The sequence below is a fragment of the Megascapheus bottae genome, chromosome 37, assembly GCF_031878675.1.
Source record: "Megascapheus bottae isolate mThoBot1 chromosome 37, mThoBot2.hap1, whole genome shotgun sequence".
NCBI lineage: Eukaryota > Metazoa > Chordata > Mammalia > Rodentia > Geomyidae > Megascapheus > Megascapheus bottae.
In genome coordinates this window covers 4,537,350-4,607,496 of record NC_143545.1, presented here as the reverse complement: position 1 = coordinate 4,607,496, position 70,147 = coordinate 4,537,350, and the positions used below count along the sequence as shown (strand labels likewise).

Below are 70,147 nucleotides of genomic sequence, written 5' to 3'. Positions count from 1 at the left end.
TCCATTCATTCAAACAATGTCATTCATTCATTCATTCATTTTGCTTTTCTTTCTTTCCTACCATGCAACCTGTAAAAGAATTCATTAGAGCCGGGAGTTTGGCCTAGTGGTAGAGTGCTTGCCTAGCATGCATGAAGACCCGGGTTCGATTCCTCGGTACCACATACATAGAAAAAAGCCAGAAGTGGTGCTGAGGCTCAAGTGGTAGAGCTCTAGCCTTGAGAAATCCCAAGGACAGTGCTCAGGCCCTGAGCTCAAGCCCAGGACTGGCAAAAAAAAAAAAAGAGTCTCAAAAAACTGCAAATAACACTGTGGCTTCAAGTGGTACAGCCCTAGCTTTGAGGAAAAAAAAGAATTTGTTAGATACTCCAGGAAATGAAAAAAAATCCTCTGCTCAAGATGTACTACTCATAAATTGAAACCCCTAAAAGAAAATAGCCAGAAGCCAGGCATGATGGCTCACACCTGTCATCCTAGCTACTCAGGAGGATGAGATCTGAGGATCAAGGTTCAAAACCAGCCTGGGCACAAAAGGACCTGAGACTCTTATCTCCAATGAATCTCTAGAAAATGGGAAGTGGGGCTTGGCTCAAGGGTAGGGTGGTAGCCTTGAGCTGAAGAGCTCAGAGACAACACCAGGCCAAGTTCAAGCCCCAGGACCCACAGAAAGAAAGAAGAAAGAAAGAAAGAAAGAAAGAAAGAAAGAAAGAAAGAAAGAAAGAAAGAAAGAAAGAAAGAAAGAAAGAAAGAAAGAGAGAGAGAAAGAAAGAAAAAAAGAAAGATAGAAAGAAAGAAAACAGCCAGAACCTGGTGCTCATGCTGTAATCCCAGCTGCTCAGGAGGCTGAGATCTGAGGACTGCAGTTCAAAGCCAGTCTGGGTGGCAAAGATCATGAGACTCTTATCTTCAGCAAACCACCAAGGGTCGGGGAGCTAGAAGTGGCACTGTGGCTTAAGTGGTAAAGTGCTAACTGTGAGAGAGAAAAAAAAGGGCAGAAACAGCATCCAGGCCCTGAGTTCAGCCCTAACACTGGTACAGAGAGAGAGGGAGAGAGAGAGTGAGAGAGAGAGAGAGAGAGAGAGAGAGAGAGAGGGAGGGAGGGAGGGAGGGAGGGAGAGAGAGAGAGAGAGAGAGAGAGAGAGAGAGAGAGAGAGAGAGAGAGAGAGAGAGAGAGAGAGGAAGAAGAAGAAGAAACAACAAATACTTGCTTGGCTTTCTCAAGACTAGAGCTCTAGAGTGGTACTTGAGCCACAGCACTATTTCTAGCTTTTTCTATGTCTGTGGTACTGAGGAATTGAACCCGGGTCTTTGTGCATGCTAGGCAAACACTCTACCAGTAGGCCAAACTCCTGGCCCCAAATACTTGTTTATTTGCATGGATTTTCATTTTGTTTGTATCATCCATGAACCTGACTGTATAAGGTATTTTTTTTAAGTAGCTAGACACCAGTGACTCACACCTGTAATCCTAGCTACTCAGGAGGCTGAGATTTGACGATCGTGGTTCAAAGTCAGCCTGGAACAGGAAAGTCCATAAGACTCTTATTTCCAATGAACCACCAGAAAACCAGAAATGGAGCTGTGGCTCAAATGGTAGAGTGCTAGCTCACCACTTGAACCAAAAGAGCTCAGGGACAACACCAGGCCCTGGACTCATGGCCTGTGATCAACAAAACAGCACCACCTTAGAAATAATAGTAATACTTCTTCTAATTGTTTTAATGCCAGTTCTAGGGCTTGAACTCTGGATCTAGGGGCTGTGTTTGACAGTTTTGTTTTATTTTTTTTTGGCTTAAGGCCGGTGTTTTACCACTTGAGCCACAACTCTACCTCCAGCTTTTTCTTTTTTTGAGGTCAACCTCATAGACTTTTCTGCCCTAGTTGGCATAGAACCATGATCCTCAGATCTCAGCCTCCTGAGTAGCAAAAATTATACGCTTGAGCCACTGGCATCCAGTAAACTATTCCTTCCTTCCTCCCTCCCTCCCTCCCTCCCTCCCTCCCTCCCTCCCTCCCTCCCTCCCTCCCTCCCTCCCTCCCTTCCTTTCCTTCCTTCCTTCCTTCCTTCCTTCCTTCCTTCCTTCCTTCCTTCTTTCCTTCCTTCCTTTTTTCCTTCATCTTTCTTTCCCTCTTGCTTGCTTGCTTTTTGCTTGGAGTTGAACTCAGGGCCTGGGCACTGTCTCTGAGCTTCTTTTGCTCAAGGCTGGCGCTCTACCACTTGGGCTACAGCTCCACTTCCAGCTTTTTCTGTGTAGGTGGCACTGAGGAATGGAACCCAGAGCTTTCTGCACATTATGTGAGCACTCTGCCACTAAGCCACGCTTCCAGGCCACATTAAATCATCGTAAGGATATGGTGGGTAAAGGCTATTTCAAACAAATGTATTTCCAGTAGCATGGCAGTCTAACCATACTTCTGAAACACAGGAAATCTGTTTTACACCTCAGTTAATGTCAAAATAACTGTAACCGGAGAGAAGTAAAAAAAAAAAAAAAGAAAAGAAACGTACACACACACACACACACACACACACACACACACAGAGTTTGTTCTGGATAATATAAATCAGCACTGCAGAGAACATTACAGGTGGTAAAAAAAATATCTCATCTCTCTCTTCTTTGCTCTCTCTCTGTTTCTGGCTTTCTCCATGTTTTCTCTCACTATGTCTGTCTTTGTCTTTTTCTGTCTGTCTCTCAGACTGCTGTCTCTTTCTTTCCATCTCTTTGTCTGTCTGTCTGTCTGTCTGTCTGTCTCTGTCTCTGTCTCTTTCTGTCCATCTCTTTGTATGTCTCTCTATCCCTCTCTCTCTCTTTCTCTGTCTCTGTCCATTTGTCTTTCTCTGTCTCTGTCTGTCTCTGTCTCTGTCTTTCTCTGTGTCTCTGTCTCTTTCTATCCATCTTTGTCTATGGCTCTGACTCTCTTCCAAGTTTCCCAGTATCCTTCTTCTTTCTCTCTTAGACAAATGAAATGTAAACATAAATAAATAAACAAATAAACAACAAATTAAATGAAAAGGCTCTCCTAGACATCCTATAAACTTATCCACAGAAATAGCACGCTTTATACACCTTAATCATTTCGAAACAACTATTCAAAAGTAGAACATTGACAGATGATTCATTGTTGTGAAATTTCACGAAGCTAGTTCTTTTTAAAACAACAGCAAAGCATTAAAAGCATTTTGGGAGGCTTTGTTAAAGATTTCAATTTAGTAATAACCCAAATTCACATTGAATAAGAACCCTGTCCATTCACCGAACCCCAAGTGATAAGTCCCATTTTTATTACCCATCTCACCCCACATTTGCAACTCAAAATCCTTACCTTTTGTCTCCAATCTGTCCAACTCCTGGATTTTCTCTGCCTTCCCCGAGTCTTGGAAGTGTAGATCCGCATAAGTAACTTCCTCAGACATGAGGGGTGGAGAGCGCACAAAATAAAAAGTGGTGAAGAGAAGAGAGAGCTGCCAGCTGAATGTTGGGTGAAATGTGGAAGTGGACACAGCCTGACGCTGCTTCTAAACCTGCTGCGCCAATCAATGGCTCATCTGTGGTCTCCAGGAGGGATGGGTGACTGTGGTAAGAGGAAACATTTCTCTCTGCCAAACTCTCTTCTGCTTTCTTATTGCTACAGAGACCAGCTTCAGAAATTAGGTTTGTTTGATTTCTGGGAGGACTGGGCTTTGAATTCAATACCACCCACTCTTGCTCCACTTTCTTGTTACAGATTGGTGCTCTACCACTTGAGTCAGGTCTCCAGTCCAGCATTTTGCTGGCTAGCTAGGGGTAGAGTTGAGAGGACCTGACTGCCTAGATTGGCAGTGAACTGAGATCCGTGTCCTCTGTAATTAGGGTCACAGACATGAGCCACCAGCTCCCAGCTCACAAATAGAGTGCCAGTTGTTGGGGTTTATTAGGGGTGGGTTATGCATCCTCACACACATGCATGGACTGATCCTGGGACTTGAACTCAGAGCCTGGATGCTGTCCCTGAGCTTTGGTGCTCAAAGCTAGCCCTTCTACCAACTGAGCCACCAATTCCACTTTCAGATGTGTGGTGGTTAACTGGAGACAAGAGTCTCATGGATTCACCTATCTGTGTGTGTGGTATGTGTGTGTGTGTGTGTGTGTGTGTGTGTGTGTGTGTGTGTGTGTGTGTGGTCCTGGGGCTTGAACTGAGTTTTTTTGGCTCATGGCCAGTGCTCTACCACTTGAATCACAGCACCACTTCTGGTTTTCTGGTAGCTCATTGGAGATAAGAGTCACACAGACTTTTGTGCCTAGGCTGGCTTTGAACCCGTGATGCTCTGATCTCAGGCTCCTCAGTAGCTAAGATGGCAGATGTGAGCTACCAGCAGCTGGCACGTATTCCTTTTATAAAAGTGCACAATGATCCTGAGTCCCCGTCGCGGGGAGCAATGTAGACACAACACTGTTAATACCTAAGCAAAATAATAATCCTGGGCTTCGTGCATTCTTTCCTTTAAATTTGACTAACAACACTTAGGATTACATTTGCAGATGAATTTAGATCAAATATATAGAGCCTTTGCATCGTTAAGGGTGGTCTGGGAGCGTGGCCTAGGGGTAGAATGCTTGCCTAGCATGCACAAAGGTGTAGGTTCGATTCCTCTGTACTACATATACAGAATAAGCCAGAAGTGGAGCCGGGGCTCAAGTGGTAGAACGCTAGCCTTGAGCATAAAGAAGCTCAGGGACAGCGCCCAGGCCCTGAGTTTGAACCCCAAGACTAGCAAAAAAAAAATCCCAGGTGGTCATTGTGCATTCTTGTGTGGTGTGAAGGTTCAGTACTTTTAAATGTTGTGTTCATCACAATCAAGAAATGGAATCATCTTAAATGGCATCCTCATTTCTTGGAGCTGAAAATATCATTCATTTCATGCTGGAGAATCTCAGACTTTCCTGCTCAGATTGGTTTCTAAATAGAATCCTCAGATCTCGGCCTTCCCGAGTGGCTGGGATTACAGGCGTGCGCTACCATCACCCAGCCTGAAACGGCATTAATTGGAAGATATCACAGATGCAGAAGCAAAATAGTTCCTTATTTTCCCTTCCCCCCCTGCACATGTTTGTGCAATACAACACTGAGGCAGGCTTTGAAAAATTCCAGAAGCAGTCAATGTGTAATGCTTCAATGTGGGTTTCATGTGCTCAAGTGACAAACCCGCACGGGTCCTGGAAGGTCACAGAAGTTCATGCAAAGGAAATCTTGCTTCTTCCCTATGCTGCCATGTAAGCATTTCATACTGGAAATCACCAGGCTGTTTTCCACTGTATCCCATTATGTCCCCGAACCCCCACCCCTACTCTCACGCTCCTGGATTGTGAGAATTAGTATCGTGAAAAATGACAATATTGCCAAAGGCTATCTATAAATTCTATGCGATACACATCCATATCCCAACATCATTCTTTAATGAAAGAGAGGAAGCAATCTAAAAATTCATATGGAATAATAAAAGATCCCCCCTCCCCCCCATAGCAAAAACAATCCTTAGCAGAAAGAACAATGATGGAGGCAGATCAATACCAAACTTCAGAGTCTATTACAAAGTTATAGTCCTAAAAACAGCATGGTACTGACACAAGGACCGATCGGATAGAACTGAAGACTCAGATATGAACCTGCAGACCTATGGCTGCCTAACCATCTCTCTTAAAGGATGTACAAGCTTTCGAGAAAGTCAATGAAGCTGAACACTAAGGAGAGAGGGAAAGAGAGAGACGGAGACAAAGAGAAATACAGAAAGATAAAGGCAGAAATTATGAGACAGCGACACACAGAGAGACAAACAGAGAGACTCAGACACACGGCGAGAGAATAAACCATGCTTGCCTCAGGTAAAACAGTCCTTTCAGCAGGGAGATCAGGGGTGGTTTATGTTGTATTCCTAGCTACTCAGGAGGCTGAGATCTGAGGATGGTGGTTCAAAGCCAGCTCGTGAGACTCTCATCTCCAAGTGACCACTGCAAGTGGTGCTGTGGCTCAAGTGGTAGAGTGCTAGCTTTGAGCTGAAGAGCTCAGGGACAGTGCCAGGCTGAGAGTTCAAGTCCCATGACCAACGCCCCCCCCCCCAAAAAAAAAGAAACAGTTACTAGAAAACATTTCCTTAGGAAACAGTTAATGAAATAAATTTTTAAGTAAATCTAATACAACCAGAAGATGCCAAGTTATTTTGTTTATTTATTTGATTATTTCTCTATAATTGTTCTTCTGAATTATTTACTGTAACCAGTCCTGGGGCTTGATCTCTGGGCTTTAGCACTGCCCTTGAGCCTTTTTTTTTTTTTTTTAAATCTAGGCTAGTGCCCTTACCACTTGAGCCACAACTCCACTTCTGGTATTTTGCTGGTTCACTGGAGATAAGTATCTCCCAGGCGTTTCTGCCCAGGCTGGCTTGGAACTGCAACCCTCAGCTCTCAGCCATCTAAGTAGTTTGGATTTACAGGTGTTAAGCCGCCAGCATGCGGACTGAAATATTTCTCTTTCCTTTTACCCAACAGGAAATGACACTATGAAATGTGTAGTCAGAAAGGAACCACGAATCCACAAATCTGCCACATCCACGAACACCAGGAAGAATGCCCTGGAGTGTTGCAGATAACTGTGGTTCAAAGCCAGGAGTGGCAGCAGAGGCTGAGAAGGAAAAACAAATCCCAAGTTCAGAGCCTGCAGTGTGGCCTAGTGGTAGAGTGCTTACCTGGTATGCATGAAGTCCTGGGTTCAATCCCCCAGTACTACATACACAGAAAAAGCCAGAAGTGGTGCTGTGGCTCCGATGGTAGAGCTTTATCTAGCCTTGAAAAAGCTCAAGGACAGTGCTCAGGCCCTGAGTTCAAGACTCAGGGCTGGGAAATTTTTTTTTTTAAATCCCGAGTTCAAGAACAGCCAGGACTGCATGCAGCCCACAAACATAAGGAAAAGCAGAGGATTCAATGGTTCTGTGCAGCTTGGTTGCACATGGCTGCCCCTCTTTCTCCCATCCTGTTAACTTCCACGCAGGCATGGAGTTGCCCCCACCCTTGGTGGGGTCTCTTCAGTGTCGTGTCAGAAACCACTCGATGTGGTCCAGCACAACACTCCCAAGTGTGTGTGTATGAGTGGGCTGGATATGACACCTGGAATTCCCGGATGTGGAGCCTGGAAACAAGGAATTCCCGGATGCGGAACCTGGAGTGTGTGTGTGTGTGTGTGTGTGTGTGTGTGTAAGACAGAGAGTGTGTGTACTGGATGTGGAGCCTGGAGACAAGGCATCCCCGGATGTGGACCTGGAGTGTGTGTGTGTGTGTGTGTGTGTGTGTGTGTGTGTGTGTGTGTGCTGGATGTAGCGCCTGGGCACAGGATATGGAGCCTAGAGACAAGGAATCCCTGGATGTGGACCTGGGGTCTCTGTGCGTGTGTCTGTGTGTGTAAGAGAGAGAGTGTGTACTGGATGTGGAGCCTGGAGACAAGGCATCCCCGGATGTGGACCTGGAGTGTGTGTGTGTGTGTGTGTGTGTGTGTGTGTGTAAGACAGAGAGTGTGTGTACTGGAGGTGGACCTGGAGACAAGGCACCACCGGATGTGGACCTGGAGACCAGGCATCCCCGGATGTGGACCTGGAGTGTGTGTGTGTGTGTGTGTGTGTGTGTAAGACAGAGAGTGTGTGTACTGGAGGTGGACCTGGAGACCAGGCATCCCCGGATGTGGCCCTGGAGTGTGTGTGTGTGTGTGTGTGTGTGTGTGTGTGTGTGTGTGTCTAAGACAGAGAGTGTGTACTGGATGTGGACCTGGAGACCAGGCATCCTCGGATGTGGACCTGGAGACAAGGCATCCCCGGATGTGGACCTGGAGACAAGGCATCCCCGGATGTGGACCTGGAGACAAGGCATCCCCGGATGTGGACCTGGAGTGTGTGTGTGTGTGTAAGACAGAGAGTGTGTGTACTGGATGTGGAGCCTGGAGACAAGGCATCCCCCGGATGTAGACCTGGAGACAAGGCATCCCCGGATGTGGCCCTGGAGACCAGGCATCCCCGGATGTGGCCCTGGAGTCAGTGTGTGTGTGTGTGAGTGTAAGGGAGTGCTGATACTGGAACTTCAACCACGAGCACCCTGCTCACAGCAGCAGCCCTTTCCCAGCCCTCCTCCCACCTGCAGCTGCACCCCGGGGTCTTCACGATGTGCAGTCCAGAGAGACCGGAACTCAGCTCCTCCCAGTCAAAAACCAGCCGGCAGCCAACATGGAGGCCAGGAAACGCGGCCGGGCCATCGACTTCCGGGTTCCACATCCGGGGATGCTGCGTCTCCAGAGTCCACATCCGGGGATTCCATGGGTCCAGGCTCCACATCCGGGGATTCCATGTCTCCCAGTTCCACTTTCAGGAATCTCGTGTCCACATATTCCACATCCGGGGTTTCCATGTGTCCAGCTCTATATCCGGGGACTCATGGACGCAGGTTCCACATCCGAGGATTTCCTGTCTCCAGGTTGCACATCCAGGGATTCCATGTCTACATCCGGGGATTCTAGTTCTGCTGAGTCTACATCTGGGAATTCCATGTCTGCATAGTCCACCTCTGGAGATTCCATGTATCCAGGTTCTACATCCGGGGATTCCTGTACCCAGGCACCACATCCGGGGAATTCCATGTACCCAGGCACCACATCCGGGAATTCTATGTATCAAGGCTCCACATCCGGGGAGTCCATGTCTGCAGGTTCCACATCCGGGGATTCCTGTACCCAGGCACCACATCTGGAGATTCCACGCCTCCAGGCTCCACATCCTGGGATTCCTGTACCCAGCATCCTGGGAATTCCATGCGCCCAGGCTCCACATCCAGGGATTCCGGGTATCAAGGCTCCACATCCGGGGATTCCACGCCTCCAGGCTCCACATCCAGGGATTCCTGTACCCAGCATCCTGGGAATTCCATGCACCCAGGCTCCACATCCAGGGATTCCGTGTATCAAGGCTCCACATCCGGGGATTCCACGCCTCCAGGCTCCACATCCAGGGATTCCTGTACCCAGCATCCTGGGAATTCCATGCGCCCAGGCTCCACATCCAGGGATTCCGAGTATCAAGGCTCCACATCCGGGGATTCCACGCCTGCAGGCTCCACATCCAGGGATTCTGGGTATCAAGGCTCCACATCCGGGGATTCCACGCCTGCAGACTCCACATCCGGGGACACCATGTCCTTGGCTTGGGGCCCAGGGGGTTCCAGGGAGGGGAGGGCCGGCCATGGAGGCTCCCTGGCTCCGCAGCACATCCTTCCCCCTCTTGGTTTGTGTGTTGTTTCCACGCAGCCCTCAGTCCTCCCACCCCAGTCCTGGACTTGAACCCAGGGCCTGAACACTGTCCCTGAGCTTCTTTCACTCAAGGCTGGCGCTCTACCCCTTGAACCACAGCGCCACTTCCAGCTTTTTCTGTGTAGCACTGAGGAATTGAACCCAGGGCCTCATGCATGCTAGGCAAGCCCTCCACCACTAGGCCACACTCCCCGCCCCCCTACCCCAAGTGTGTGTGTGTGTGTGTGCTGATTTGAATTCAGGGCTTCATGCTCATGGCTTAGATTGCTTTGGTTCCCCAGTTAGTGCTCTGCCACTTGAACCACACCTCTGTCTCAGGCATTTGGCCTGAGAATAAGTCTCAGGAACTTTCCTGCCACCACTGGCTTTGGAATTGTGATCTGGATGTCTCCCTCCTCTTCTTCCTCCTCCTCCTCCTCTTCCTCCTCTTTTTCTTCCTTTTCCTCCTCTTTTTCTCCTCCTCCTACCCCTCTTCCTCCTCCTTTCTTCCTTCTTCCCCTTCTCTTCTTCCTCCTCCTCTTCCTCCTCTTTTTCTTCCTCTTCCCCCTCCTTCTACTACTCCTTCCTCCTCCTCCTCCTCCTCCCCTTTCTTTTTTCCCTCTGCTTCCTTCTCCTCCTCCTCCATCCTCTTCCTTCTTTTTCTGTGTCATCCCAGGGTTTAAACTCAAGAACTAGGCACTGTCCCTTAGCTCTTTCTTCACTCAAAGCCTGTCCTCTACCCCCTAAACTACAGCTCTAGTTCTGGATGGCTAAGTAAGAGACGCTAACAGTCTCAGAGTCTTTTCTGTCAAGGCTGGCTTTGAACTAGGATCTTTAGATCTCAGCCTGTTGAGTATCTAGGATTACAGGTGTGAACCACCAGCATTCAACTTCAGTCTTTTCTTTAAACTCTCACACAACCACTGGATAGCACCAGTTCACAAAGCACGACTGAGATTCTGCAAGTGTCAGCATGGGTTAAGAGACCAGCCCGGAAATCTCGACATGTCAAATCCTGAGGAAGCGTGTTGTAATTCACTGGCTTACAGCTTGGGTTGATTCACCTGGTCCTTTAGGTTAATGCAGCAGACCTGAAGACTGCTGCTTTATTTGAAGTTCCCTTTTTCTCCCCTTTGTTTTTTTATTAAAGACCAAGAAGAGAGAGGGAATGATTCCATTAGGTATTATCTCAAACAAGTCCTGAGAGTCAATATCCAAAGTATATTCTCTCTGTGCCTGTATCTTTGTCCAAATTTCTCCTTTTATTGGGCCAGGTCTGGGGCTTGAACTCAGGGCCTGAGCACTGTCCTTGGGCTTTCTCAAGGCTAGTGCTCTACCACTTGAGCCACAGCACCACTTCTGGCTTTTTCTATGTATGGAGTACCAAGGAATCGAACCCCGATCTTCATGCAAGCACTCTACCACTAGGCCAAACTCCCAGCCCCTAAATTTCTCCTTTGTAGTCAGACAACTGTCATACTGGAGTAAGACTGTATTCCATGCCCAAACTTCTGGGAGTTATGACTTCATATATCTACATCTATGTATACAGATACATTTATAAAGATATAGATGTATCCACGTATATAGACATATACATGGATGTAGATATATGTTGAATACAATTCAACCCATAATACATAACACAGATATTGTGTGTGCATAGCCTAAGTGATTATAGTTGAATAAACTGCATTAAAAAATGTTTTGGTACTGATATTCCCATCTGTTCAACTACTCTGGTTTAATGACATATGAGTTTCTTCTTTTCTACAAAGCTTTCTTTGATTCACATGATATAATTAAGAGAAAGAGAACCCAAATCTCTGCAAGCCTTCAATGTGATGTATCCATCTTGCTGGATATTCTTCTAAGGACGTTTAATATTGCATGGATAAATAAACAACCAAAAAACCTGGAGTGTGTCCTTTGGCTCAGGTTAAATCACGGAGTGTAGCTGCCTGTTTTTGCTTTGATATTACACGGCTAAAAAAAAAAAAACGCCAATCCTCTGCCTCTGTGAGCTGAAAAAAATTGCTCAACGGTGGATCCGATTGTGCAAGCATCCTTCCAACAATAAGGCTGGTACATTTGGGAACAGAAAAAGGAAGAGTAAGTTTCAGGGAACCAGAAACAAGCCCAGGTCATACATAACTACATGATTCATGACTTGAATGATGCAAAAAGAACAACAAAAACTAATGATGCCAAAAAAAAAACCAACAACAAAAGGAAGGACTCCTTTCCATTTCTCAAGAGTAATGGAAAATGGAAGTGCTCTAGTAATCAGAAGCAGAAGGAAGATAAAGAATAGATGAAAGGACACAGTGGAGAGGAAATGACAGAAGGGAGGGAGGGAGGGAGGGAGGGAAGAAAAGATCACTCCAAAATTATTTTACATACATGTCTATTTATTAAATTTATACCATAGATTTCAGTAATACAATGTATATAATTTGTTCTGCCAGTCCTGGGGCTTGAACTCAGGGCATGAGCACTGTCCTTGGGTTTTCTCAAGGCTAGAGCTCTACCACTTGAGCCACAGCACCACTTCCAGCTTTTTCTATGCATGTGGTACTGAGGAATCGAACTCAGGGCTCTGTGCATGCTAGGTGAGCACTTTACCACTAGACCATGCTCCCAGCTCTTCCCTTTTTTAGAAAAATGTATTTTTGTGCAGCTGTTCTGGTGTCTGAATTTCAGGGACTAACACATCTTCAATGCAAAGACATCTTACTTGGAGTTTTCACATTAAATTCCTTTTTACTCTAAAAGAAAGAAAGGAATGGAAAGACAGTGCGAAAGAACAGAGGGAAGAAGGAAAGGGAGGAAAAGAGAAATCCCCGAATCAAGAATCAGCCTCTTGTTTTATATATTGATAACCATTAATGACTTACTAGGAATAATTTATGGTGATGCATGCATGCTAAAGTCTGTTTTGAGTGAAATATGTTTTTATTATCGTTATTATTATGATGATGATCGTTATTATTATTTTGCCAGTCCTGAGGCTTAAATTCAAGGCTGGGGTACTGTCCCTGAGCTTCTTTTGCTCAAGGCTATCTGTCAACCACTTGAGCCACAGCGCCACTTCCAGCTTTTTCTGTGTATGTGGTACTGAGGAATCGAACCCAGGACTACATGCATGCTAGGCAAGCACTCTACCACTAAGTTACAGTCCCAGCCCTGTGTGGATTTTTCTTCATCTAATCTTACCTACACTTCCTGTTGCTATTTTCATTTGATCTTTTAAGTTAAGTCATGTATTTCCTTGTTTGCTATATATTTGGTGTTTCCTCTATTTTAGAGTTTTCCACATCCTGTCTTAATTTTAGACAATTCTTTCCTTCAACTCTGAATGACATTGTAACCCTCTTCCACCTCCAAAATACCCTTGAAATTTTTAACTTCTGGTTTCTAAAAGGAAAAAAAAAAGCAAATAGAAGTTAAGTTGACTTCCTATCCACTATGTACTTTTTCTGGCAAAGAAAGAAAGAAATGTGCAAAGGAAACTAAAGTGGAGGTATAAGGTGCTCATTTGGTTATCAATTAATTCTGAAATTTAAGTGAACTGAGTGACTGCTGATAGCTCACACCTGTAATTTTAGCTATTTAGTGAGCTGAGGCGTGAGGATCCGGGTTCAGAACCAGCGCAGGCAGACAAATCTGAGACTCTCCTCTCCAATTAACCAACAAAAAGCTGAAAGTGGAAGTGTGTCTCGAAAGGTAGAATGTTAGTCTTAAGAAGAAAACACGAAGCAAGCTGGGCTCTGTAGCTCATACCTGTAATCCTGATTTGCTCAGGAGGCTAACATCTGAGGATCAAGGTTCAAAGCCAGCCCAGGCAGGAAAGACTGGGAGACTCTTATCTTCATTGGTGGAGCACTAGCCTTTGGCAAAAAGAGCTCAGAGACAGTGCCCAGGCCCAGAGTTCAAGCCGCACAATTGACAAAGAAAGGGAGGGGGAAGAAGGGAGGAAGGAAGGAAGGAAGGAAGGAAGGAAGGAAGGAAGGAAGGAAGGAAGGAAGGGAAACGAAAGGAGAAAAGATGAAGGAAGGAAAGATACTTGAAAAACTATTCCAATATTCAAAACAGGACTGTCAAGCCGTTGATCATATGTCTTAGAAAATCTTATGATTATTTTAGTTTTCACTGCTTCTCTAATTATACCATTTTACAATGGCTTTTTGCAAATGAAATGATTTATTTATGAGATTTATATCTAAAATCAGGCTTTGGACACATAGGCAGGCACTACAGTATTTATCCCTTTCTTCTTTCTTTTCTACCACTCATTGTAAAGGCAGATATTTAGTAGTTTACTAATCCGTTTAATATTGAACCTGTCCTATTGTATTTCTGAATTTCATATGTTTAGGGTTTTTTTTTAAACTCATTCATTCAAGTTCAACTAATTATATCTACCGCTCAAGCCATTTAGCCAGTGTAAAAATAATCATATTAAATAATACGCATAATTAGTTGAAGGTAAAAATTGTCTCTAGTTGGGTTTAACATTTTTATCCTCCTATTCTTTTAGAAAATAAATTAAAAAAAAAAATAAAACTGTCGACGCCAGGTGCTGGTACGTCATGTCTTTCATCCTCAGTTACTCAGGAGACTGAGATCTGAGGATCATAGTTCAAATCCAGCCCAGGCACACAAGTTCAGGACACTGATCTGCCACAAACTCCCAAAAAGTCAGACTAGAGCTGTGGCTCAAGTGGTAGAGCAAGCCTGGAACCAAACCAAACAAAACAAAACAATTTAGGAAAGTGTCCAAATTCTGAGTTTAAGCCCCAGGACACACACACACACACACACACACACACACACACTCCACTCACACTTGTCAGGCATCCAATATGACCAATCATGACATTCTCCTCCCAGTTACTCACCTTCAGCCAGGCAGATGAAATTATGGAGATAACATTTTAAAAATCTCCATACCCTGACCTACAAAAACAAAGAGAGGGGGTGGGGACCAAGACTGGATCCAACATGGCCCCATGGCAGGAAGGGGTTGGTTGCAAGAAATTCCCATCAGGCCCTGCGGGCTCCAAGTCAAAAAACCAGCAGGATTAGGAGTAGGCAGGCAGCCTCCAGAGCCCCTTCCCTACTGTTGTTTGGAGATGAGGGGATCCAATCATTGGGCAGCTTCCATGTGCCTGTGATAAGGGAGCCAATCACAAGACTCCTCTTAGTGTATGTCCACCTCTTGACCAATCAGACAGAAGCATGCCTTAGAGGGTGGGGACAAAGAACCCTATATATATAGCAGAGCCTGAGAAAGACACAGAGATTGGAGTCACAGCTCTGGGACTCTTTGGGGATTAGAGTTTATTTTGTCGTTGCTTTGATTTCCAAATAAAACTGCTCCATCGATCGGAAACTCTTTCTTGCCCTTTAATTCTTGAATCAGCAGAGAAAAACAACTTGAGCCTTCCTTAGACTAGTTATTTTTCAGTATGTCTTCCAGTTACTGACATTATGTAAAGAATGATTAAGTATGTGTTGAAGGGGAAACAATGAATCATTGCATGATTGAATGCTATAGACAGACTTCCTTAAATCTAGGCTTTGAAAGTATTTGGGTTGTTCTTTTTTTTTTTTTTCAAATTCTATCAGTTTCTGATTCCCAATACAAAAAAAAGCTCTATGGGTTGGGCATTTTGTGATTGCACCACAAATTTGGTTTTATTTTCTCTGTCTCTCACCTTGCTAACTCCCACTCACTGCTTTACCCCCTACATCATAATTTAAGAAAAAATCTTTATAGAATTTGGATGACAACACAATACAGAAACAGAACGTAGGTGCTTGATGTGGTTTTAAAGCTTCTTGTTAGGAAATTAAGACACATGAAGGCTCAGAACCCAATGTTCCATCACTTGAATATAAAGAAAAGTAAGAAAGATTTCTTTAGGGCAGATAATTGTGGGGCTGGACACAGTGGCTTACGCTTGTCATGCCAGCTACTCAGGAGGCTGAGATCTGAGAATCATAGTTCGAAGCCAGCTTGGGCAAAAAAATCTGTAAGACTCTTCCCTCTACACACACACACACACACACACACACACACACACACCGTGGAAGTGAAACTGTGGCTTAAGTTGTAGAGCCACTGGCCTTCAACACAAAAGCACAGAGATAATGCCCAGTCCCTGAATTCAAGCCCCAGGACCAACACAGTAACAACAATAATACATTTACTAATAAAAAAATCAAAAGCAAATATAGCGAAAGTGAAAAGAGCTCAGGTCTGGCTTCGGTGGTACAGTATTTGCTCAGCAAATGTGAAACCCTGAGTTCAAACCTCAGTATTCCCAACAAACAAATTCACCAGCAGAACTGAGGGACAGAGGAAAGAATGAGAGGATTTGGAGACAGAAAAAGGAAAGAACCAATTAAACAACAGAGAAACATCTACTGCAGGTTTTCAAAATGATTTAGTTCTGCAAAAGACCCAACAGATAGGATCAGAACACAAAGTACACACGGGGAGAAAGAGTTATAAATATACATTCAACAAACACTGGTATCTAGGATATTTAAAGGACTTACACACGTAATAGTAGAACCACAAGCCACTGATGTCGATTTTTTAATTTGTGTCTTTTGGCACAAACATTATACAACCGGGTCTCCTTACACTGTCACTCTGCAAACAACAGCAACAGCCCATCTCAACATCAGCAGGAGCTAGAAAGTGCAAATTAAACACAGTGAGATACTCCAGAGGCTGGACTCTGGAGGATCGCAGTTCGAGGCCAGCCCAGGCAGACAAGTTTGCTAGACCTCTCTTCCAAGATAACCAGCAAAACAAGGAAGGCCATAGGTGTGGCTTGAGAAATATCACACTAGTCTAACAAGCATCAGGTCCTGAGTTCAGATTCCAGTACTATTTCTACCCCCACCCACCCCAATTTTTTTTTTAATCAAACTTGGAGGCGGAGATGTGGCTCAAGTGGTTGAGTGCCAGCCTTGAGCGAGAAAAACAATAGTCACACTTTTCAAGGTTGCATGAGCCCTCTGTTTTATCCTCTCACCTTCAAACTGTGATGAAAACTGCATACTTTCTGACCCCTATTTAGATCTTACGAGGTGTTCTCGAAAGAAGAAAAGTAAGAAAGTTCAAAGGGTTAACTCATGAGAGGCTGGTGGACAGTGTTAAGAGCTAGAAATGCCCTGCTTACTCAGAGTTGCCTCGCTTTTGATCCTTTCTGGTAATCAATTCACACACACACACACACACACACACACACACACACACACACACACAGAGTTGACAACTCACACATGTCATCCTAACTACTCAGGAGGCTGAGATCTGAAGATCGCAGTTCAAAGCCAGCCTGGGCAGAAAAGTCCATGAGACGCTTATCTCCCATAAACCAGCAAAAAGCCAGAAGTGGTGCGGTGGCTCAAGTGGTAGAGCACTAGCTTTGAGCAAAGAAAGCTCAGGGACAGTACCCAGGCCCTGAGTTCAAACCAAAGAACTGGCACGCACGAGTGCACACACACACACACACACACACACACACACACACACACCTGCTTTAGCAAGTCACCTCTTATATATGTGTATGGAAGTCCTACAAGCTTTGACTCACAGATTCAAGGCAATTCAGAAAGTCAATTCATTCACTGAAAGAAAAATAAATAAATGATTATTTTTTTAATGATGATAAGTTGTCTCTGGAAACTGTGAGTCTAGAAATCTGTAGTTCCCCGGCAACTATTGTCTGATAACAACCCGTACATCCTGCCTTCCTCTTAGAACATTAACTCATTTCCTTTCTAGAACCTTCCCCCGGATTCTCCATATAAGGTCATTCGTGCAGAATGCATGGAGGGGTTGGCCAAATGTTATCTTCTAACTTTGCTCCCTGCACAAATATCCCCGAGCATCTGTGTGCTCAACGAGGAAAATTCAATCATTAATCAGGATATCATTCATCAGTAAGGTCTTGGACTTGAACCCAAACCAGAGGACTTGCAGCTCCTATAAGCCAAAAAAATCCACCTGGACACAGAATCTCACAGACTTTTCCTTCCATCCTCTCAGTCTCACACTCCCTGTGTCTGACAGTGACAGCTGCAGGCCACTATGCCCAGAGGAAACTCTATAAAAGAGTTGTTATTTTTTGGTGTTCGGCCTGGGGCTTGAACTCAGGGCCTAGGCAATTCTGTGCTCAAGGCTAGCACACTACCGCTTCTGTGCCCCCAGCTAGCTTTCTACCGCTCAACTCACAACTCCACTTCAACCCTCTTGTTGGTTTGCTGGAGATCAGAATCGCATAGACTTTCCAGCCTGGACTGGCTGTGAACCTTGATCTTCAGATCTCAGCTTCCAGAGCAGCTGGGGTGACAGGTGGGAGCCACCAGTGGTTGGCTAACTGAGGTGAAGTTTCTGAGGCAAGAAACAAGTCTTGGAAAGTGGTGCTTTTTACCACGTACATAATGGAATCGACTGCTATGTGGAGTTTTCAACCAGGGAAAGATGTGGGTGATTTATTACCATTTTTTTTGCCAGTCCTGGGGCTTGAACTCAGGGCCTGAGCACTGTCCTTGGGCTTCCTCAGGCTAGAGCTCTACCACTTGAGCCACAGCACCACTTCTGGCTTTGTCTATGTATGTGGTACCGAGGAATTGAACCCAGGATTTCATACCTGCTACCCCAGCCCCGGTGTGGGTGATTTGACCTGATGACTGAATCAACCAAGAGTGGTAGCAGCCTCAGTACTGAACTGTAGCACTGGGTATTCAGGTCCCAGGTAGCTTGTGCCAGGGCATGGACGGTGGTGAGACCAGAGGGGGGCTGCTGTTTCCAATAGGGAACTTTATGAGCCCCCATCCCTCAGGTATGGAAACAGGAATATTATACTGACTGCATTGCTTCTTCATTGTATTTTGGGTCTCTCTCTCTCTCTCTCTCTCTCTCTCTCTCTCTCTCTCTCTCTCTCTCTCTCCCCCTCTCTCTCTCTCTCTCTCTCTCTCTCTCCTCTTTGTTTCTCTTTCCTTTCTGCTCCTCCCCTTTCTCTGTATCTGTATGTCTTTCTCACTTGCTCACTCTTTTTTCTCTCCTCTCTCTCTCTCTTGATTTCTTCTGTTTTTCATTTTTTTCTCTCCTGTCTATGTATCTCTCCTTTCTTTGTGTCCATCTGTCTGTCTCTGTCAGTCTCTCTCTCTGTCTCTGTCTCTTCTTTTTCTGTCTCTCTCCTGTCTGTCTTGGGTTTGAACTGAGGGCCTTGTGCGAACTCAATCAGCATCCACCACTTGAACCACACGCCAGCCCCTTTACCCTTTGTTAGTTTTTTGATCAGGTTTTGCTCTTTGCTTTTGTCCCCCTAGACCACTATCACCCCCATTTTTATCCCTCACAGCTGAAGGATAAGGGTGTGCATTGAATTGGCTAAAATGCGGCCTGGAAAATTTATTGCCCAGTCTCACCACAAACCATAGTCTTGCCAATATCCATCTCATGGGTAGCTAGGGTGACAGGAAAGAGCCACTGAGTCCAGCTTCATATTAAGTTAGATATACCTAGGGCTGGGAGTGTGGCCTAGTGGTAGAGTGCTGGCCTAGCATGCACAAAGCCCTGGGTTTGATTTCTCAGTACCACATACACAGAAAAAGCCAGAACTGAAGCTTGGACTCAAGTGGCAGAGTGCTAGCCTTGAGGAAAAGCTCAGAGACAGAGCCCAGGCCCTGAGTTCAAGCCCCAGAGCTAGAAAAAAAAATCAAACATATCTTGAAATCATTACTTAATTAACTTGTGAATAAATTAAAAGGAAATCAAGCCATGGCGATATATGGAAGGAGAACCTTCTAAAACATCCTGAAGTGGCAGAGTGCAATTGTGTGTGAGAGATTTTGTGTGTGTGTGTGTGTGTGTGTGTGTGTGTGTGTGTGTGTCCTGGGACTTGAACTTAGGGCCTTGTACTCCTGCTTGGCTTTTTTCACTCAAAGCTGGCGCTCTATGACTTGAACCAAATCTCCACTTCTGGCTTTTTTGCTGGTTTGTTGGAACTCAGAGTCTTATGGATTTTTCCTGCCTGAGGCTGGCTTTGAACTGGGATCCTCAGATTTCAGCCCTCCTGAGTAGCTAGGATGGCAAGCGTGAACCACTGAGGCTAACTGACACTGTCGTGATTAGCTAGAGTGCTTTGCACTTAAGTCATACAGCCATTTATTTTGTGTTCACCTTCACAACGTATCTGGATGCAGGAGATATAATATATATATATATATGTTTATTATATAGAGACAAATACATCTCTGTATACACACATATGACATTGCTATATATTCATATATATTTATATATTTTGATATAGTTATATTTTATATTATTTTTATATATTTATAGATGTATTTTATATATTTTCTCTCTCTAAACACACACACACACACACATACACACATATATATTTAGTAACTCACTCCACATATCTGAGTGCTTAGAGATTTGAGCAGTAAAATCTTCAGGGTAAGAGAAGAACCGAACAAGAAATCCACAAGGGACTGGGAGTGTGGCCTAGTGGTAGAGTGCTTGCCTAGTATGCACGAAGACCCAGTTTCAATTCCTGGGTACCACATACATAGAAAAGACAGAAGTGGTGCTGTGGCTCAAGTGGTAGAGCTCTAGATTTGAGAAAGCCCAAGGACAGTGCCTGGGCCCTGAGTTCAAACTCCAGGACAAGAAAGAAAAGAAAAGAAAAGAAACCCCAAGGTGAAATAGGGGCAGGCCAGCTGGCAATGACACATGGCAAGAAACTTGAGCAGGAGATAATGAAACAGATAACCAGAAATCAACAATTTTAGAACATGGCTCGGAAGTTCCAGACCACAAGCTGTCTATTTCCGGTACTAAAGCAAGCATTCATTAAATGAAACCTTAAAAGAAAAAAGAAAAGAAAAGAAAAGAAGTCATCTCTGAGGAAGGGGTAAGTGACATACTTCTAAAATTCCTCGACCTCCCTAAAACAATTTCTTTCCAAATTAGCATGAGAGAGGAGGGAGAAGGGAGGACTTAAAATTCTTACTCAGGAAGTCCTCTGGTCCCCAATTTCGCCCTTGGATATATTGTGACTGTGAGTAAATAGTGAGGTATGAAATGTATGCTTCTGGGAAGTGAGTGGAATTCCACAGGAAAAAATGCTAAGCTCTTCAAATTATTTCAATTTCAAATTTTTAAATCAATGTTTATTTCTAGCTCTCCCTTTGTGTGTGTGTGTGTGTGTGTGTGTGTGTGTGTGTGTGTGTGTGTGTGTCCTGGGACTTGAACTCAGGGCCTGAGCACTGTCCCTGAGCTTCTTTTCAAGACTAGCACTATACCACTGAAGCCACAGCACTGCTTCTGACTTTTTCTGTGTATGTGGTACTGAGGAATCGAACCCAGGGCTTCATGCCTCCTAGACAAGCACTCTACCACTAGGCCACACTCTAGGCCCTTTTCATAGTTCTTATCTTCCTAAGAGCCTCACTGACTTTTTCCACCCAGGCTGGCTTCATACTGGGCTCCCCACAGTTCAGCCTCATGAGTGGCTGGGATTATAGGTGTGAGCCATGGAACCCGGCTGTCTGTTACTCTTGATTCTTTCTTTAGGTGACTTGCTTGGGTTTCTGGCTGAGAAGGAAGGAAGGATGTGTGTGATTCTGGGGGAATCCCATTCACCTGTCCTTGCTGTTACCTGAGTTTATGAGAAATCTGTTTCAGACAGCCGGGGAAAACCCATCTGACCACAGCGCCCAGCCAAGAACTGCCAGGACCACTGAGGCAGAAATGAAAGTGAACTAGCTCCAGCCAGCCAGGAGGCTTAGAGGAAGGGGGCGGAGACACCTCAAGAAAATATAAACACCCTGAACCCCAGTTCTGAGCCACATCTCACCGCTCTGATCTCCCAGGGAGACTGAAGATGAATACTGAGGATTGTTCTGGAACAGAGGACAGCTCTTTTTCGCACCTGGAGAGAGGACCAGAAAGTAAGTGACCTGTGGGCTTTTTTCTTTTAGACTCTGGTGACATCTTCACATGTGGGGAGACTTTTCAAGAGCCTGGTTAGAATGTGTTGGCATGGCATAGAAGGAAGGTCAGCTTGCTGGAAGTTCAGGCCTGTAATACCAAAAGACTGAGATCAGAGGATCTTGGTTCAAAGCCAACCAAGGCAGGAAAGTCTGTGAGACTCTTATCTCCAGTGAACCAACAAAAAAGCTGGAGGTGGAAGCATGACTCAAGTGGTAGAGCACCCGTTATGAATAAGAATAAAGCTTAAGGAACAGGCCCTGAGTTCAAGTCCCGCTACCAGCATAAAATAAGATAAAATGAAGTGAAATAGAAATAAACCAGAGGGGGGCTGGGAGTTTGGCCTAGTGGTTAAAGTGCTTGCCTAGCATGCATGAAGACCCGGGTTTGATTCCTCGGTACCACATACATAGAAAAAAGCCGGAAGTGGTGCTGAGGCTCAAGTGGTAGAGCTCTAGCCTTGAGAAAGTCCAAGGACAGCGCTCAGGCCCTGAGCTCAAGCCCAGGACTGGCAAAAAAAAAAGAAAGGAAAAGAAAGAAGCCAGAGGTTAATATCTTTTAAGATCTGAGAAAATCAGATACCCAAGACAAGATAAAAAAGGAGTCCTAAGGGTGGATTTCACATGCTTTAAAAAAAAAGATCTTTCTTTGGAATTCACTTGTATCATCTCATTTGTTTTTTTTCCCCATTTAAATAGAAAAGCTAGTTACTCACCATTTTCTTCTGTCCAGCTATATCAAATGTAGGAAGAGTCACCTCTCTTAAGAGGAATTTTTTTCTCCATAAATAATAAAGCTCTGTGTGTGTGTGTGTGTGTGTGTGTGTGTGTGTGTGTGTGTGTGTGCCAGTCCTGGGACTTGAACTCACAGCCTGGGTACTCTTCCTGAGGCTTTTCACTCAAGGCTGGCACTCTGCCACTTAAGCCACAGCTCCACCTCCAGTTTTCTAGTGGTTCACTAGAGAGAAGAGTCTCCTGGACTTTCCTGCCTGGGCTGGCTTTGAACTGTGATCCTCAGATCTCAGCCTCCTGAGTGGCTGGAATTACAGGCGTGAGCAGCGGTGGGTGGCTCTAAAATTGGATTTTACCTGTGTGTGATTTAATAAGTAAGAAATAGGTGGGTCTATCTCAACTTTCCACTACTGCCCAGGACCGACAGCTGTGTTGTGAAGGAAGCGTTTTTGTCACCATGGTGATAAACAACACCTGTTAGCAACAGCTCTTCGCAACAGCTCTCGCTGGTGGAAAAAGACAAAAGTAGGTGGTTTGCAGCTGTTGATTAGTCCTGGGCAACTGAAGCTATGGAGGGATCGAGGCCAGGCTCGATACAAGCTGAGAGACAACCAAGTAGACTGGTCTCTGCACTTGCTCTCCACCTGCTCCAGTCTGTTTCTGCTGCTAATTGCGTGCAGTCATAAACAGGATGAGCTGCCTGAAGACGGAGAGGGAAGCCCCGTACCAGTGGCTTACGCCTGTAATCCCAGCCACTCAGGAGGCTGAGAGCTGAGAATCCACAGTTCAAAGCCAGCCTGGACAAGATTCATACCTCCCATTAACCATCTCCCCCCCCCGCGCCCCCAAAAAAGCCAGAAGTGGAGCTGTGACTCAAGGGATAGAGCATCAGCTTTGAGACACAAAGCAAAGGGACAGATCCCAGGGCGTGAGTTCAAGTCCCAGACCAGCAACACACAAAAGAATCTCAATATCTTGACAACTTGTACAGCTATCCAAATGCAGCGAGTTTGTACACTAAATCCATGCATATGCACACGTATGGGGAAATGGCTTATCATCTTATTGTAAATAAGAGTCTCAAGGGACTTTTCTGCCCAGGCTGGCTTTGAATCTCCATCCTCCCATCTCAGCCTCCTGAGTCGCTGGGATGACAGTGTGTCGGCCTCCTCTGTGTCTTTCAGAACGTGTCCTCCATTCCCACAGCAGATCGAGGCCCGAAGGTTCTATCCAGGTCCCTATCCCCGTGGCTGTGGCATTTGTGGTCTTCCCCACCATCCTCATCATTGCCCTGGTTGCCCTGTCTGGTGAGTTCATGGCCCCTGCTAGGCCCTCTACCCCAGGACCCACACCCTGAGGGTCTCACGTCGGCCTCGTTCAGGGGGCAGCCTTATAGGTGGAGGAAATTGTGTGAACAGTTGCTTCCATCCGGAAGGGAGTGAGGTTAATTTGGAGTTTTAGAGTCATTCCTTCATTCGTTCATGTATTCGTTTGGCGCCAGTCCTGGGGCTTGAACTCAGGGCCTGAGCACTGTCCTTGGCCTTTCTCAAGGCTAGAGCTCTACCACTTGGGCCACAGCACCACTTCTGGCTTTTTTCTGTGTATGTGGTACCAAGGAATCGAACCCGGGTCTTCATGCATGCTAGGCAAGCACTCTACCACTAGGCCACACTCCTGGCCCCTGTTCATTTGTTTTTTTCACTCCAGGCTGGTGCTCTACCACTTGAGCCATTCCTCCACTTCTGGCTTTTTCCCAGTAGTTTATTGGAGATAAGAGTTTCATGGTGGGTTTTCCTACTTGGGCTGGCTTTGAACCGTGATTCTGAACAGCTAGGATTGCAGATGTGAGCCAGAGGCACCTCGCTAGATCTCTGGGTTTAGATTCAAAGCCTGCCTTGGAATCTGTAATATGAGTCACTGTTCTTAGTCTAGTGGCTGTCTTCAAGATTTTTCCTATTTCCCTGTCATTTTCTTTTTAATACCAGCCATGGGGCTTGAACTCAGGGTCTGGGTGCCATCGCTGAGCTTCTTCTACCCCTTGAGCCACAGGGCCACTTCTGGTTTTGGGGTGCTTAATTAGAGATCCAAACTTCTCAGACTTCACTCCCTGGGCTGGTGGCTTCAAAGCACGATCCTCAGATCTCAGCCTCCTGAGTAGCTGGGATGATAGGTGTGAGCCATGGCGCCCGACCTCCTGATGATAAGACTCCAACCCCCCCATCCAGTGACAACGAGGCACGCGGAAAGGTGACAGGCCAACCAGAAAATCAAGGGTACCCTAAGACTCCGTGCTGATTCATTTCTCTCCATGACTAACAGAAACTCATCTCCTTCCCCAGTTGGCAAATACAACTGTCCAGATATCTCCATGGCTTCTGTGCCAGCAGGCAGCTGGCATTCTTCTTGTTCCCATGACTGGATTGCCTACCAGAAGAAATGCTACCTCTTGTCCACCATAACAAGCACATGGCCCATGGCCCAAAGGTCTTGCTCCAAAAATGGTGCCACTCTAGCTGTCATTGATTCAGCAAAAGACATGGTAAGGTTTGTTTTTTTGTCATGATTTCCTACATATCTGCTATTTTTTTCATTTAATCATGCCTGTGAGCCAAGCTAACCAGGAGGCTGAAATAGGAGGATCATGATCCAAAGAGAACCCTGGGCAAGAAAATCCAGGAGACTCGCCAATGAATCAGCAAAAAGCTGGAAGTGGTGCTGTGGTTCAAGTGGTAGAGCGCCAACCTTGAGCAAAAGAAACTCAGGGACAGCCCCAGGCTGAGTTTAAGCCCCAGGACCAGTAGCTGGAATGACAAGTTGGCTTGTTGGTTGAAGTGAGTTGGGTTTCTCATTAACTTAGCCTTGAATCTCAGTCCTTCTAAACTCAGCCTCCTGAGTAGCCAGGATTGCAGGCGTGTCCAACCAAACTCAGCCTTATCTACTCGTTGTTGTCATTTTGTTTATTTCTTGTTAAGCAATAGTTCGAAGGGGCTTCAGTTCCACAAGTCTGACTATAAGCACAATGCATCTTGTTCAATGTCATCATTGACATCATGTCCCCATCTCATGTCGCCTGGTTTGCTCTTACCAATGTCATTTCATTGTGTATGCTGAAAGACCTGAAATTAGATGACCCCATCCTATTACCAATAAATACAATTGTCAATAATAAATGCAAATAGTCAGCATAGACCAGCGTAGCTATGTGACCTCAGACTTATTATCTATTTCTTCAGTCAAACAACAGCTTTATGTGCTGGGAGATGGTGGCTCACGCCTGTCATCCCAGCTACTCAGGAGGCTGAGATCTGAGGACCAAGGTTCAAAGCCAGCCTGAGGCAGGAAAATCCACGAGACTCTTATCTCCAATGAACTAGCAAAATCCCAAAGTGGAGCTGTGGCTCAAGCAGTAAAGCAGCAGCTTTGAATGAAAAAATTCAGGGACAGGGCCCAGGCCCTGAGTTCAAGCCCCATGACTAACCAATAGTAGCTTTATTATACACTTACTCAGTTGCATTTATTTGTTTGTTTATTGTGTACCAGTTCTGGGGCAAGGCCTCCAACTCTGGGTTAGTTTTATACATTCAAAGCTGGCGCCCTACCACCTGAGCCACACACCTCCATTTTTAGCTTCTTGTTGACAGATTGTGAGATCAGCTGTGTCAACCACCTTCATTTCTCAGGCACATGAGGAGCTGGGATTCCAGGCTGGAACCCTAGCACTGGGCTACTTTGTTCACATCACCCTCTGTGCTTTCAGATCTTTCTTAAACGCTACGCAGGAAGTACTGCACACTGGATTGGACTGAAAAACCAAGCCAACCAGCAATGGAAGGAGACAAATGGAAGAGGAGTTAATCACAGGTAAGTCATTGGGGGACACCCCAATTCCGGGGGATTGTCTCCCCAGGACTCCTTGAGAATTCTATCTCTCTCATCTTCCATTGTTCCCAGGGTAGGAATGAAAAATCTGACCACATATGTGATAGAGATTACATGTTTGCAAAGTTGGGGCTTTTTCTCTATCTAGTTAATTTTGCTTCTGAGTAACAAGTGGTTGTCCAGGGGTGTTTTTTATTTATTTAACTTGTCCATTTGTGTACAATCGTGTCTTGATAATCAGGATTCCTCTACACTCTTTTCCGTGATCAATTTCTCCGTTCCATTTTCACACATGTGCATAGCTCACTGACACTCGGTCGGCTGTCCATCTCCTTCTCTGTTCACATGCCCCTCCCCCACTCCCAGTCCAGAAAGTTCTGAATTTTCTTTTCTTCTTTTGGTGTCAGTCCTGGGGCTTGAACTCAGGGTCTTGGCACTGTCGTCCCTTAGCTTTCTCAAGGCTAGCGCTCTACCACTTAAGCCCACAGCACCACTTCCAGCTTTCTCTGTGTATGTACTACTGAGGAATCGAACCCAGGGCTTCCTGCATGCTATTCAGCCCTCTACCACTAGGCCACCTTCCCAGCATAATTTCATGTTTTCATCAAGATGATCTTGTGTGTACATACGTCTTCACACAAGCACATCCACTGATGCACACAAGTGGGTGTATGCTCACATGTGTGTATGTATTTGACATTGTCTAATATCCAGCTACTTCTTGAAATTCTTGAAAGAATCCCGGAATTTCTTACTTTTTCTTTCTTTTTTTTTTTTTTTTGGTTAGTTGAGGGGCTTGAACTCATGGCCTGGGCGCTGTCCCTGAGCTCTTCAGCTCAAGGATAACGCCCTACCCCTTGAGCCACAGCTCCACTCCCAGTTTTCTGGTGATTAACTGGAGATAAGAGTCTCGTGGACTTCCGTGCCCTGGCTGGCTTTGAACTGCAAGTCTCAGATCTCAGCCTCTGAGAAGCTAGAATTACAGGTGTGAGCAACGGCACCCAGCTTATTATAGTCTTCATTATTATTACTTTTTTTTTTTCATGACTCCTCCTAGAATCCATTCAGTAATGGCTTCTGGTAGTTCTTTTCAACATGCTGGAGTGTGAGTCACACACTCAGTGTGGAACTATGCCAAGAGCAATCTCAACCATCAGTCAGATGAACAATGAGGGAAAAAATGTCTTCTTTTGTTTTCCAGTCTTACTCCCTGGGGATAAAGATTATTTTTTTGGTCCATCAAGAGGCTTGGGCTGTCCCTGAGCTCTTTTTGCTCAAGGCTGGTGCTCTCTACCACTTGAGCCAGAGCACCTCTCCTGGTTTTCTGGTGGTTCATTGCAGATTAAGAGTCTCATGTACTTTCCTGCCTGGGTTGGCTTTGAACTGCAGTCCTCAGATCTCAGCCTCTGAGTAGCTGGGATGACAGGCATGAGCCATGGCACCTGACTAAGTCTAATATTTTTTTGCCAGTCCTGGGCTTGAACTCAGGGTCTGAGCACTGTCCTTGGGCTTTCTCAAGGCTAGAGCTCTACCACTTGAGCCACAGCACCAGTTCCGGCTTTTCTATGCATGTGGTACCAAGGAATCGAGTCTGGGTCTTCATACATGCTGGGCAAGCACTGTACCACTAGGCCAAATTCCTGGCCCTAAGTATAATATTTTTAATAGTTTGGGTTTTTTTTTGCCAATCCTAGGCTTGAACTCAGGGCCTGAGCACTGTCCTTGGACTTTCTCAAGGCTAGAGCTCTACCACTTGAGCCACAGCACCACTTCCGGCTTTTTTGTGTGTATGTGGTACTAAGGAATCGAACCTGGGTCTTTGTGCATGCTAGGCAAGCACTCTACCACCAGGCCAAACTCCCAGCCCCAATGGTTTTTTTTTTTATAAACCTAGAGACCTTCATCACTTCTGTCTCAAAAAAATTTTAAAAAAAATGTAGGCCAGGTACTGGTGGCTCACACCTGTAATCCCAGCTACTGAGGAAGCTGAAATCTGAGGACCACGGTTCAAAACCAACCCAGGTAGGAAACTTCAGGAGACTCTTATCTCCAATGCACCACCAGAAACTGGAAGTGGAGCTGTGGCTCAAGTGGTAGAGCACCAGAGTTAAGTGAAAAAGCTCAGAGATAGAGCCCAGAGCCTTCAGTTTAAACCCCCAGGACAAGAATCATAACACACACACACACATACACACACACACACCACCAGGAATCACCCCTCACCAATAGTGGCACTGTGGCTCAAGTGGAGCCCCGGCATAGTGCCCAGGCCCTGAGTTCAAGTCCCATGAATGACACACACTCTCTGATGACATATGGGTGGCGTAATTCATGCTTAGCACTATCCCTCCACCCCATCCAGTGCTCTTCTCTTCTTTCTTGGCTCTTCTCTATAATATCAAGTTATGGATTATTTGTTTATTTGATTATTTGACTCATGTTCCCCACTTCCTACGTAAATAAACCAACAGAACCTCTAACAACATAGACACACACAGGCCACCACTCCCAGCTGATTATTCTCATGTGGCCTGGTGACAATGACATGAAATAATCCCAGATTGCTTTCTGGTTTACCAGGGTCAACGTGACGGAAGCTGAGAGGTGTGAGTTTCTCAACAGCACGGACATGGGGCAGGCAGATTGTGAGGACAGATTGCCGTGGATCTGTAGCAAAGACATCCGATAGCAAGGCAACTTTCTGGCGTGGTGGCTCACGCCTGTAATCCCGGCTCCTCAGGAGGCTGAGATCTGAGCATGGAGGCTGGACCCACCCGTCCTAGCTGGAAAAGGTCTTGTAACACTTTATCTCCAACAAACTCTTTAGGAAAAGTCAGACATGGCGCTGTGGTTCAAGTGGTGGAGCGCCAGCCTTGAAAGAAAGAATCTCAGAAACCAGAGTTCAAGTCCCACAACACACACACACACACACACACACACACACACACACATAACAACAAACTATGTGTACTCTGAGATCTTGGAACCACAAAGCTCAAGGGAAATTGCGTTGATGAATGCTGCTCTCTGATTGAAATGTTCAAAACAACAACAGCAAAAACCACTCCAGGAACAAGATTCCAACAGTGCCAGGGATTCCATCGTTCCTTTTACCACCAGTTGACATTACAGACAGACAGACAACCACATCCAAGAATGAATGGATGGTGACTGGCGCCATAACTTGAAGGGTAGATCTATTGTTCTGTGTTCAAATCCCAGTATCAAGCTTTCCTCCCTCCCCCAAACAAATAGTGACTATAAAACTATTCACGTGCACTTTATAAACTATGGAAAACCAGAAGTAATATAATGAATAGATTTAAAGTGATTATTTATTGTTGAATGACTATAAAATGTAAGCATCCTGTCAGATGCGTTCATTATTTGAAGGAGTTTAGAGGTGGGAGATCAAAATAAGAATGTGAAAATCTGACAGGCTCACGCTTGTCATGGCAGCTCCACAGGAGGCTGAGATCTGAGGATCACAGTTCAAAGCCAGCTTGGGGACGAAAGTCTGTGAGATTCTTACCTCCAATGAACCACCAGAAAACCTGAAGTGGTGCTGTGGTTCAACTGGTAGAGCGCCTGCCTTGAGCTGAAGAGCTCAGGGACAGGGCCCAGACGCAGAACTCAAGCCCCACAACTGGTGAGAAAAAAGAAAGTAAGTTAATCGATAGCACAAATTTTTATTAGTGGAAAAATGCTTATAAAATTGATACGTGTGTACCTTTCCAAACAAGTTTTGTCATATATGTTTTTCCATGTGCATTTTTTCTACGTGCAATACGGTGTTTGTATGTTGTATTCCGTGAAAGCTGCTTTTGTGTGTGTGAAAATAAAAATGATAATCAACACATTGGTTGCCAAGAAGTTCTCATTCCAATTAGACTTTAAATTAAGCACTGAGTTCAAGTCCCAGGACTCACACACACACACACACACACACACACACACACCATGGTATGGCCATAAGATCTGCCCACTTTAGGTAAGTACAATACAATGTGCTGAAAATACTAGTTTTAAATTGTGCAACCGGTATAGCGATTGGGGTCCTCAGAAATTTGCACGGACACAAAAGAAACAGCGAGCAGAATGGCTGAGGAATTTCTTTTGATGCCACTACTTTTACCCACTTGACTGAGCAAGATACAGTCACAGGGTGGTTTATCAAAGGGAAGTTTTTTAACAGTGGAAAAACAAAACAAAAAGAAAAACAAAACCAATAACCTGAAGCCATTTAGTCCAGCAAAACTCAGAATGGAGTAAGGTTGATGGGATTCAATTATATGATTGAAGACCATGACAGCACTGAAAAAAAAGACAATAATCAGGCTAGCAATAAGCTGACAAAAACTAATATACAATAATAGAATAAACTATTAATGACAATTAAAAAAAATAACAGAAAACCTTTTTTAGAAGTGGAGGTGTGGTTTGAGCAGAAGAGCACTAACCATAAGCGAGAAAGCCAAGCCAGAATATTGTGAAGTTCTAGGTTCTAGTCCTGATAAGACCCAAAAAGACAAAAAGAGAAGAAAAGAGAAAGAATTCTGGTACTAAATGTGCCAAACGCCAACTACAGTGCCATCTAGCGGCCGTATTAAGTCATGGCGTGTGTGTGTGTGTGTGTGTGTGTGTGTGTGTGTGTGTGTGAGTGTGTGTGTGTGTGTGTGTGTGTGTGTGTGTGTGTGTCCATCCTGGGACTTGAACTCAGGGCCTGGGCTCAGTCCCTGAGCTGCTTTTGTTCAAGGCTGGCACTCCACCACTTGAACCACAGCACCACTTCCAGTGTTCTGGTGGTTCATTGAAGCTAAGAGTCTCCTGGACTTTCCTTCCCAGCCTGGCTTTGAACTGTGATCCTCAGATCTGAGCCTCCTGAGCAGTGGGGATGACAGACGTGAGCCACTCGTACCCGGCAACTCACTCTACTTTTACATTAGCCGATAGCCCATTTTTGGAAAGATTGGTAGTTCATAATAATGTACATCTCAAAATTTCCAAATAATCTCAAATATTCTCGTCCCCTGAATGGTAAAGACTGAAAGTCACTGATAGGCTCGATTGCCTTGATTTATTTATTCCAAACTGCATCTCTAGATAGATATGGAGATAATAGATAGATAGATGCAGAGATAGATTGATCAATACATACATAATAGGTAAGTAGATAGCAAATAAATAGATAGTATATGATAGATAGATACATACACAGATACATAGGTAATTTATAGATAGTAGATTGTTAGCTAGATACATAAGTACATAGATTTCTAGATAGATTCATAGATTTACAGACAGATAACATAACACTACATTCTATCCCACAATAAGCAGATGCATAACTAACATCTGCAAATCCGTAGTAAAACAAAACTTGTTTTTCTAAGGAGTCGCATCATTTTGGATTTTTGAGGAGTTTATTTCTGGAGTCTGGGCTGAACAGAAGCTCAGGACCCCGCAGCCTCTGTCCCCCCGGGGCAGGGACAAAGCAGTGCAGCGTCAAGCCCGACCCCTTGAATAGTGCAGAAGGAAAAGCACGCTTGCAGGGAACTCTGTGAGCCCTGGGATCGGACAGCTGCTGCTCACAGCTGGCCATGGAAGGGTTAAACAGACAGCTCTGAGAGGGTGAAGAAACTGGGGTGCCCTCAGACTGGGCAGCTTGTAAGCTGGACAAAAGACCTTGACAACTTAGCTAAGTGCACCTCTTTGTGGCTGGACTTTCCCTGGCCTGCAGTCTCCTGTCTTGAAAGAATAAGTGGCTCCCACAAACTCTGTTTTAGCTCTGATTGTGCCTTGTTGTTTGTTTTTTACAGTTCTGTGGCTTGAACTCAGGGCCTGGGCACTGTCCTTGGGCTATCTCAAGGCTTGAGCTTTACCCATTGAGCCACAGCACCATTTCCAGCTTTTTCTCGATGTATATGCTACTGAGGAATCGAACCTGGGTCTTCGTGCATGCTAGGCAAGCACTCTACCACTAGGCCAAACTCCCGGCCCTGATTGTGATATTAATAGAGATGCTTTACGTATTTCCATGCATTCCTGGTACTCTTCCCGGGGCCCAGGTACAGGAGGTCCTGGGGGGGAGGGGGCCTAGTCCCCAGGGAGTCTCATCTGTCATCTCTCACTGCTCCATCTCTACCTTTCCTAATGTTTTTCAACCCTGGTATCCTGTCATGCTGCCTTGGGTTGTGGTTAGCAAAATACACACACACACACACACACACACACACACACACACACACACACACACACACAGAATAAAAAGAAAAAGAACGATAATAACTGTAATCTACAAAGGACATTCTATTTTCTTCCACCTTCTCAAGCAGAGATACAAAGATGGAAATGTCTTGGTAATGCGCCGGGAGTTTGGCCTAGTGGTTAAAGTGCTTGCCTAGCATGCACGAAGACCCAGGTTCGATTCCTCAGCACCACATATATAGAAAAAAGCTGGAAAATGGTGCTGTGGCTCAAGTGGTAGAGCTCTAGTCTTGAGAAATCCCAAGGAGAGTGGTCAGGCCCTGAGTTCAAGCCTCAGGACTGGCAAAAAGAAGAAAAAAGAATTTAGAGTTCCAGTATTCCTAGCTCATCTTGGGGGGGGGGTTCTTCCCATGCACCCCCATGCCATTTTCTCCCACAATGTGGTGGTAACATCTCTGTGCCACATGCACTGGGAAACTTGCCAGAAATTTCTAAAGACCCAGCAAGCCTGGGGCAAATCCCTCTGGGAAGTCAACACAGGCAGTTTCTCCTCTGCCCAGCAGAGGGAGTAAGCCGGGCTGCCATGCCGGCTCTGTGGCTGGCTGGGTGGAATTCTGATCTAGAAGAAAAAAAAAAGAGGGGTACACACCTCCTTGCGACACCCCGGCTCCTGGGGGGCTGGGATCTGAGAGTCAAGGCTCAAAGCTGGAGCCAGCAGGTGGCCTAGGCCTCCAGAAAAGATTCCTGAATCTAGAACCATCTAGAACCATCTAGATAGTTCCCATCTATGCTAGTTAATAGTAAACCGTGAGTTCTGTCTCAACCCCAAAACATCTCTTTCTTTTCGGTTAATTTTCTGTCCATCGTGGGGCTTGAACTGGGGGCTCGAGTGTTAGCCCCTGAGCTCTTTAGCTCAAGGCTGGAGCTCTACCACTTGAGCCAAAGCACCACTTGCAGCTTTTTGCTGGTTCATGGGAGACAAGAGTCTCAAACTATCCTGCCCCAGGCTGACTTTGAACCACGATCCTCAGATCTCAATCTCCTGAGTAGCTGGGATTCCAGGCATGAGCACGAGTGCCCGGCCAAAATGTCTTTTTTCAGCTTCAATATTCCTTCTGTCTCACCTAAGTCACTCCCACCATCTGTTAAAAACATTCTCCACCCTGGCTGGTTGGTTCACTATCTACTTCCCCAATAAATTCACCTTTTCATATGAAAAAAATGCTCTTCAGAAATCTTAAAACTTTTCTGACCAATGTACAAATGAGGTCATGTCTTCACAGCACACCGGCTGGTTTCGGGTAACTTTCTGGTGTGGGTATTTTACCACCACAGCTGTTTCGTTGGGAATCCGAGTCTTCACAAAGTCTCTCTGCTATGACCGAATTGAAACTTTTATTTGTCCTATTTGTGCGTGGATCTGAACACAGTGATCAAAATAATAATAAAATAATAATAATAATAATCTCCGACTCATAGAAATCTAAGCTTGGTCTAAAACTTCCTTTCACCTTCACTGTGGCTGTTACAAAATGACAACAGGTGTGTATTCTATGATTCGTGTGTGTGTGTGTGTGTGTGTGTCCCATTCCTGGGCCTTGAACTCAAGTTCTGGATGCTGTCTCTGAGCTTTTTCCCCTCAAGGTTGGTGCTCTACCACTTGAGCCACAGCACCACTTCTGCCTTTTCTGTGGTTTACTGGAGGTCAGGGTCTCCTGGATTTTCCCAGCCCTGGACTGGTTCGAAACCACACTGAGATCCTCAGATCTCAGCCTCCTGAGTAGCTGGGATTACAGGCCTGAGCTCTAGCACTGGATGCTCATGGTTTGTTTGTTTGTTTGTTTTACTAAGCTGGGAGTTGTTGTACAATGAGAAAGACACCAGCGTGAGATCGTGGATTTTTAAGCTCACGTTCAGACCAAGCATGAAACATTTCCACTTTCTTCTCCTCCGTCTCCAGTAAGAAGCCACAATGGTAGCCTGGGAATTCCCTGATCTTGCCAGGGAAAAGAATAGAAAAACACCAACAAAAATAAGCCAGACTCGGGACCAGAAATGTGGCCTAGTGGTAGAGTGCTGGCCTCGCATGCACCAAGCCCTGGGTTCGATTCCTCAGTACCATATACACAGAAAAAGCTGGAAGTGGAGCTGTGGCTCAAGTGGTAGAGTACCAGCCCAGAGTTAAAGGGCACAGAACCACGTTCTGGAAGTTTCCAGGAAGAAGCTTATACAAGATAAAGAATAAGCAAAAAGGCTGGTGCCTTCGAAATACTTAAAAAAAAATAGATTACACTGTGTTTCTCTAATAGCAATAATGAGAAGGCATGAGAGAAAGAGAAAAAGAAAGCAATAAGAAAGGAAAAAGAGAGGGAGGGAAGGAGGGAGGGAGGGAGGGAAGAAAAAGGAAAGGAAGAAAGGGGAGGAAAGAGCAGACACAGGAGTCGGGGGTGGGGGGGTCACCCATCTCTCCTTACCCTGGCATGAAGATGTCTTTAGGTTGGAAGGTTTGTTTTATCAAAGAACCTTATTTAGTACTACAACAGGCAATATGCATAGAAAATTATTTCAGCAGTAATAACTGCCTTTAGCCATTAATATCCGTCAGCAGCTTATAAAAATGTGTTGATAATTATGCTGAGAAAGTATGCTATAATAAGCATCGTTAAGATTCTTAGGCATCAGTAGATTATGTTATTTTGGTTCTTTTATTTAAAGAATGTATTAACATTGATTGTTGCATCGTATTTCAAACGACGTGTTTAACAAACAAGTATTCAAGAAGGGAATCTCTATAGACAATTGCTGGCACTTAGATTTTAGAATGTAATTAAAATTAGGCTGAGGGTTTGTATGTCATAGATACATATTAATCTATGAAATGAAACATTATGTCTAGAGAGTCATAAATGTTTATGTCTATGTAGTTGTGTGTGTCTGTGTAGTGGTGTTTGTCTTTAAGTTCCTCTACAAAGGAGCTGGCATTTAGCAAAGCTGTCTATGAATATCATATCTCAATACATTTACTGATAAAAATACAATAGTATAATATATGTATTGCTAATCACCATAGGTAAAGTCTAATATGAGATAAATTGTAAAATATGCCATAATATTGTATAGCATACTATATAATATAACAAATGTACTGATGGATATTAATTTACATAGAATAGATTATTTTACATATAATATTTTATAATGTATGATAAAATAACTGATCATGATTCATCGTCAGTACATTATAATAGGACACATGATTGGTGATTATTAATAGTGGAAGCAGTTAATTGTCAGTGAAGTACAATTGACTAATAGTCATTAGGGATATAGCACACATATTAATAGTTAATCATGAGTAATAGCAATCTATCGATGTTACTTATATTATTACCATGTTAGTCAGTTAGTAGCATCACTGATAAGCGTAAGTATTAATAAGAATTAATGGGGTAGTGTGGAAGCTGATAATGATTCTTCATCAGTAAGTTCCATTTTATTGGAATCCACGGGGAATTCGATATGGGGCTAAAATGAGCTGAATCTCGGGCATCACCGCTGGATTGTAATGGAGGGGTTCATAATGATGACTCAGTCGCTGGTGACCCTTGGCCAGGGGGCACTGGTGGGCTGAATAGAATACTGGTGCTGGTGGTGGTTGTTGGGGGCCCTGCCCCCCTCCCCCTCCCCCCCTCCTCTTGGGGTTTGGTGCTGTGGTTCGCATGTCTTGGTTTTCTTGCTGTGGTTGTGATGTTGGGCTTCCCTGGCTCTCCCTCACCTGGGTCTGTCGCGTGACACCCACCTCCTGCTTTCTAGAAAGCAGAAGTATAAATAGAGCCACTTCCCCTCTGGTCCAGGCTGGCTGGAGAGGCAGCAGCGTGCAGAGCTGGGGTGAGTGTGCAAAGCTGGGGTGAGTGTGCACAGTCCCTGGGGTGGGGGAGTGTGCAGAGCCCAGGCCACACTTTGAGACCAGAACATCTGGATCCCTGTGCAGAGCTGGCAGGAGGAGTGGGAGGGAAACTTTTCCAACAGAGTGTGCCTTGAACATGGCGAAGGGGTGTGTGTGTGTGTGTGTCCCGGCACTTGAACTCAGGGCCTGGGCACTGTCTTGACCTGTTCAGCTCCACTTGCAGTTCTCAGTTGATTCACTGGAGATCAGAGTCTCACAGACTTTCCTGCTTGGGTTGGCTTTGAACCTGGATCCTCAGATCTTAGCCTCTGAGTAACTGGGATGACAGGCTACAGATCAAGCAGCAGAGTCGCTGAGTTTGGCTAGTGTTGAACCAGTGTGGGATGGACATGGAGCTGGGGGCGAGCTGGTAAGAGCTCCGAGGGACAGACTAAACTTTGAAGCTATAGCTTCCCTCCTCCTCCTCCTCCTCCCCTTTTCCTCCTCCTCCTCCTCCTCTTCTTCCTCTCTCTCTCTCTCTCTCTCTCTCTCTCTCTGTTGGGTCCTAATCTTTACATGACCACTATACTTTCTTTTTCTTCTCCTTTTTTCCTTCCCTGGTCCTGGGGTTTGACCTCAGGGCCTGGGCATTGTCCCTGAGCTCTTCAGTTCAAGACTATCGCACTACCACTTGAGCCACAGCACCACTTCCACCTTTTTCTGTGTCTGTGGTACTGAGGAATCGAACCCGGGGCTTCACACAGGCTAAACAAGCACTCTTCCACTAGGCCAAACTCCTGGCCTGTGCTTGACTTCTTGGTGGGCTTCTCTGTGTATTGATTTCCTTTCCCAGAAGAGTGATTCTGACATGGAGATGGAGCTGAGGACTCCGGCGGATTTGCAGACTTCAGGTAAGGTAGGCTGGGATGGGATAGCTGCTAGACGCCATTTGCCAAAGTCTCGAATCCATCCTGAGCCAAACCTTTCCTAAAACCACCCCAGCCGTCCTCTTCTTCCTCTGCGTCCAGAAAATGTTTTCATGACAGCCACGGGGTGTGAATGGAAGATTTTTTGTTCTGCTATCTAGGCAGTTTGGTTTAGCTAATGTTGTTTAAAAACAAAAATAAAAAGGTTGGGCCTGGAGAGTGACCTAATGGTAGAGTGCTTGCCTAGCATGCACAAAGACCTGGGTTCGATTCCTTGGTACGACATTCATAGAAAAAGCTGGAAGTGGAGCAGTGGCTCAAATGGTAGAGCTCTAGCCTTGAGAAAACCCAAGGACAGTGCTCAAGCCTTAAGTTCAAGCCCCAGAACTGGCAAGGGGAAAAAAAGAGTCTCATGGATTTTCCTGCCTGGGCGAGTCTTGAACTGACATCCTCAGATCTTAGCTGGGATGACTTCATATCTTTGAGTGCTGATGAATTTTTTTACAAACAGCTTAAAAATGTGACAATATGTGAGACATTTTTTTTCCTTGGGAATGCTGACAAATCTGCATTTTAATTTTGTTTGAATTAACAAGGCAATATTGTGCCTTGGATCTCATTAAAAACCTGATCCGTCTAGAATGTCAGCCATATCTCGTCATCTTCAATGGACAAAACATTGTACATTTGAAAATCCTGCTTATCTCTAAGCATTTAGCATTTTATGCCAGTCTAAAGGATATTGTGCAATTTGCTTTCTATGGGTCATTGCAGGCACAGGGAAAAATTCGTTTGGAATTGCTTGATCTTCATCGTGCTTTTTGCCATATTCTAAATGCACTAGTCTTGTCAGATGGGTTGATTTTTTTTTTTGCCAGTCCTGGGCTTGAACTCAGGGACTGAGCGCTGTCCTTGGCCTTTCTCAAGGCTAGAGCTCTACCACTTGGGCCACAGCACCACTTCTGGCTTTTTTCTGTGTATGTGGTACCAAGGAATCGAACCTGGGTCTTCATGCATGCTAGGCAAGCACTTTAACCACTAGGCCAAACTCCCTGCCAGGTTGATTTTTTTTAATAGGAAATAATATCTTATGTGACTTTATCATTCAAGATCAATCTGGACCTCAGGGAGATTCTGAAGATGCCCCCGTGGAGACTGGAACGAGAGCTCTTATCTTGAAAATCAGTGTCGTTCTCATCTTTCTGCTGCTTCTGTTAACAGCCGTGGTGACCACAGTTTTGGCACGTGAGTTGTGGCTTTCCTCCAATCACAATTCGGTGCGCCACTTATGTTGTAAAACACTGGGATTTGCCAAGCACCAGGGCAGTGGCTCACAGCTGCAATCCCAGTGACTCAGGAGACTGAGATTGATTAGAGTTTGGAGCCGGCCCTGGAAGGAAAATCCATGAGACTCTTATCTCCAGAATGGCACAAGTGAAACTGTGGTTCAAGTGGTAGAGCACCAATCTTCATATATATATTTTTTTGCCAATCCTGGGCCTTGAACTCAGGGCCTGAGCACTGTCCTTGGGCTTTTTCAAGCCTAGAGCTCTACCACTTGAGCCACAGCTCCACTTCCAGCCTTTTCTATGTATGTGGTACTGAGGAATTGAATCCTGGTCTTCATGCATGCTAGGCAAGCACTCTACCACTAGGCCGAACTCCCAGCCCCTAGAGCACCAATCTTGAGTGAAAAGGTTCAGGAACAGTGCCCAGGCTCTGAGTTCAAGCCCCAGGACTGGCACTAAAAGGAAAAAAAAACAGGAGAAATCTTAAGACACCACAGCACTGCATGTGGTTTCTTACTGGAAAGAAATGTTGTTATGAGGTTCAAGATTCTCTCTCTCTCTCTCTCTCTCTCTCTCTCTCTCTCTCTCTCTCTCTCTCTCTCTCTCTCTGTGTGTCTTTATCTGTCTCCAATAGATAGACAAATAGGTAGGGAGGGAGGGAGGTAGACAGATGACAGATGATAAAAAGACAACAGATAGCAGACACATAGACAGACAGACAGACAGATAGCAGGCAAATAATAGTAGACAGGCAGACAGAGTACAAGGTAAATAAATAGCAATAAATAGATACAAAAATAGACTAATTGGTAGGTAAGTAGATAGATAGATGACATGATAGGTAGCAGATAGATAGATAATACAATCTACATGATAGGAAGAAAAATAGACAGATTAGATAGATAGATTGCATACATAGATGCATGGATAGATGGAAAGCAGACAAATTACGATAGGTAGGTAGACAGACAGGTGGATGTGGCAGTGAAACAGACACTGGTAAATAAATGATAGATGATAGACTAATCTATCTATAAATTATATGTCATATACCATCTGTAATCAACGCCCAGCTTGTGATATGTACTCACGGATGCATTGCCATGAAGTGAACATATCACATTGGGTGATCTGTACACAGAGCTATGGAAAGAGGCAGGAATGGCCGGGGTCTCTTTAGCAAGGATGAGGGTGGGAGGTGAGCTTGAGCCACCTGAGAAATGTCTCCAACACGAGCGGTATTGACACCAACAGGAATGTCTCCTCACAGGAAGCATTTCTCTTACAACTTAATCAGAAAGTAAAAGAAGAAAGAATAATCTAGGAACTTTCTTTGGGGGAAAAAAATGGAAATTAAGGACAAAAGGGCCCAAACTGTTCAGAATGAAGAGCCTGGGCTCATGGCGCTGGAGAAGGAATGGCATTCAACGGAATGGATAAAGTTTGAACTTCAAGTCTACATCCCTGGGGGGGAGGGGTAGATTTTGGGTCCTTTGGGATTTTCAGACTTTGATTCCGTCGTTTGTAGTGGGAAACTGCAAATCCGTCACTGACCCTGCGCCATGCCTAGACCCGTGGATCGGCTACCTGCAGAAATGCTTCTATTTTTCTGAAAACACAACCACCTGGGAAAGGAGCCAAAAGTTCTGTGCCTCGCATGAAGCCACTCTGGTGATGGTAACCACCACCCAAGAGCTGGTAAGTCAACGCTCTCGGATCGGGCTCCTCTTTTTCTCTTAGCCCTGTGCTGGGGCTTGAACTCAGGGCCTGCGTGCTATCCCTGAGATTTGGTGCTCAGGGATGATGCTCTACCATTTGAGTCACACCTCCACTTCTGGCTTTTCTCAGAGTGTGCTTCAAACCTAGGTCCTTAGATCTGAGCCTCCTGAGCAGCTGGGATGACAAACCTGAGCCTGTCCAGCTCCTGGCTCATTTGATTTTCAGTTGTGAGCAGAGATACTTAGAAATAATACAGAGCTGGGCGCCAATGGCTCACGCCTGTCATCCCAGCTACTCAGGAGGCTGAGATCTGAGGATCATGGTTCAAAGCCAGCGCAGGCAGGAAAGTCCATGAGACTCTTATCTCCAACCAGAACCAGACATGGAGCTGTGGTTCAAATGGTAGAGCACCAGTCTTGAGCATAAGAGCTCAAGGACAGTGCCCAAGCCTGAGTCCAAGCTCCAGTCTCACACACTCACACACACACACACACACGGAGTCTTTTTTGAAAGCTGAAGGAGGAAAAGCCACCCCAAAAGATTATTCCAAACTTAATGCATCCCTTGAACTCACCTGGGAGAGCACAAACATTGTGTCAGCCAGGTGTGGGATTCAGAAGAGATGTGTGCAACCCAGGACTTCATGTCAACCCTGTACCTCTTTCTTCTGAACACATCAGGGGGTCACCCTGTGGATATGAATCCTTGAATCATTCCAGGACTTCCTGAGACGATATTCAGATTCTTCTCAGTACTGGATTGGCCTCAGTCGCCAGCCAGGACAAGTGTGGCGATGGGTGGATGGAAAGCTGTCTACTGACCGGTAAGTTCTGGTTTACCATTTCCATCCCTGAGCCAGCCTCTCCAGATCCCAGTTCAAATCCACCCCTTTCTTGTTCTTAGAATATCACTGTGACGGGCTGGGAGTTTGGCCTAGTGGTTAAAGTGCTTGCCTAGCATGCACAAAGACCCGGGTTCGATTCCTTGGTACCACATACATACAAAAAAAAAGCCGGAAGTGGTGCTGAGGCTCAAGTGGTAGAGCTCTAGCCTTGAGAAAGTCCAAGGACAGTGCTCAGGCCCTGAGCCAAAGCCCAGGACTGGCAAAAAAAAAAAAAAAAAGAATATCACTGTGACTAGAACCAACATGGCCCCAGAGGGGTGGGGGGAGATGGTAAATTCATCACAAATAATTTAATTCTTTTTATTGTCAGTCATGGGATTTGAACTCTGGGCCTGGGCGATGTCCCTGAGCTCTTCAGCTCAAGGTTACCACTCTACCACATTGAGCCACAGTACCAGTTTAGTTCTTATCTTCCATTTTCCTTCCTTCATTTACTTATCTTGCTGGTTCTGGGACTTGAACTCAGGGTCTGGGCCCTGTCCCTGGGCTTTTGTGTTCTACCACTTGAGCCACACAGCTCCACATCTGGCTTTTTGGTGGTTCACCGCAGATAAAAGACTCATAGATTTTCCTGCCTGGGCTGGCTTTGAACCGTGATCCTCAGATCTCAGCCTCCTGAGTAGCTGGGGTGACAGGTGGAGCTACCATTACCCAGCAATTTAATAGCACAATGCTTGCTGGTCATTGCATCATCTGATTTCCACAGATTTCTTGAATAACAAAATATTCTACATCATAGCTGGGCTCCAGTGGCTCACACCTGTCATTCTAGCTACTTAGGAAGCTGAGTTCTGAGGATCACAGTTCAAAGCCAGCCAGGAAAGACAAAGTCAAAACACTCTTTATCTGCAATTCACCAGCAAAAAAAAAAAAGGACTGAAAAGAAGGGAGAAAGGTAGATAAGAATCCGATGTATGGCTTACAAAATTAAGAAGAGGGAGAGAAGAGGTGAGTAGGGGAAGGGGTGTGAGAATGCTGGAAGAGGTGATATGGATAAAGATATATTGTATTCATCAACTGCTTTGTTAAATGGACACTTCTTTCCGCAACTAACTACTTAAAGATAAGAATAAGTGTAAGCAAATTGGGCTGGGAATGTGGCTTAGAGGCAGAGTGCTTACCTAGCATGCAGGAAGCCCTGGGTTTGATTCCTCAGTACCACATACACAGAAAAAGCCACAAGTGGTGCTGTGGCTCAAGTGGTAGAGCACTATCTTTGAGCAAAAGAAACTCAGGGATAGCACCCAGGCCCTGAGTTCAAGCCTCAGGACTGTCAAAAAAGAAAAAAAAATCTGGGAGTTTGGCCTAGTGGTAGATTGCTTACCTAGCATGCATGAAGACCCAGGTTCAATTCCTCGATACCACATACACAGAAAAAAATAGCTAGAAGTGGGGCTGTGGCTCAAGTGGTAGAGCTCTAGCCTTGAGAAAGCCCAGGGACAGTGCTTGGGACCTGAGATCAAGACTCAGGACTGGCAAAAAAGAAAAAAGAAGTAAATAAATAGGGGAAAAAGCTGGACTGGAGGCATGGTTAGAGCAGTAGCACACCAGCATGGAGCAGCAAAAGACAAACGCTCACATATTTAAAACATCTGGCAATAAATCTTACATTTCCCACCGTAGAATAGAAGGCAGGTATTTTTTTTTTAAGTTTATAAAAGCTACATTTTAGACCAACATGAAAGCCATGTGAATTCGTTTGGCGTTGAGTTGCACACACTACTGGTTGCAAGAAAACCATTTTCTCCCCTCTCTCATGCGTCTGCTGAGAGCTGGCAAATTCGGGGACTCTGTTTCCCTATGTATTTTGCTGCAGGATCAAGGTGATTGGAGTCGGAGAATACGCATACCTGCACAGAAATGGGGTGGGCTCGGCCAGTAGCCATTTACGCCGGAAGTGGATTTGCAGCAGACCAGCTTCCACCATGCCAAGGAATTAACCCACGGCCACGGGGAAGCAGCCAACATACCATGCAAAATTTATTCCCGATATATAGATATTACATTACATATATATTACATTAATGTAATATATATTACATTAATATACATTGGTATACATCCCTATACATCAGTAATACATGAGTATTACATTAATAGGCAAGTACATGACATTCATGTTGAAAAGTTTTCACAAAGCCAGGTGCAGTGGCTCATACCTGTAATCCTAGCTACTCAGGAGGCTGTGATCTGAGGATCTCAGTTCAAAGCCAGTCAGGGCACTAAAGAACATAAGACTCTTATCTTCCATTAATCACTAGAAAAGGGGAAGTGGAGCTGTGGCTCCAGGGGTAGGGTGGTAGCCTTGAGCTGAAGAGCTCAGGGACAGCGCCCAGGCCCAGAGTTCAAGCCTCATGACCCACCAAAAAAAAAAAAAAAGTTTTCATTGTTATTTCCTGTCAACTCTCTCAAGTCTATATTCTTTTAGAAATCAGTTCTTGATATTCAAGATGTCTATTGCATATACACATGTCATATATCATATAGCGTGGCATGTATATACTAGATACCACATAGATCATATATTATAAACGTCTACATTATCTGTGGTATATAAATGGCATATAAGCACACACAGCATATATGATGTCATATATCACACTGTATATCATATTGAGATAAGAATACTGGGTCTGAGAATACCACCTTTTTCTCACAGTCATCCTGGCACCTTGCTAGGTGGCGATGGTTTTCCATCCAGCTCTGAAAACCCCCGAGGTGAGACAGGCCATTCTTGGAATCAGGTGTTCCTGCTGTTCAGCCCCAGGAAAGCTTTGCTATTAGAGGTGGCTCGCCCTACATTTCCCCTAAACGGTCTGATTCTGCAGGCCACTGAACAGTTCCCTATTCGGCTTGGCTTTGCTTGCCCTTGAGTATTCCCCTGTATGATCTGCTTTGGTGAAGGCTTGGTCTCCCCGTTCTGCCCCAGACATGTGGGGTTGTGGTTTTTTTTTTTTCCCTTTTTTGTCTTTACAAGCTTTGTGCAAGTTACATTCTTGGAGACAGGAATCCAACTTCAGTCTTCTGCGCTTCAATAAAGATGCTTGATTCCAGCTCTCACCATGTGGTTTCTCTGTTTCTTCACACTGAATCCCCACATAACAATGGACGATATGTGATATAGACGATGCAGCGATATATATATATATATATATATATATATATATATATATATATGATATGTGAACAGGGTGTGTGTGGGGTTTGAACTCAAGGCCTGGCCTCCATGCTGTCACTTACCTTTTTTTTTTTGCTTTACCAGTTGAGCCACAGCTCCACTTCTGGCTTTTTTGCTGGTTCCTGGGAGGTTAGGGTCTCACAGCCTTTCCCGATCTTGGATCCTTAGCCTCCTGAGTACAGGGTGGAGCCCCCCAGCACCCCTGCTATCTAATCAGATTTTAATAAAGTTCCTGGGAGCGGGGGACACAACCCCAGAGCCCCATAACAAAACACGAACCTATGTGCCCGACTCTGGCTTCTAGCCACACCCGCACAATTGTCTTTACAGAATGGCGTTTCTAATTCATAACACAATAAATACAAACAGGATTTTTGTGAGGGCTGGGGTTCTTTTTGGTTGCGGGTCTTGGGCTCTGGGCGCGGATCCCGAGCTCCTCGGCTCAAGGCCACCGCCTACCCCTGGAGCCCCGGCACCTCCTCCATGAGGTTCACTGGACCGCAGAGTCCCCTGGACTCGAGTGCCCGGGGCTGGCTTTGAACTGCGGTCCTCACACCTCCTGAGAAGCTGGGGTGCCAGGGGCACTGGAATTAAAATACTGGGGAAAGGGGAGACCATGGAGAAGGGTCACCTGAAATAGGGAAGGCTGGGGCCCACGGAGTCATCTGGCTGTCACGGCGCTCCTGAGCCTCCTCCTGAGCCTCCTCAGGGAATGGGAGCTGACCACAGGCTTCCAAGGCCTGGGGGGGAGGCAAACCATCCCCGGACATGCAGACGCTCCATGTTGTCCCGATGGGAAGTGTAAATGAACCCTGTGCTCTGCCCCAGCTGATGGGCGTGCCCGGATGTCTACAGGAAGGGAAGTCCCGCCTCCCAGCTGATGGGCGTGCCTGCATGCCTAGAGGAAGGGAACTCCCGCCTCCCAGCTGATGGGCGTGCCCGGATGTCTACAGGAAGGGAAGTCCCGCCCCCCAGCTGATGGGCGCGCCTGGATGTCTACAGGAAGGGAAGTCCCGCCTCCCGGGTGATGGGCGTGCCTGCATGCCTAGAGGAAGGGAAGTCCCGCCTCCCAGCTGATGGGCGTGCCTGGATGTCTACAGGAAGGGAAGTCCCGCCCCCAGCTGATGGGCGTGCCTGGATGTCTACAGGAAGGCAAGTCCCGCCTCCCGGGTGATGGGCGTGCCTGCATGCCTAGAGGAAGGGAAATCCTGCCTCCCAGCGGATGGGCGTGCCTGGATGCCTAGAGGAAGGGAAGTCCCGCCTCCCAGCGGATGGGCGTGCCCAGATGCCTAGAGGAAGGGAAGTCCCGCCTCCCAGCAGTCCTAGAAGAAGGGAGGTCCCGCCTCCCAGGTGATGGGCGTGCCCGGATGCCTACAGGAAGGGAAGTCCCGCCTCCCAGGTGATGGGCGTGCCTGCATGCCTACAGGAAGGGAAGTCCCGCCTCCCAGGTGATGGACCTGCCTGAGGACTGGGGTTCAAAGATCTCAGGCAGGAAAACCCAGGAGTCTCTCATCTCCACTGAAACCACCAGAAAACCAGAAGTGGTGCTGTGGTTCAAGTGGTACAGCGCCCACCTTGAACACAAACTGCTCAGGGACAGCGGCCTAGGCCCTGAGTTTAAGCCCCAGGGTGGGAAACAAACAAAAAAAACAACCAACCATGAAATGGTGCATAAGTTATCATCTCACAGTATATGAAATATATACAATTTTATTTGTCAGTTACACATCCAAAAAAGCCAAAGGAACAACAACAAAAATGGGTTAAATGAAGGAAGCATGGCTGAGTGAATGACCCCCTTAGCACCTGGGAACTAGGGATGTCCCATGCCTTCCATGTGTGCACACAGGGTTTCCACTGTGCTCCAGAATGCAGGCAAAATCCTCAGGGAAATAATAATAATAAAGCCAGGCACCCATGGCTCATGCCTATAGTCCCGGCTACTCAGGAGGCTGAGATCTGAGGATTGTGGTGCAAAGTCAGGCTAGGCAGGAAAGCCCCTGAGACTCATCTCCAATGAACCACCAGAAAACTGGAAGAGGAGCTATGGCTCAAGTGGTAGAGCACCAGCCTTGAGTCAAAGAAGCTCAGGGACAACGCCTAGGTCCTGAGTTCAAGCCCCAGGACCAAACAAAAGAAAAAAAATGGACCTGGTGGATATCAAGACCACAGGCTTCTCTCACACATGCGATGACCCTGGAGCCACCACCACTGTGGTCAGAAATAGACGGCCACCATCTCACAAACTGATCGCAGCCTTTTACTACAGCGTATGTCATTCCAGGCCCATATTCTAGAATAATACTCTGGAGCGTTCATCCCAACGCAGGCTTCTTCCATGTCACTGGGCTCACCCCTGCGCCAGAATCTGAAAGGGAGAAAATGGAGGAGGACATTTCTTTTATTTTGGTTTCTTTTTTTGTGTCAGTCCCGGGGCTTGAACTCAGGGCTTAGCCACTGAGCTTTTTCAATGGAAGCTGCTGCTCTACCACTTGAGCTGCAGCTCTACTTCTGGACTTTTTAGGGGTTTAGGACTTGGAGATCAGAGCCTCAGAGACATTCCTGTCCAGGCTGGATTTGAACCAGGATCCTCAGATTTCAGCCTCCCGAAAAGCCAGAGTTATAGGTGTGAACCACTGGGGCCTGACAGAATGTGTCAATAGTAAGTTGTGACCTCAGTGGACCTGAGTTGCTGCTGTGATAACATGATAAAGAGATTCTAAGGACAGAGGAACCCAGCAGGATCTGAACACATTTTGGGGGAGATCTTAGAGCAAATCTCCAATCTCTAAACTTAATTTCCTCAGGTTGAATGGAAGAAAATTAATAGTGTGTCTCACAGGGAGGGTTGTGGTGAATAAATAAGAAAGTAATTTAACCCAGTGCCCAATACTTAAAATTGAGCAATTTCGTAGAATTTTACCACCCATTAGAAAGAATAATATTGAAGCCACACACCGGTGGCTCACTCCTGTCATCCCAGCTACTCAGGAGGCTGAGAGCTGAGAATCTCAGTTCAAAGCCAGCCAGTGCAGGAGACTCTTATCTCCAGTAAACCAGGAAAAAAAGCCAGAAGTGGAGCTTTGGTTCAAGTGGTAGAGCACTAGTCTTGAGCTTAAGAGTTTAGGCACTGAGTTCAAGCCCCATGACTAAAATAATAATAGTAATAATAATAATACTTTGCTTATTTTTCAATAAAGGGAGGCATCTCAGATCCTGGCACGTGGCTGGCCCCCTCCCCACGCGTGCCCCCTCTGCGATGTCTGCACTCACGTGGCACTGAGGTTGTACGGCGTCCCATCTACCCACTGCCAGTCATTCTGACCCTGTGGGTCCCACAAGCCCAGGTAATAAGAGAACTCTTTATCCAGATGCTTGGTGATGAAATCCTAGATCCATTAAAAATGAAAATAAAAGCGGTCCTGGCATTAGAAGACTCAGCTTCAACAGAATTCTTTTTGTCATAACCACTCCTTTTAAACAGTTGGGTGTTCCTCTCTCTCTCTCTCTCTCTCTCTCTCTCTCTCTCTCTCTCTCTCTCTCTCTCTCTCTTTTCATGGTGATGGTACTAAGATTTGAACTCAGGACCTCACACTTTCAAGGAACTCAATTCACCTGTCACTCATCCAGCCCGTTTGGTGTTAGCTTCTCTCACGGGTTGGGATTTGTGCTTTTGTCCTGGACATAATCTTCATTCCTCCATATGCCCAGAGTGGCTGAGATTACAGTGATGAGCTACTGTGACCAGTGTGTGTGTGTGTGTGTGTGTGTGTGTTGGTCCTGAGGCTTGAACTCAGGGCCTGGGCACTGTCCCTGAGCTTCTTTTGCTCAAGGCTAGCACTCTACCACTTGATCCACAGAAACATTTCCAGCTTTTTCTGTGTATGTGGCACTGAGGAATCAAACCCAGGGCTTTGTGCATGCTAGGCGAGCACTCTACCACTAGGCCATGCTCCCAGCCCCAGCCACAACATTCTTATACTTCACCTTTGGAACAATGAGAACAATACACCCCTAGGCCAGGCCTGATAGTTAACTTTAATTGTATGATTCTGTGGAAATATAGGATGATAACTTGATATATGTACATCGCATACCACTAACCAAATTAGATCCGTCATATTTCCATTTCCTTAGCAACTTATATAATTGAGATGAAGCTAAATGACAGAGGCTCAAGCCTCTAATCCCACCTACTCAGGAGGCTGAGAGCTGAGGATCATGGTTCAAAGCCAGCCCAGGCAAAAAAAGTCCAGGAGACTCTCACCTCCAATGAGCCACCAGAAAACCAGAAGTGGAGCTGTGGCAGAAGTGGTACAGTGCCAGCCTTGAGCTGAAGAGCTCAGGGACAGTGCCCAGGCACTGAGTTCAAGCCCCAGGACGGGCACACACACACACACACACACACACACACACACACAAAATTAAGGGACAAAGGTTGCATATTCTGTGGGGAGAAAGTACCTGCTCATCTTTACTGTTCACCACCAGCAGATGGGCCTGCATCCTCGAACACGCCTTCCTGCTCTCCTCCCACGTTTTGGCATCACCAGACATGAAATAGCAGTGGGAACCAAATGAGTGCCAATTCTTTGGGCAACACCGCCAGGCTTTTCCTTTATTGGGGAAAAAGAAGGTTCTCTGATCCCAGTGGAAGAAAATCCATTTAAAGGGGAAAGCCGGGGGCTGGCGCCTCACGCCTGTCATCCAGGTTCTCAGAAGGCGGAGATCCAAGGATCACAGTTGAGAAAAGTCTAATATCTCCAAGGAAACACCAGAAAACTGAAAGTGGTGCTGTGACCCAAGCGGTAGAGCACCAGCCATGCACAAAAGAAGCTCAAGGACAGAGCCCAGGCCCTGAGTTCAAGGCTTATAACCAACAGAAGAAGGAGAAGGAAAGAAAAAAGCTAGATTAAGATTGCCTGACTGGGTGCCAGGGGCTCATACCTGTAATCTTAGCTACTCAAGAGGCTGAGATCTGAGGATCACCGTTCAAGGCCAGCCTGCGCACGGAAGTCCAAGGGACTCTCATCTCCAGCTAACCACTAGAAAACCAGATGTGGCACTGTGGCTCAAGGGGTAGAGTGGTAGCCTTGAGCTGAAGAGCTCAGGGACAGCGCCCAGGCCCAAAGTTCAGGCCCTACCATGAAGAAGAAGGAGAAGGAGAAGGCGAAGGAGAAGAGGAGGAGGAGGAGGAGGAGGAGGAGGAGGAGGAGAGATTGCCTGGTACCCATGGTTTATATCTGTCATTCTAACTCAGGAGGCTGAGATCTGAGGAATTTGGTACAAAGCTAGCCTGGCAAAAAGCTCCACAAAATCTCCAATGAAACAGCAAAAAGCCAGAAATGGAGGTGTGGCTCAAGTGGTAGAGTGCAGCCTTGAAAGAACTCAGGGATAGTGCCCAGGCCCTGAGTTTTAGCCCCAGGTCTGGCCATACATACATACATACATAAAATTTTACAAATTAAAAAAATGCACAAGAGGTTAGGGAAGGAACGTATCAGACTTGATATAAAATATTTCTAGAGGTGCTGCGAGCTTGGCCTAGTGGTAGAGTGCTTGCCTAGCATGCATGAAGACTCGGGTTTGATTCCTTGGTACCATATACATAGAAAAAGCCAGAAGTGGCATTGTGGCTCAAGTGGTAGAGCTCTAGCCTTGAGAAAACCCAAGGACAGTGCTCAGGCCCCAAGTTCAAGTCCCAGGACTGGCAAAAAAAAAAGCAAAACTGTCTAGAGTGTGAATGCATTAAGCCCACTGTGTATTCTCACAAAGTTGACTGAAATCAATAATTTGGAAGAATTTCCTTCGCCAGCAATATCTAGAGTCTAAAGTAGATTCTTAAAGACATCCAATTAGATATCCTCTCTCCTCCTATTCTCTCTCTCCTGTCTCCGTCCCTCCTTGTGTCTCTCTAGCTCTGTGTCGGTGTCTATGTCTCTTTCTGTCTCTCCAGCTCTCTCTCTTTTTCTTTTTCACATGAAGTAACCAAAGAGAATTCTTCCTCTCTTTTCTCCCTGTCTCTCCATCTCTGTCTCTTTGTCTCTGTCTCTTTGTCTCTGTCTCTCTGTCTCTCTCTGTCTCTCTGTCTCTCTGTCTCTCTCTCTCTCTCTCACACACACACACACACACACACACTAACCAGGCTTCATGTCTATCCTAATGTGTGTCTGGAAACAGAAAAGTCTAGAAACCACTGGGCACTTTACCTGAGACCCTGCTTTCTTCCCTGGCACAGGTGAGGCTTGAATGGTTGTGTAAGTCCCGCAGTCTCTGGTGGAGGGCAGTCTGGTCTCTGGTGAACTTGTGAATCACTGTGGGGAGAGGAGGGTGTCTTTATCTCCCTCTGTCATGGCCCCAGCCAGGCTTCTTCCTCCTACCTCTGTCCCTCCCAACCCAAGGCCCAAAAAGGCTGCCTCTGTCTCTCCTGGTCTTTAGAGGGACAGTGCCTAGGCCATGAGTTCAAGACCCAGGACTCACACACACATACACACAGTGGATATGGCAGGCTGTGGGGGAGAAAGTGAGGTGAAAATGTGGGGAGCCGTGGATGGGTGAGTGGGGTCGGGGAAGCAGAAGCAGAGGACGTGGAGGAGAGCAGAACTCACCCACACAGCTGGCGATGAAACAGCTGCTCAGGACAGCCGTGGAAATGGCAGCCGCCAGCCACAGCCTCAGGGCCCAGCCGCCTCTCTCCTCTGCCAGACAACAGCCGTGAGCAGCAGACAGACAAACAGAAACCCCGGACACCAGAGCAGTGGGGGAACCACACCCCATGGCCACTGGTGGCTCCCGCCGGGAATCCCAGCTTCCCAAGAGGCTGAGGCCCAAGGTGCAGGGTTCAAAGCCAGCCCAGGAAGGAAAGGCCGTAGACTTCTCCGCAGCTCCATGTCGCCCTCCAGCCTCCATATCTTCCTCTCCCCCAAGAGACATCATCTCACATCATCTGCCGCCTCCCCCAGTGCAGCCTTTAACCCTGGAATTCAGAAAAGCAAAGCTCACCCCTGCCTTGGGCTTGACTCTCTGGCACCATCCTGTAGGAGTTCGGGGTTCAGAAGGCTCCCCAAAATTCCTTCTGTCTGTCTCCCTGAGGGTGTCACCCACAGCCTGGGCACCAAACAAACCCAACCTCTAACACACCCTGATAGGCTCAGGAGATCACCCATGAGAAAGATGGAATAAATTTTAAAAAGAAGGAGGAGGAGGAGGAGTGGGGGAGGAGTGTGGAGGGGAGGGGGAAGAAGGAGAAGAAGAAGAAGAAGAAGAAGAAGAAGAAGAAGAAGAAGAAGAAGAAGAAGAAGAAGAAGAAGAAGAAGAAGAAACTTGAGGAGGAGGAAGAGGAGGAGGAGGAGGGGAAGGAGAAGGAGGGGGAAGGAGGAGGGGAGAGGAGGAGGAGGAGGAGGAGGAGAAGGTCACGTTTCTATGGTTGGAAGAGGTGGGGCAAAACAATGTTGAAATTGAGGAAGAATTGCTCACCACAACATAAGGTCTCACCATGGGATAAGGGGCCCAAGAAATGGGAAAAACCCAGAGGTAGAGAGACAGAGAGATGGCAACGACCAGAGAGCCCAAGACTTCCTGGTTCAAATAAACACTTTTATCTGAGTTCATGCAGGGAACATGAATACATGCAAAAAAATAAAGCCTCGATCTGTCACACTCAGAGTCAACACAGAGATTGTGACACGTTTTTCCTTTATTGTTGCAGACAGAAGACTTGCAGATTAGAGAAAGATATGGTGAAAGCCAATTAAATCTATCTATGCATTTATTATATGTATCGGGTAGATACATAGAGATCTAGATTCCTTAATAAGTGGTATGTGCACAGATTTTAACAACAATTTTAAAACTTTTGCCAGTCCTAAGGCTTGAACTCAGGATCTTGAGCTTTCTCAAGGCGAGAGCTCTACCAATGGGTCGTGGGTCCTAAAAGCAATTTTTCAAAAGCAAAGTTTCTGCGTGGTTGGCTAGAGGTGGATTCAGTCAGGAGGGAAGAAGCAGAAGTGGGTGGCGGATATGATATTATGTCTCTAACTTCCCACGAGCAATGGAAAAACATGGGTCCAGGCAGAGTCATGTGAGTCTCAGGGACAGCCCATCCCCCACCAGCTCTGCAGTCCTCCATCCCCACCTTTGCTCTTTTTGTTGTTTACATACACTTATTTATTTATTTTTTTTTATATTGTTATTTCAGGACTTGAATTCAGAGCCTGGGCACTGACCCTGAGCTCTTCAGCTCAAAGCCAGCACTCTACCAGTTGGTTTTCTGGTGGTTCACTGGACCTGAGAATCTCACAGACTTTCCTGCCAGGACTGAACTTGAACTACATTTCTCAGATCTCAGCCACCTGTGTAGCTGGGATTGCAAGTGTGAGCCACAGGGGCCTGGCTAATGTTTTTGTTGTTGTTAGTTTGGTTGTTTGGGATTGTTTTTTGGGGGTGGGGGGTGGGGGCAAGTCCTGGGCCTTGAACTCAGGACCTGAGCACTGTCCTTGGGCTTTTCAAGCCTAGCGCTCTACCATGTGAGCCACAGCACCACTTCTGGCTTATTTCTATGTATGTGTTAGGAAGGAATCGAACCTGGGTCTTCATGCATGCTAGGCAAGCACTCTACCACGAGGCCAAACTCCCAGCCCTCTGGCTGTTTTCTTTTGGTCTTGTTTGTTCACTGTGTCTGTGGGACACAGGAATGGAGGACAGAGGACGAGCAAAGGCACTGGACACGATGTGGGAAATGAACTCTCCCACTTGTGGGTGGCGACGACAGGAGAAAACTGGGAGAGAGCGGGGGAGGGCAGGGATACTTTCCACACAGAAATGTGACTTCCAGAACCGTTACCCTCTGCCCATCACATCCATCAAGGATAAGAAACATGTAACCTGTCATAAATGTCCATTCACTTTCCATCAGTGAATTAACTTTACCTCATCCCGAGACATCAGATGAGGCCATGAGCAGGGATAAGAGCAGGGATCTCAGGAAGGGTGAATTGTCCCGTGAAAAATGTCATGGCTGCCCTGCCTCAGTTTCCCCCCAGGCAGAGTCCCCCATGGGGTGAGAATGGAATGGCGGGGCTCAGGCTCTGCCTTCATCACAGGGTGATGGTGTATTTGCATGCAGCTGTTTAATGCACAGCTGGACACTGAGTGGATTGGTCAGGACCCCAGGCTCTGGTCATCCCAGCTAATCAGCAGGCTGAGACCCGAGGATCTCGGTTCAAAGCCAGCTTGAGCAGGAAAGTCCAGAAGGCTCTTATCTCCAGTGAAGCACCAAAAACAAGCCAGGGGTGGCACTGTGGCTCACGTGATAGGGCACCAGCCTTGAGCAAAACCACTCAGGGACAGTGCCCAAGCTATGAGTTCAAACCCAAACACATTACTTTTGAAATACCTGCACGAGCAGGGGAATCGTGTGCAGGGAACTGGTATGCTCGTCACCCAGGCTCGTGGGATCACACAAGTGTTTATGTTTCTGCAAGCACACACCCGTGCCCTACAGTGACGGAACACGACGACACATTAGGAAATACAAGTGAACGCCGGTGTCCTTTCCCCTGCCTGTAGTCTCAGTGCTTGAATGGTGGAGGCAGGAGGATGCGGGTGAAGGCTGCGCTGAACAGAGGATCCTGAGTGGAGTAAGGACATAAACAAACCCCGAGAGAAAAGACGGGAAGGAAGGAAGGAAGGAAGGAAGGAAGGAAGGAAGGAAGGAAGGAAGGAAGGAAGGAAGGAAATAAGTAGTAAATTAGACAGGAGGTCAGCAAGCCAAGGAATCTTCTGGAAAGGATGTACAAGGCTGCACACACCTGCACTGCAGACTTAGAGATCTGACCAGGTAGGAAAGAAGACACTGCTCAGGACCAGAGTGGTGTAAATTTAGTGGTGGAAGGTTCTAGAAGGTTCTCACCTAATGGCTTCTCTTTCTACATCAAGGTTTTCCCCCCTTTGTTTTTTGTGTGTGTGGTTTTTTTTTCTGGTGCTGGGACTTGAACTCGGGGCCTGGATGCACTCCCTTAGCTATGTCACTCAAGGCTGGCACTGTGACATTTTGAGCCCCACTTCCGCTTCTGGTGTGAGTATTATTGTTCTTGTTATTATTACTGGTTGCTGGAGATAAGAGTCTCTCAGCCCTGCCCGGGGCTGGCTGTGAACTGCAATCTTCAGACCTCATCTGGGATGACAGACGTGAGCCACCATCAGCCAGCACAGTCACAGGAGTGAAGGGTTCCATGAGAAGGCACCTGGGGGAGTCTAGACGTCCCTCGTGGCCGTGGATGAAGAAAGCTCTTGTTGGCAAATCCAGTGACTGGAAATGGCGCACTTTTCAGAGAAAACGCCCTGGTGTGTGACCAGGGCACAGGCGTTCTCTCCTGCCTGGCCTGCGACCTGAAATCTGGGAGACAAAGATAATTAAAACCCCCCTGGCTGGCCCAGGGCCCAGTTCTTCCTCCTACCCCATTTTGGTTCCCTGCATCTCCTCAGCAGCTCCTATCCAAGCTAGATTGCTTAAAACATGGAACTATGCCATAGAGAATATTATAAAATTTTTTAGTGACACCAGGACTAGAACTCGTGGCCTTGAACTCTCAATTTCCTGGCTAAGGACTGCCACTTTGCCACTGAAACCACGCCTCCGGCTCATTCCCTGTCTCACTCATACAAGTCGTGTGGGCTTTTCTGTGTGGACTGGCTTCCAACCACCATTCTCCATCTTCAGCTTCCTGAGTAGCTGGGATTACAAGAGGGAGCTTCTGGTGCCTGGCCTAAAAGCCAGGGTGAAGGAATGGTTCCATGCGTATTTGTGTGTGTGTGTGTGTGTGTGTGTGTGTGTTGGTCCTGAGTCTTGAATTCAGAGCCTGAGCACTGGCTTGAGCTTTTTCACTCAATACTGCTGTGATCTACCCTTAAGCCACAGCTCCACATTTTGCCTTTTTGCTGGTTCCTTGGAGATAAGGGTCTCATAGACTTTCCTTCCCCGGGCTGGCTTCAAACCCTGATCCTCAGACCTCAGCCTCCTGAGTAGCTGGGATGAGAGGCGTGAGCCACCAGCACCCAGCATATCCTGGTATATTTAGATCTAGCTTCTGCCTGTGTGTGAGCCTGGCTGACCTCACTAGCCATGAGTTTGTCCACACATTCCCCTGCAGCGGGCACGATTGTGGAATAACACACAACCATGACACCACACCACCAGGGGTGGGTCTGTTACTCTTGAAGACAAAAGTCCCAACACACTTCATGCTGCAGTGCCTGCCTCCCACCAGCAGGTGTCACCAGTGAGCTGTGTGCAGTTTCCACCATGGGCCTTGGAAAGCCAATGACAAACTCACAGCTGTGGGTTCAAGGCCGCCCCATCCAGCCAGGCCCATGTCTTCTGAGTGTCAGGAAGGTGTAATCCAATCCAAAAATAAACCCCATCTTGCACCTCATTCTGGATCAACTCCTGTGGGAGAAAGAAATCAAGTTCAACCTGTCCACAGAGCCTCCTCTGAGGTTTGCCCAGACTCTTGACACGAGCTGTCCAGTTTCCACGAGCTGACTTCCACCACCCAGTTCTTACCAGCTCTGCCCTGTCCTCGATCATCAAAAGACTCGATTTCCTCACGGAACAAGATTCTCGACTGTCCTGCCATGACTGGAAGTTCATGAAAAACTTATAACATTTCCTCTTTGTCTGTAACCAGTCACGCGGGCATGAGTTTCCTGAAATAGGAAAGAATTAGAGAAAAAAAGAAATGGAAGCCGGGTACTGGTGTACACGCCTGTAATCCCAGCCACTCCAAAGGCTGAAATCGAGAAGTACACAGTTCAAAGCCCACCTCTGCCCCCTCCCCAACACTCCATCTCTAAAACTCATCAGAATGAAAAAGTTGGAAGGGGTGCGTGGCCCAGGTGGTAGAGCACCTGAGCTGGGCTAGCAGGGGCTTTGAGCTCAATTTCTGATACTCACTCCCCCCTCCAAAATGAATCAATAAAAGTACAACCAAATAAACCACTTACCTGTATCTGTGTCTTGGTGCTTGCTGGGAGAATCTTTCACACAGTTGCTGCAATCATGGCTTCTACTTTCATTACAATACATTCTTTCGTTGGGTCCCTCTCGCATGGAATAGCTGCTTAACTGACTTACTAAGACATAAAGTATATAGAGCAATGCCCATCATATTTCTACAGATATAACTGCATGCTTTTCCACTACTTATGTTACTGTGGCTACACTAACACTCCATTGTCATTTGTAGTTGTCTATTAGAACAGTCCTGGGCTTGGGCCCAGGGCCTTAGCACTGTCCTTGGACTTTCTCAAGGATAACACTCTACCGCTTGAGCCTCAGCACCACCTCCAGCTTTTTTCAATGTATGAGGTACCGAGGAATCAAACCCGGGTCTTAGTGCATACAAGGCAAGCACTCTACCACTAGGCCAAACTCCCAGCCCTAGGGACATGTCTTCTTATTCAAACTCATAGAGAATCCAGGCTTGGTGATGCACACCTGTAATCCCAGCCGCTCAGGAGGCTGAGATCTAAGTATCCCCAGGTCAAAATCCAGGCTGCAAAGCCTGTGAGACTTTTATCTCCATTCACCAGCAAAAAGCCAGAAGTGGAGGTGTGACTCAAGTGGTAGAGCAGAAAAGTTGAATGAGAACTCAAGGCTCTGAGTTCAAGCCCTAATACCAGCACAGAAGAACAAGAGGTAGGAAGAGAAGAGATTTTGAAAGTGAACAGATTTGCTGTATATAGAGAAAAACCTACTAAATATAGTAGGGTGATCAACATTGCTCTTTAATATCTTCTTATTAAAATAACAATAGAAATAAAATTTAGATAACGCTGGACAAAGAAATAGTACAAGAGGAGTGAGAGAAATGACAATGAATCCAGATTTGGGCATTGGTGGTTCGCGCCTGTCGTCTCAGCTGTCAGGAGGCTGGGATCTGACGATCATGGTTCAAAGCCAGCCCAAGCAGAAAAGTCTGTGAGACTTATCTCCAAGAAACCACCAGAAAACCAGAAGTGGTGCTGTGGCTCAAGTGGTAGAGCAACAGCCCTGAGTGAAAAAGCTCAAGGACAGCGCCTAGACCCTGAGTTCAAGCCCCAGGATCGACGTAAAAATAAACCAATCTGTAAACTGTATGAACTCTGAAGGAAAGGCTTTCATCTGGTCCTGTAGTTGGACATGGGGTTCCCAGGTACTCACCCCAACTGGCTAGCCCAATAATGCCAGCCACGGAGACAGCCAATGCCACGCTACCAACTCGTAAAGCTGTGCCATGCCAGGCCGGGCACTCGGGGTAATCTGCAACAATTCATATTTCTTCTGAGACATTCAGATATCCAAAAGTGACCTCTGTGTGTGTGTGTGTGTGTGTCTCTGTGTGTGTATACACACACCAGCCATCCCAGATACTCGGGAGGCTCAGATCTGAGGCTCGTGGTTCAAAGCCAGGAAAGTCCCTGAAACTCTTATCTCCAATGAACCACAAGAAAACTGAAGTTGCTCTGTGGCTCAAGTGGTAGAGTACCAGCCTTGAACACAAAACACACACACACACACACACACACACACACACACACACACACACACACACACTAGACGGCACCAGGAGTTTAGCCTAGTGGTAGAGTTCCTGCTTACCATGCATAAAGACTCAGGTTTGATTCCTCTGTTACCACATACATAGAAAAAGCTGGAAGTGGTGCTGTGGCTCAAGTGGCAGAGCTCTAGCCTTGAGAAAGCCCCAAGGACATGGCTCAGGCCCTGAGTTCAAGCCCTAGGACTGGCCAAAAAAATAAAAAACCTAGCAAGTTCGAAAGTGATGTATTATAACTATTATTTCAAATGATAAAGCATTTGTTTATTTAGTTTCCCGAAGCATAACACAGATGTTAATCTCTAGAATTGCATGTGTGGCTTTAGAAAGTAAACAGCCAAATATTTTCACTCCCTTCAACCCTGACGAAAGTCCATTTATTACATTTAATTTTACAAACGCAAATATACTATTATATACCAAAGTATATATTTATATTGTTTCAGGAAGCAAAACTCGGGCACTAATCCTGTAATAACTGTACATTTGGCTTTACCAAAATAAACACGATCACATTCTTCTCCTCTTCAAAGCAGGCTAAAATCTCTTCTATTTACCAATATTTTATAACCATCATTTTACAGGCCCACTGCAGGACTGGTAGGAAGATGACAATGAAATTTACTAGGGAGACCTTGATATGAAATTAAAATAACCCATTGCTCAACAGAAGGCTCTAATTCTAGCTCTGAAATGCTTTCCTTGAAGACTTATAAAGTGGCTACAGTGCTGGTGGCTCACACCGGTCATCCCAGCTTACTCAGGAGGCTAAGATCCGAGCATCACGGTTCAAAGCTAGCCTGGGCACTAAAGTCTGTAATTTATCACTAGAAAACAGAAAGTGGCACTGTGGCTCAAGGGATAGGGCAGTAGCCTTGAGCTAAAGAGGTTCCGAGACAGCACCCAGGCAGGCCCTGAGTTCCAGCCCTAGACCAGTACCTCCCAAATAATTAAATAGCATTTCTTGACCTGTACTGCTGCCGAGTGTGCAAATCCTACCTCTGAGAGTCCACGGGTGCGGGCAGGGGTGTGAATATTTCACAGGCCTCCTCATGGCTGACGGCCTCGGCTCACCCACCCTCGTGTACACAGAATAATCCATGTTCCAGAGGTAGAGACGGCCTCAGAAAAATATATTTACTGAGGCATAGAAACAAGACCACAGCTCTAACCACAGAGGAAGTGGCAAAGACCTTCAAGTTTTTCTTTTTCCACACCTCTGTGTGTGTGTGTGTGTGTGTGTGTGTGTGTGTGTGTGTGTGTGTGTGTTGGTACTGGGGCTTGAACTCAGAGCCTGGGCACGGTCCCTGAGCTTTTTGGCTCACGGCTGTCGCTCTACCACTTGACCACACAGCTCCTCTTCCTGCTTTTTGCTGATTCACTGGAGATAAGAGTCTTACACACTTTCCTGTCCAGAGTGGCTTTGAACTGTGATCCTCAGCTCTCAGCCTTCTGTGTGGCTGAGGTGACAGGAGTGAGACATCAACCAGTGCCAGGCTGGATGTCCTGTGTTCAATTAGTGATCTAGGCATGAAATTCATAAAAGTCTTGAACTTGAACCAGGCGCCAATGGCTCACGCCTGTCATCCCAGCTACTCAGGAAGCTGAGATCTGAGGATCAAGGTTCAAAGCCTGCCGGGGGGGGGGGGGGGGGGGGGAGTCCATGAAACCCTCATCTCCCATGGACCACCAAAAAGCCAGATGTGGCACTGTGGCTCAAGTGGTAGAGCACCAATCTTGGGCAAAAGAAGAGAAGAAAAGAAAAGAAAAGTAAAAAATATACACATATATATAATTTAAAAAGAAATAAAAATAATTTAAAGTATATAAAAATAAAAATATATAAGAAAAAATAAACTAAAAATGAAGAAAATAAAAATAATAAAGTATTAAAATAAATAGTTAAAATATAAAAAGAATGAAAAAGGAAAGAAAAAAGCTAATTATCAATCAGTGCAACCATGTCAGGGGATGCACAGAGAGGAAGGTAGAGCGAGAAACCCAAAGTTCCGGTGACAGGAAGACCTAGTGTCTTGGGCTGGTATTTTCACCTGGTCTGAGTTTGGCCACAGCTGTGGAGGATCTGGTCACGCCATGGTCACAACCGTGTCCACTGCTGCAGCAAGCTAAAAACAAAACCAAGTCCCACAACTGGAGAAGCAACGATGGTTTCTTAGAACCGTTCCATTTCCTGCCTCAGCGGATGGCACGTGGGCATCTGATTAAAAAGAACGTTTTGAAGTTTTAAGGCTGAAGAAAGGGAAATGACAGGGAGCCTCTTCTTTCCGGCCTTTATGCAGGGCTGAAGGCGTCCCACGAAGTTCACCCACACCTGCTGGCCTTACTGCACCCTCCTGTAGTCACAGCTGGAAACCCAAGGCCCAAGTGGAGCTGTGGTTCAAGAGGTAGAGCACCAGCCTGGAGAGAAAAAGCTCAGGACAGCGCCCAGGCCCTGAGCCCCAGTCCTGGCCAGGGGAGGTGACATTTCTGCAGAATATTCCCAGCTGTCCAGGCTGCAGGGACTCGAGCTCCTGATGCTCGTTTCTTGCCAGGTGGGTTTCAGGCCAGCCTGGGCATAAAGAAGTCTACAAGACTCAGCCTCCACCAAGGGCCTGGGCTGCGGCTGAGACGACAGAGCTACAGCGCCCCACACAGCTCTCCTCCTGAGATGGGGCCTCGCTCTCCTCTTCCCCAGGCTTTTCTTGAGAACAGACATCTTTCTTCCCTCCACCTCCTCCATAGCTGGGATTGCAGGCAGCGGCCACTGCCCCCGACCTCATGCTCTGTAGTTTTCATAAAATCCAGCGATCCCCCATTCTGCTTACCTGCTCTGTTCTGAACCAAACAACAACCTGCAGACCCCAGGCTGAGTGAAAGCCAGAGATTCATGAAGATTTTCTTCTGAGCTGTTCTATCTTTAATGTAAATATTTATGTTTTAGAAACCTGGGGTGGGGGCGTCTGTGGTTGTGTTGAGGTCTCACTGAGGAACCCAGGCTGGCTTCAAGTTCACCATGCTTTTGCCTTGGTCTCCCTACTGCTGGCTTTACAGTTAGGTGCCACTACACCTGACCCCCCCCAAATACACACACACACACACACTGGTTATCATTCCAATGAAGTGATTTTTAAAAAATGGTTCTGGAAAAGTCTTATCGTCAATGAACCACCAAAAAGGCAGAAGTGGAGTTGTGCTGTGCTGGACTTGAGTGGAAAAAGCTCAAGGACAGAGCCCAGGCCCTGGGTTCACCTCTCAGGACCAAAACCACCATAAAATACAATAAAATAACATAGGAGGGAGAGAGGGGGAGGGGGAGGAAGAGTGGAGGAGGGGGACACAAGAGGAGGGGAAAGTAAATGGTGAGGGGAAGGAAAGGGGGGAGGGGGAAAAGGGGAGAGGGAGGGGGAAGGGAATGGTGGGGAGGAAAGAGGGAGAAGAGGAGGGGGATGGGGGAATGAGTGGAGGGAGTGAGGAGGGGAGGAGGGGAATGGGGAGGAGGAGAGAGGAAGGAGGGTATGGAGGAGGGAGGGGGGAGTGGGGACGAGAGGAGGAGGAGGAGGACAGGAAGGAGGGGAGGAGGAGGGGAATGGGGAGGAGGAGAGAGGGAGGAGGGTATGGAGGAAGGAAGAGAGGAGGAGGAGGACAGGAAGGAGGGGAGGAGGGGAGTGGGGAGGAGGAGAAGGGAGGGAGGAGCTGGTCAGCAAAAGTGAACGGAGTGCGCTGGTGTTGTTTGAAGGTGAGGAGGCCGTGGTGGGAAGCAGGGAGGACAGGGCCTCCCGGGTGGCTCCTCCCCGGGTGGTCGGGGTCCCCTCCGCCTCCCCAGGGAGAAACTCGGCGTCTGCTCGCGGGCTCTGCTGGGATCCGGTCCCCGGCGTGGCTCTCCAGGAGAGATGTTTTGATTGCTCTGATTGGTGAAGCGCTGGTCAGGCACCGCCCATGCCCCCCTCTGATTGGATGCTGTTTGGCCGGGCCCCGCCCACCCTGGCGGAAGTGGGCGGGCCTTCCTCCGGGGCGGGCTCTCGCTCCCCACGAGGACCGGAAGAGGAAGTGGATTCCTCCCGCGCACAGCCATGGCGTCCTCGGCGCGCCGCCCCTCAGCTCAGCCCCGGCCCCGACCGGACGACCCCGCAGGGGCTGCGGGAAGGGCGCTCGCTCCGCGGTGAGTGTGGACGCTGGGCTGGTGGTCGGGTTCTCTCGGGGTGAAGCAGGTTCTGGAATGGAGTCCTGAGGCGGGCGGGGGGGGGGGCGGCGTCCCGGAGCGGCCGGGCTGCAGGACGGAGCCCCGGGCGCCGCGCTGACGTCCCCGGAGGACCGGGCTGGCCGGGCGGGCCTGGCGCCCGCGGGGGCCGGGACGGAGACGCGAGCCGGGCCCGGCGCCCAGGAGACGCCGCGGGGCCCCGGCCGAGAGCGGCCTGGACGTCCTCGTCAGCCTGGAGCCCGGCCTCTTCCACCGGGCCTCGTCCACCCGGCCTCGTCCACCCGGCCTGGTCCATCGGGCCTGGTCCGTCCCCGTCCGTCACCCCCCAGGCCTCCCGCAGTGGTTTCTGCTCAGCGTCGTTTCCCGGCTTCGACGCTGGGGGGCGGGCGCCGCTCACAGGAACCTCACAGCCGCCCTGGGGACCAGGTGACATTGTGAACAAAAACCTTGACAGATTCAGTTCTGTCTGTCCTTCTATTTTATCTACCTGCCCACCTACCTACAGGTGCATATGCATAGCGTGTGCCTTTACGCGTGTGTGTATATGGTTATTACATACATAGGTATATATGTATTTCAATTCATCCTTATTTTGCCTTCTAAGAATCTCCTACCTTAAGAATGTTGGAGGTTCACTGGAGATAACAGTCTTACACACTTTTCCCCACCTCCACCCCCAGTCCTGGGGCCTCAACCCAGGGCCTGCGCACTGTCCCAGAGATTTTTCTTTTTTGGTGTGTCTTGGGGCTTGAACTTTGGCTTGGGCACTGTCCCTGAGCTCTTCAGCTCAAGGCTATCTCCCTACCTTAAGCCAAGCCCCACTTGCTGTTTTCTAGAGGTTAATTGGAGATAAGAGTCTCAGATCCTTTTGTGCCTGGGCTGGCTTTGAACCTTGATCCTCAGATCTCAGCCTCCTGAGTAGCTGGGAGTGCAGACGTGAGCCACCGCACCCAGCTTGTGCCAGAGATTGTTTTGCTCAAGACTTACTTAGCACTCTACTAACCTCCTCTGGGGTATCTGGGATTGCAGGCAGACAGCATGGAGAAGACAAAAGTGACTCTTGGGGATGTGAGATTTGTGCTGCAAAGAAAGGAAATAACCAGGTCACTGGAGGTCAGGCTGATTTCCCTACAAAACCTTTCAGCTTTTTTATATAGCTGCAAAGAGTGGCAGATTATTTCACATAGCAGTGGTGGCTGGCCTGGGAGTGAAGATATATACACCCCAGAACAATAGGCCCTTTTCAGGGCTTTTGAAATCTGGCATATAACCAGAGATGGATATATACACCCCCAAAACATTAGGCCCTTTTCAGGGATTTTGAAGTCTGGCATATAACCAGAGATTTTACTTCCTTGGAAGAAGAAAGTAGAGGTAGAGAGTCAACTAAGTAGGTAAAAAAAAATACACAGTCTTAGTGAAGATTAAAATATGGCGCTCTCTCTCGAGCATTCTCTCTCTTGCTCTCTCCTTTTTATTCTTTCTTTTTTTTTTATTTTGGCTTTCAGTATTCTTTAGAGGAAGAGGAAGAAAAAACTGGTTCATTTTGTGATCTAGCTCTAGAAAAGGAGAATTTGACTTGTACATTGTGTGGAGTGTGTGTGTGTGTGTGTGTGTGTGTGTGTGTGTGTGTGTTTGTGTTTGTTTTCGTTTTCCTTGGGCTTGAACTTAGGATCTGGGCCCTGTCTCTGAGCTTTTGTTCTCAAGGCTACCACTTTGAGCTGCAGCTCTACTTCTGACTTTTTGTGTGTGATTCATTGGAAATAAGAATCTCATGGTCTTCCCTGCTGGGACTGGTTTGAAACTGCAGTCTTTAAATCTAAACCTCCTAGGTAGCTGAGATTACAGTTGTGACCCACTGACGATTGATTGATTAATTTTCTTCTTTTTTATCCTCTGTTTCAGTCTTTGCCATTTAATAAGTTGATCTTATTGTTGTATATTTGCAATGATTGATGATAAATGATTTATGTACACCTCGTCTTTGTGTCTTCTGTATTTTTTTCTGTAATTTATCTCTGTCATCATTTGATTTCAGAGATTATTTCATGCATTGCTATCCTGAAAATTGTAATTAGGATCTTAAAATAACCTTTTTTTTAATCATATTGCCATAGTTTCGATATTTACTCTCATCTTTTCGTGTTTATCTTTTTGACAACATCACCGTGTTGTGTGTTGTTTAAAACAAACATGTAAAGATTTGTGCATTTGTCTATGTAATATATAGAGAGCAAACCAGAAGTTTCAAATTATGCCCCCCCCCCCAAAAAAAAAAAAGAAAATAAAAGAAATAACCAACCCTTTTGGGGCTAGAGGAGTGGCTCACTTGTTAAAGAGTGCTGGGTAAACACCAAGTTCAAGTCCTGGTATGGGGCCTAAAATTTAAAAGAAAAGAAATTTGCCATGGTGACAATTGTAACTTGCTTTGATTGTCAGCATTCTTTGTGTCTGAGTTACTTCCCCGAATCCTCTCAGCTTCAGGGATGGTCCAGAGCATTTCCTGTCCAATTTCTGCTGGAAAATTGATATCCTCAATCACCCAGGAATGCACTTCCTTCCCTCCCATGTTTTTCTTTTTTTTTTTTAAATATATTTTTTATTGTAATTAATAGAAGGGTTACATGATATTTGCCAGATAAATGGTGCATTAATTCCCACACATTGATACCCTTTCACATGTCATGGTCCCCATTTCCCTTCCCCTCTCCCCCACCCCTCATCTTGTTTATAACCCAGAATTCCATTAGAGATACAGTAAGACATTTTGTAATGGTAATAGTCTCAAATGTTTATGTATATGAAGAATTATGTAATAATAATCAAAAAGCTTGCTTGTGTGCCCTGGAAAATAAAAACAAATGAACTTACAGAGGAAGAGTTCAACAACACTTCCAGCTTATAGAATAGTTTTGCCAAACGGATGTTGGAACTCAAGACCTTGCACTTGTACACAGGCGCTGTACCACTTGAGCCACGCCCCCAGCATCTTCCTTTCACGTCTGGTTTCCCCGCCCCTGGGAGCCGCCTTAGACCTAGGATCACAGACATAGCCCCACATGCCCAGCTGACACATTGAAATGCTCAGGCTGCAGCCACGCCCAGCCCACGAGGAACACACCCACAGATGCCAGGGCTTGGAATATCTGCCCTGTGATGATTGACAGCCCTTGGCACTCTTGGGGCAGGGGTGGAACCTTTAAGGGGCGTGGCCTAGGCAGAAGCTGGGCCCTTGGAGGCTGTTTAGTGAGGAGGTTGGTCTGTGGGGTGTGGCCTAGTGAACAGATGGTAGGCCTGGCTCCTGTTCACCTGCCACCACTGGAGGAAGGGGGACTGCACTGCCAGAAACCCTCCTCAGGGTCCGGTTACCTAAGCCTCTGTTTCCCCACGCTGTCACTGTTGGAATGAACACGTGGCTCAACCTTTTTTCCCACACACACCAACCCCACTGGCAGCTGTCTTAGCTTGTTATACCAGGGCTCTAGGCCAGAGGGTGGGAACACAGAGAAGGGAGGGGCTGGGAAGCTAAGTCTGTGTTTAGCCCCAACTCCCCTAGGGTGTCCTTGGGAAAACCCTTTTGAGAGTGGGAAGAAAAGAACAAATGGCAGGCTGAGCCCAGCAGGGAGCGGTGAAAACCAATGCCAGGACTGGGATGTCTCTGGGGATTTCCTAAAGGTCATTATTATGACCTTGGACAGCCCCTGGCAGGCCAGATTTCAGAAGAGGGAGACACAAGACCCCTAAGCCAGGGCTAGGTCCAAAGTTCAAGCCCCAGGATTGGTGCATGTGTGCGCGTACACACACACACACACACACACACACACACACACAGACTGAGGTCTCAGATGAGACTCCCGTCCAGAATTCATCCGAACCACACAAACAGGAAGATCATGAATCTAAGGGCTATTCAAGACAAAGGTAGTGAGACTTTGACCCTAAGACCAAAGTAAAAACAGAATTTTCTTCTGAGGATCACAGTTCAAAGCCAGCCCAGGCAGGAAAGTCTGTGAGACTCTTACCTCTAATAAACTACTCAGAAAAAGCCAGGTCATTGGGGCTGGGAATGTGGCTTAGTGGTAGAGTGCTTGCCTAGCATGCATAAAGCCCTGGGTTCAATTCCTCAGTACCATATAAACAGAAAACCTGGAAGTGGCACTGTAGCTCAAGTGGAAAAGTGCCAGTCTTGAGTAAAAGTAGTTCAGGGACGTCCCCAAAGACCTCCAAAGAGCTGAATCCAATGAAAGCACAGGAGTCTTTTCTTGCAAGCTGGAGCCTAGACTCACAACCATCGGCAATGCAGCAGGTCAGAGTTGAGAGCCCCCACTCCTTTGTTTCCAGGGTTTTTATAACATTCTGACCATATGGTGCTACTTGACCATGTACAGGGGCCAATAGGATTGTAACATTCATGCAGAACTGCACAATTTCGTAAGTCACAGTGAGTGGCCATTCAAATCATAACCTGTTTCTGGGGAGTCATTTGAATTGCCCTATCTTTTTCTACTTGACTTTGGCGCGCAGTTTTGGTGGGCAAGAGGAGGAATCAGCAGCTGTGGCAGGAAGGGTGGGGCAGCTGCCCTTATGTCTCTCCTGATTGGGCTCCTGCACTTAGTTCCTTGCCTTTTGTTCCTGAGTTCTGTTATGGGGAGTTTACAGTTCCCAGCTTGTTTGGGAACTTCTGTGTTGAGTTTCTATGGGGTCTGGGTTAGTTTAAGTAACATAAGATTCATGTTTCACAAGTTACCCACTCAATTGTGTTCATCCTGGGATGAGAAAGTAGCTGGTGGAGGTGGCTCACACCTGTCATCCTAGCTACTTAGGAGGCTGAGATCTGAGGATCGCGGTTCAAAGCCAGCCCAGGCACAAAAGGACCTGAGACTCCAATTAACCTCTAGAAAAGGGGAAGGGGGGCTTGGCTCAAGGGTAGGGTGGTAGTCTTGAGCTGAAGAGCTCAGGGACAGCGTCCAGGCCGAGTACAAGCCCCATGACACCACCCCCCCCCCCAAAAAAAAATACACAAACGTGGTGTGATTAGGCTTCTGTAACCTTTGGCCTTTAGGTGGGAGGAGACATGGTGTTTTGACACAGGTTCCTGCTCTTCTGCTGAGGCTTGCCTGGAGGCTCCCCACGTAACACAAGCAAACCTGAAACTCAGACCTTCCTACTTGAGCTCCCCAAGTGCTAGAATTGTAGGCATATGTTACCATACCTGGTTCTTTTGCACTTAAAAAAAAAAATCTTTTGTAATGAAAGGTTCTTGCTTGACTTAGGCCCAGAGCACTCATCAATCCCTATGATGTGTGCTTCTCCATCTGGTAGCATAAAGCATTAGATTGGAAAAGAAAACATGACTTTGCTTCACCCTTGGATCTGCTGTGCACGTGTAACAGTGTTAAAGGTGAAGGGAAAGTTACAGCAACCATCCCAGAAGCCACTGAGGTCTGGAAAGGCAGGGATGAGAATGCTATCCAAACAACCGGCTCAGAGCTCTGCAGAGCAACAGAACAGAGTTCAGTGCTCTTTCTCCTGTGACATATTTATTTGCACTGAAATGCTGTTTGATGTGATTCAGTGATCTGAGCCAGGCTAGCACAGTACCAATGAGATAAGATTAGCTTTCTTGTTTCCATATCCTGGAACTCATTTCCCTTAGCTTCTTCCTGTATGAACATATGCACGTAGTTTTGAGTTATTGTGTTTTACTGCTAGGAAAATCCTAGGCTCATATTAATTATGATAAATGAGGGAAACCATGGAGCCTATGTTTCTTGGTTTACTTCACTTAATATGATTTTTTTTCCCAAGTCCTTACAAATGGGGGAATGTCATTCTTTCTGATGGCAGAATAGAATTCCATTGTTTAATATATACTGTACCTTCTTTTTGATCCATTCGTCTACCGAGGGGCATCTGAGTTGGTTCCATATCTTAGCTGTGGTGAATATTCCAGACATTTGGATAAGTACCCAGCGATGGAATTGATGGGTCATCGGGGAACTCTATGCTTAGCCTTTTGAGGAACTGATGGTTGTTGTTTTTAATGTTCTATGTGAGGGTATTTCTTTGCTATTCTTTTTTCTCATTTTCTTTTCCTTATGGTTTATCCTCTGTTGCTGTGTCTGACTTTGGTACCTAGTATATTTATTTGCTTATATGAATCAGGGAAGGGAAGGGGAAAAACAAGATGATGAGTCAAAGGATGAACAAAATGTAACTAATCCCTCTATATTATCACTGTGATAATAAAAATTAATTAAAAGAAAAAAACAATTTTCTTTCTAATGATTAATATTTAGGGGAGAGGGGTCGGTCGAGTGCCTTGAACCCCAGGCCTGGGCACTGTCTCTGAGCTTTTCTGCTCAAGGCTACCGCTCTACCACTTGAGTCACAGCTCCCACCTCCATCAGTTTTTGTAGGCCAATTAGAGATAAGAGCCTCTTGGACTTTTCTTCCTTAGGCTGGCTTGGAACCCTTATCCTCAGATCCCAATCTTCTAAAAGTAGCTAAGATTAACAAGCATGAGCCACCAGTGCCTGAGTTGTTTTTTTTTTAAGACTTTATTAACATTGATTTTTACATCATATTTTAAATGACAAGTTTAACATACAAGGGTTCAAGGAGGGAATCTCTGTTTACAATCACTGGGACTTAGTATTTAGAACTTAATCACAATTAGGCTAAGGGTTTGTATGTCATAGAAACATTAATTTATGAAATAAACATTATGTCTATAGAGTCATAGCTTTTTATGTCTATATAGTTATGTTTGTATTTCCATTACCATTTTTTTTTTTGCCAGTCCTGGGCTTGAGCTCAGGGCCTGAGCCCTGTCCTTGGACTTTCTCAAGGCTAGCACTCCACCACTTGAACCTCAGCACCATTTCCGGCTTTTGTCTATGTATGTGGTACCAAGGAATTGAACCCGGGTCTTCGTGCATGCTAGGCAAGCACTTTAACCACTAGGCCAAACTCTGGGCCCCCCATTACCATTTTTTTTTAAATCGTTTTTTAGACCATCTGCTCTATGTTTATTCAGCCATTTGACTTGTGTCCTGTACAAGTTAATCAAGCCCCAAACACTCACTGATGGATAAACAAAGCCCTTGGTTTCATATCTTGCAAAGTTCATGGGGAGGTAAAGTAAACCTTCAGCAATATTTATATTTAAGAATCACCAGCTGTTGCATGTTCCTGTGGAGCCTATGCCTAGAGACACAGGCATTTCAAAGCCTGAGAATGATGAAATCAGAGCCCACAGATTCTGGTGAGTGCCAATTGCTCCCCAACTAAACTTGTACTGAAACTACATTGAAGAACATATCCGGTGAATATTTTGGTAAATGTCCTGGGACTTGAACTCATTGCCTCAGTGCTGTCCCTGAATTTTTCTTGCTGAAGACTGGCACTGCATCAGTTGAACCATGGCTCTATTTCTAGCTTCTGGGTAGTTCCTTGGAAATAGGAGTCTCACGGACTTTCTTCCCCAGCCTGGCTCCAAAACCCTCAGATCTCAGCCTCCTGAGGGGCTAGAATGCTGTGCAAGTATCCCTGTTATGAAAGTCAGGGTAATAATTACAAATGCTACTTATTACATCCTGTATATTTCCATTAGAGCTGCAATCTCTGGTATTTAAAGATGAAAAATATGATAACCACTGTTTATCTCCACAAAAACGTATTCAAAGGCTTTCTTGGTACTAGGTATCTTCTTAGTATGTTAGATATGTGGAGTGATTGAATCTTAATAGTTTTTGAATGCACTGAGCTTCCAGTGATTTTCTTTCATTACTCTTCCATTGTAGAGAGAAGGGTGAGTTCTTGTGTCTTTTGCCACAGTGCTGGGCTTTTGACAAGACAGAATACTAAAAACACTTTGTTGTTGTTGTCACTGTTGATCCTGGGACTTGAACTCCGGGTCTGGGCCCTGACCCTGATTGTTTCTGCTCAAGGTTAACACTCTACCACTGGAGCCACAGTTCCACTTTCAGTTTTCTGATGGTTCACTGGAGATACAAGTCTCATGGACTTTCTTGCCCAGGCTGGCTTTGAACCCAGATCCTCAGATCTCAGCCTCCTGCGTAGCTGGGATGACAGGCTTGAGCACCAGCGTGGGGCAAGACCTTTTTGTTTCCAAATGAGAGGCCCCAGTGTCCTGTATAATTCACACCAGAGGGAGAGCCAGCAGACCTTTTTCAAAACCAACTGAAGGAGGCCAAAGGTCAAAGTTGAGTCTATCTCAGTGGGGTTGACAGAGGGCAGAATGGAGACCCTCACGTCACAGGGAGCAGAAATCAATATGGT

The 70,147-nt window shown here is 46.4% G+C and overlaps 4 protein-coding genes across 5 annotated transcripts in view; 2 read left to right on the top strand and 2 right to left on the bottom strand.

Annotated features, from left to right (window-relative positions):
- Positions 1-3,459, bottom strand: part of Clec12a (C-type lectin domain family 12 member A) — a 9,948-nt gene extending 6,489 nt beyond the window's left edge. For both annotated transcript variants that reach the window (XM_090325243.1, XM_090325244.1), the window contains exon 1: positions 3,328-3,459. In XM_090325243.1, coding sequence (XP_090181369.1) covers positions 3,328-3,418 — 91 coding nt within the window. In that variant the 5' untranslated portion in view covers positions 3,419-3,459. The remainder of the gene's footprint in view (positions 1-3,327) is intronic.
- A 17,753-nt stretch (positions 3,460-21,212) lies between these two features.
- On the top strand, positions 21,213-29,778 carry LOC150042117 (early activation antigen CD69-like). The gene is made up of 5 exons (XM_090325132.1): positions 21,213-21,291; positions 23,247-23,369; positions 24,402-24,601; positions 25,820-25,923; positions 28,522-29,778. The coding sequence occupies exons 1-5, from the start codon at positions 21,225-21,227 to the stop codon at positions 28,628-28,630; spliced, it is 603 nt and encodes a 200-aa protein (XP_090181258.1). The 5' UTR covers positions 21,213-21,224; the 3' UTR covers positions 28,631-29,778.
- A 7,124-nt stretch (positions 29,779-36,902) lies between these two features.
- Positions 36,903-42,812, top strand: LOC150042116 (C-type lectin domain family 2 member D-like). The gene is made up of 5 exons (XM_090325210.1): positions 36,903-36,945; positions 38,182-38,205; positions 39,820-39,947; positions 40,688-40,791; positions 42,689-42,812. The coding sequence occupies exons 1-5, from the start codon at positions 36,903-36,905 to the stop codon at positions 42,810-42,812; spliced, it is 423 nt and encodes a 140-aa protein (XP_090181336.1).
- A 3,397-nt stretch (positions 42,813-46,209) lies between these two features.
- On the bottom strand, positions 46,210-51,208 carry LOC150042115 (C-type lectin domain family 6 member A-like). The gene is made up of 6 exons (XM_090325147.1): positions 51,053-51,208; positions 50,659-50,748; positions 50,260-50,364; positions 48,515-48,660; positions 47,324-47,439; positions 46,210-46,418 (listed from the first exon to the last, which is right to left on the bottom strand). Exons 1-6 carry the CDS (start codon positions 51,081-51,083, stop codon positions 46,268-46,270), a joined length of 639 nt encoding a protein of 212 aa, XP_090181273.1. The 5' UTR covers positions 51,084-51,208; the 3' UTR covers positions 46,210-46,267.
- Positions 51,209-70,147: the final 18,939 nt, after the last annotated feature.

What these genes read in the sequence shown, in the direction of transcription:
- LOC150042116 (XM_090325210.1), top strand. Translation starts at nt 36,903, where the DNA reads ATGGAGATGGAGCTGAGGACTCCGGCGGATTTGCAGACTTCAG. An exon ending in GGCGGATTTGCAGACTTCAG is followed by an intron (nt 36,946 to 38,181) that starts GTAAGGTAGGCT and finishes TTCTGTTAACAG; the next exon opens with CCGTGGTGACCACAGTTTTG. An exon ending in GGAAAGCTGTCTACTGACCG is followed by an intron (nt 40,792 to 42,688) that starts GTAAGTTCTGGT and finishes ATTTTGCTGCAG; the next exon opens with GATCAAGGTGATTGGAGTCG.
- LOC150042115 (XM_090325147.1), bottom strand. Translation starts at nt 51,083, where the DNA reads ATGGTGCCAGAGAGTCAAGCCCAAGGCAGGG. An exon ending in TTTCATCGCCAGCTGTGTGG is followed by an intron (nt 50,365 to 50,658) that starts GTGAGTTCTGCT and finishes CTCTCCCCACAG; the next exon opens with TGATTCACAAGTTCACCAGA. An exon ending in TGAACAGTAAAGATGAGCAG is followed by an intron (nt 47,440 to 48,514) that starts GTACTTTCTCCC and finishes TAATGGATCTAG; the next exon opens with GATTTCATCACCAAGCATCT.
- LOC150042117 (XM_090325132.1), top strand. Translation starts at nt 21,225, where the DNA reads ATGAATACTGAGGATTGTTCTGGAACAGAGGACAGCTCTTTTTCGCAC. An exon ending in TGCCCTGGTTGCCCTGTCTG is followed by an intron (nt 23,370 to 24,401) that starts GTGAGTTCATGG and finishes CTCCTTCCCCAG; the next exon opens with TTGGCAAATACAACTGTCCA. An exon ending in TTGATTCAGCAAAAGACATG is followed by an intron (nt 24,602 to 25,819) that starts GTAAGGTTTGTT and finishes CTGTGCTTTCAG; the next exon opens with ATCTTTCTTAAACGCTACGC.